A 72,089-nucleotide genomic window follows, 5' to 3' on the forward strand; every position below is an offset into this window, starting at 1 on the left:
TGATGTTGTTGTTGTTGTTGTTGTTGTCCTTGTCAGCATTCACATTTCTTACGAGCCACGCGGGCCCAACACGCCAGCACACGACATTTAACGCTCCTGCTCAGCGACCACGAGGCGCCCCGCATCCTAACTTTCTCCTACGAGCGTCCCCCTTTACAAGCCACGATGCTGCGCCTTACGGCAGCGGAGTCCTAAGGGGAAGCATCTTCAAGCAACACGTCTGGACTTGTCGCAAGAGGCCAGACAGCGAGGCGCCGTTTCCTTCTCTCCCGGACGCCAGCGCGCGCGGCAAGATTTGAGGCGGTTGGCCGCGCGGTCGCTGGTTGGTCCTTTCGGACTGCCGTCGAGTGCCGCCTTTGGATTGGCCAGTTCGGAGGGGCCACCGTGCCTCAGGCTATAAAAGCCCCGCCGCTGCAGCTTGGGAAGAGAGATGGATGGATGGATGGATGGAAAACTTTATTAAGCAAGTGAGTTTGGACCGTACAAGGTCTCAGGGCCACCGCACAGCCCTCACATTACGCGCATGTGTCCAGGCCACGTAGGGCCATGGCACTGGCACCCCGGTTCACACAGCGAAGTTGCGCGTCCGGGTCCTGCGACGCAAGGAGGGCCTCCCATTCCTCCCATGTACCGATGGCGGGCTGTCCCTGCGGGGGAGGATCGGCAGGGCAGCCGAAGAGGATGTGGTCCAGGGTGGCGTGCGGTTCTCCGCAGAGAGTGCACTCTGGGGAAACATGGCGGAAGTGGGATAGAAGCTGAGGGGTAGGAAGAGTTCGGGTCTGGAGTCGCCTCCAGAGGATTTGTTGGGAGTGGGATAGGCGGGGGTGGGGAGGGGGATAGAGTCGACGGGCAAGGCGTGCTTGTTGAGTTAGTTCTGAGAACGTGTGTGCCCGCTCCCTCGAGAAATCCCGGCTGGGGTCGCCATTTGCCCGGCAAATAAGTCCTCGGGCTATGTTATCGGCGGCCTCATTTCCGGGATTGCCAGAGTGAGCCGGCACCCACACGAGCTCAATACGCCTATCGGGATTTAGGGTGCACATTCTCAATATCTGCCACGCGGGGGGATGGACGCGTCCGCGGGCGAAGTTAAGAATGGCTGTTTTGGAATCGCTTAGTATATAAGCCGCATTGGTTTGGGCAATGGCTATTGCTATAGCTGCTTCCTCTGCTTCTTCCGGGGTACAAGGTGGGTCTATGAAATGAGTAAATGGGGGGGCTGCTGGATGATAAGCCACAGCTACTGAACGGTTTGTACCACACGCGGCGTCCACCCAGCGCACATCCTCTAAAGTGCCATATTCTTTATGGAGAGCTTTGGCTCGCGCGACTCGGCGGGATTGATGGTATTCAGGGTGGACATTCTTAGGAAGGGGTTTCAGGATAAGCGCGGAGTGTATGGCTCGAGGGAGAGAGATGAAGTCTGTCGTGTGTGCCGGTATGCGAATTCCCAGAGAATCCAGTATATATCGTCCAGTTTCCGTGCCAGCCAGACGAAGGTACTGTGTGTAGCGATGTGCATCTATAAGTTCTTGTATAGTGTTGTGCATTCCTAATTTTATGAGTCTGTCCGTGCTAGTGCTCTTTGGTAGGTTTAGCGCTGCTTTGGTAGCCATGCGGATAAGAGCATTGATCTTGTCTTTATCCGAACAGGAGAGGTTCAGGTAAGGAGTGGCGTAAAGAATGCGGCTGAGCACAAAGGCATGCAGCACCTTGAGATTATCTGCTTCGTCTAGACCGGCTCGTGAATGTGAAACCCTTCTAAGAAGATTGATGACGGAGTAAGTGGACTGTTTGAGTGCTTTCAGGGTAAGGTTGTTTTTCCCCGTGTCCTGTAAATGCAGGCCAAGAATGCGGAGGGTAGGTGTTTGCGGTATGGGAGTGTCATGCGGAAGAGAGATGACCGAGAGGCGCCGACGATACGAGACGCGTCGGCGAGGCCCTCCCAACTCTGCAGATCCGCCGAACCTCCTACGTTTCAATAATCCAGTTATTTCATTCTTGTATCCTTAAGTCCTAAAATAAACCTGTTTTTCTTAATTCGAAAAGAATCCGGCCACTTCTTGCTAACATCCTCAAGAAAATGGCGCGTACCCACTACGGGGGATTGGCCAATACACAGGAGGCGACTGACAGGTAGGTGCTCAAAAGCGTGAGAAATGAAATAAAATTATTTAAAAATTATCAAGGTAATAATGAAAACGACAAGAATAACAATAATAGTGGCAATAAGTAAATAAAGATTTCAATAAATCAATAAATTCAAATTTGTTGATTTAAATAAACAGATGAACCTCAGGGAGACGGCCGACTAAAAGAGGGAACGGGGCTAAACGTGCCGTGTTTGAGAACCTTTGGTTACAAATAAATTTTGAGCATGAGAAAGAGTTTAGGACTGCAGCCGTTTCGTGTCTGAAAGGAAAGTGGAACTGTCGAGAGAGGAATCTTCATTCTCTTCAACAGCTTGAACTGCTGTACAATGCACTACACAAAACTCTCCTCTTATGAAGCTGGTTGGTTATTGTTGAGCTGTCCTTGCATTGCCTTTTTAGAGGCGATGTAGGTTCATAAGCACATCGGCAACGACTCTGGAGAGTGACACATATTCTGGAAGTAAATTAAATAAGTAGGAAGCCGCTAATCGAGAGAAAATATAGCAAAACTTTTACGTTTAGGAGGCGATTTTAAGGTAAAAATGCAGAAAGCAAGACAGTAAAGATCCTCAAGTTGTAGCGACGCGGTTTCGTAACGAAAAGCTAGGTCACGCCAAGGACTTTCGGTTGCCTCCATATTTATCCTTATCGTCAGCAGCAGCAGCAGCAGCAGCAGCAGCCTTCTATATCAGCGGTGCCCATCAACAGCGATAGAAGGTGGCATGTCTCTGCCAGAGACTGTATGCGACGAGGTGCGCCAGCTGAGCGAGGAGTTGTGGGCCTGCCCCGAGCCCTCGGGCGAGGAGCAGTTCGCCCAGCAGCTGCTGTGCGACATGTTGCGCACCAGGGACTTCTTCGTCATGCCCGGCTACCTGCTGCCCACCGCCTTCTGCGCCGAGCTCGTCTTCACCGAAGGTGAGCGTCCGCGTGTGAGGGCGCAGTTGTACAGCATCGTGACGCGCAGACGGTGGTCCCACGGTGTGCATCGTCTGCGACTACGACGCCGTGGCGAGCCTGGGTCACGCCTGGGGCAACAACCTGGCCAGTGCAGCTTCCATGGCGGCAGCCCTGACCATTCAGATGGAGGCCGCCAAAACGGTATGTCCGCGCAAGATGAGCGAAAAAAAAGGGGGTGGGGAGTTTTTCTACAATAAACTCGGACACTTATGTGCAGCCTTCAGATCTTTTTAACAAAATATTTTACGCTTACGCGCGGTATTCTTTCAACGGCTTTCAAATGCTCATTGGACGCTTTCATTGCATTTTAAACAGCCGCAGCAGCTGTCTATCAATTAGGAGGCATACGCTGGAAAAAAGATAGCACAGAAACCAAGAGAAATCAAGAGAAAGGTATGATTCTTTATGAGGAGCTCGGTAATGAGGACATCCGCCCAAGTGAGAAACGAAGGCAAGGAAGGCTGTAAACGCCTCGGCAGCCGTGATGGCACCAAGGTTGAAGAGGGTACAGGCATGCATACTGTGGCCTGTTTATTGTTTTTATAGCCCTGTGAACTTTGTAAACGGTCGCGCAAGAATGGCGCAACAAGAATTTTTCGACCAGCACACGCTAGTATTCTACAAAGATTTAACAGTTCGCCTTGCAGTTCAGCGGGCAAACGTACGTCTACACGAAGGTGTGGTAGCAGTAACAATGTCATTATATTATTTCAGTGACACCCCTCGTGACTGCTGAGCTTAATTTCGATATATCAGGAACAGTCACGGTGTAGATTCCCACCTCGGTGGTGCAGTGACTATGGCGTTTCGCAACTGGATACGGATTGGCGGGTTGGTTACGAGATCGTACATCAACACATGTGAAACGCAAAACTATAGGTACTGTACTGACGCTGCACGTTCAAGAATCAAAGGTGGCACAATTTAATGCACTGCCCTCCACCATTGTTCGCCTCTTAAATAACGTATTGAGCAGACGAGAAAAAGGAGATGAGGGGCTCAAATAAAGCCTGTAGCTTTGTTTTTGATACGAAAAATCTATGAATTAGATAATCAATAGCAAGCGTTGCTTTAGGGCGTCACCTTGCTTTCGGCATTAGTAATCAATATCAATGCCAGAAACACGACAGATTCTCTAGCGTTAACTTAAGGCACCGTGCTGAAATGCCTCAGTCTAGTAGGAGCTCACTGTCAGATATCTATGCACAAAATGTCCTGAAAATTCACCGCGGTACATGCGTCTCTCTGAACGGCTGATCTGATTGCTTATACGAGCTCCATGGAAGATGCATGAGAAACACTCCATGAATATTAGAACTCATAAGTGAATTTCGTTTCATGATAGAAAACCGCTGGTGTGTACTTTCGTATGAACCATCCGAACACCGCCATGTCAAGCGGTGTTTCGTAAACTGGCGCCTTTGATTGTCCCTCTGTCGTGTGCGTGAATATTCTCATTAGAAAATTCGCGTTACATTTTCTTTAAAGCGTAGGAAATGCATGATTTTATGCGGTTTTCCTTCATGGCTCACGGGTACACTCTATGAAAGATAGAAATTCTAGCAGGTTGCAACTGGTGAAGAATGTGCGTTTGTTTTTTGCTTATATCACTAAAACAAAGCTAAAGACGATTTGATGAAGCGTGCTTTGATTATAGTACTCCAAGTTAGGCATTAAAAGGCCACTGTAGTCCATTTCGCGTGATTCCTGAAGCGTTATTCTCTTTAAAAGAAACATTGTCGAATAGGTAGTTTCCATTTCCCGTGCCTACGAGTCATTTGGGGACGTCGATCTTGACGCCATTTTAACGCTTCGCACTTGCAAGCAAAATCGAAGCTTTTTGAGAAAAGGTACTTTGCGAATTGCATATCACATAAAAAAAGAGAGATTGTTTGGTGCACAGTGGTGCACCAATAGTGGTGCACAGAAACTATGATGATTGTTCGATTTAGCGATTCAAGGGCAGCTTGACAGTGCTGATTTGTGTGCTTGAGTTGCGGTCAAAGGCCCTATTTTCCAAACATTTCACCCGAGAGAAGCCACGCACAAGACTCGGTGAAAGCTTTGGTTTGCAAAAGTAGTAAAATAAATTGAAAGAAAATATTGCGAAAAACTACCATGCAGGTGCCAAGCGCGTAGTACGTGACAGAATCTCAAGGATTTCGGGCAATGGAACGCAATAACTCTGGAGATGCCCGTCTTAGGTCAGCAGCATCGCAAGGCCTTTTTTCTCACTGTGTTCTATGAAAAAAGTAGCCGACGACTGCGCTTCTCGGTAATACAAGTTTTGAGCGTAGCAGCTGCGGTAATTGAACCGTAGGCGGCCGCGCACGGGACGGGCAGTGCCGAACACAGGCGGCTCCGGGTTTCCGCTTGAGCAGGGCGCACAGCGGTCCGCCTCCGCTGAGCCTCGTCTCGGGCGAACGGACGGTGGCGGACGCTACCTTGGGGCCATCTTGGGTCGTCGCTGCGGAGCCGGTATTCACGCTATCGCTGTCTTTCATCCTCCGCGGCGCTTTGCGTTCGCTCTATTCCCCCTCGTGCTCGCCTTTGCTGGTTACTCCAAGGGGCGACGGCACCGCCGTTCAACGCGGAAAGGGTGCATAAAATTTTGCTATGCGAGAAATTACTCCGCGCTATGAAAAGCCAAGCTGTGACAGGACTTACCCTAAAACATGTAGCATAGGTGGAATTCCCTCACGTCCATCAAAAAAAAAAAATTCAGGGCCTTCAAAAGCGGGTGAAGTGCAGGTCCCTGGCGTCGCCCCGTGCCGCGGCCGGCTGCGAGTGCTTGGCACGCCCTCCGAGATGTGCGGCGAGGGCAAGGCTCTGCTGCTGGACAAGAACGCATTCTCGAAGGTCGACGCCGTGCTAGCCACGCGGCCTGCCCTGGGTCCCGGCATGGTTTTCTACGGGACCCCCTGCGCCACTTACGTAAGCAGTGGCGTTGTCGGCCCATATACGTATAACCCAACGAGGGAAACAGAACTACGGTTGCTTTTCTGGACACCAAACTTCTTGTGCATGCCTCACCCACCTTTTCCCTTATTTCATTTGGCTGTAACTCCTGCATGCGGGACCTTCCCAAGAGTAAGCTGAACCACTGGCGCCGACAGCCATGTGTCATGACTAATAAGCAAAAAACTCACAGGACGGTCATCAGTATGTAATGCAATATTTCGCGACAGCTCTTCGCGCTGGTGAATATAATATTGTTTATTTATTATTATATGTGTTCTTCCCTGGTGTAGTCTGCATGATGTCACTATGCTGTCACTCGTGGCGTCACTGTATTTGCACCACAGAGCGTGGCACGCTGCCATTGAGCCCTGCAGTAACGCCATGCCTTACGTCACTAAACTGCATAATTACCAGTCAGCGTAGCCTATTATAGTAAAACACGTTGTTGGGCTAGTTGGTGCATTGCATTAAGGAAAATAACACCAGCCAAAAGAATACGCAGACGGGAAACTGGGAAAAAAACAGGACAGAGGCTTGACTACGAACTGTTCATTTAAAACAGATCTGAGCTCAAATATATAAAGGGCATTCAGTCACATGGCCATCGCAAAACAAGCATCCCCCTCAACCTTCCGTCCCGGATACAGAAATTATTATTAAGACTGCATTCACCTTTTATCTTCCATGGGTATCTCACAGCTACCACTGCCTAATTTTCTGCCCTGGGATATTCCAACTCCTGGCGTCTACACCGAAAAGTACGCCGTGATCGCAGTTCAGAAGTGAATAGCGGTGTAGCCTACCGTCTAAGACCTGCATCTAAAGAAACTGTCGACGCACGCAGTTTACTTTCGAAGTTGGCCGATGGTGGCAACGCATGTATGGTCTGTTTACACCTAAAATAGCCTTTTTGTTGTTATAACGCAGTAATCCATCGATACAGGCCAACATGAATTAGTCCTGAGCGTCTCTTTATAAGGAATGAACAGAGTACGAGCCGGACACTTCTTTTCACAGATCTGGTTTTCGCATTCACTGGCGTTGTTATTGTGGCGTGGGCGAAGAGCATGGCAGTCAGCTGTTAATGCGCAGTGTCGATGGCGCGCTCTTCGGCTGCAGACCCGCGTGACGTACCACGGCCGCGAGAGCTCGGCGGTTCTGTCCCCGTGGGAGGGCATCAACGCGATGGACGCCGCGGTGGCCGCCTACCGGAACGTGGCCCTCGTGCGCAGGGACCTGCCGCAGCAGTGGCACGTGGCCGGTGCGTCACCTCCCTTCTCTTCCGCACTGCTTGCGCTCTGCTCCTGGAGGGAATCCGTCCAGCCTCCGCATCCCAACAACTGTAGAAACTGCCTCTTTTGCCTTTTTTCTTTCACGCGCGCACAGTTTCTAGTATCAAGGAGGGCTCAGAAAAAAAATTGGCTGTGGTTTAGCCCTGGCTAAACCAGGATGGAAGCGATAGCTTCGTACCACTGGCTACGCCTAGTTTCGCTATGGTCAAGCTTTTAGTGGCTAGCTTTGTTTATTTTGGTGACCCTGGCATTTCTTAGTTTCTCTTGGCTGACCACGGCCTTTTCATTCTAGCGCGCAAGTGCCGTAGACGGCCCATCGTCCTCCATAACGGTTGCCGCCGCGGTGGCTAAGCGGTTATGGTGCTCGGCTGCTGACCCGAAAGACGCGGGTTTGATCCCGGCCGCGGCGGCTGGAATTTCTTTGGAGGAGAAATTCTAGAGGCCCGTGTACTGTGCGATGTCAGTGCACGTTAAAGAACCCCAGGTGGTCGAAATTTCCGGAGCCCTCCACTACGGCGTCTCCATAGCCTTAGTTGCTTTGGGACGTTAAACCCCATAAACCAAACCAAACCATAACGGTTAGTCTACTGTCGAACCAACTACCTCCATATATACGTACCCCCCCCCCCCCCCCCCCGGGCGGCTAGATGACGTCATACCAGATAGCGCGCTGAACGCTCTTGCTGATGGCGAGCGTAACGGTTAGGTGACGTCATACCAGATGGCGCGGCGGTGCGGCGAAGCGTAGCGAAGCGCAGGTGCGGTGGTTGCTAGGCAACGGCTGTTGCGGCGGCTACGGCGCAGAGCTGCAGCCATGGGCACACGGCTGAGGTGCGACCACGCTCGATGAGGCGAAGTGGCTGGCGTAGTGAAGCTATCGCTTCAAAATCATAGTCGTCGTTATCATCATCTTTTTTGAACTGAAGGGCTCCTGTTGGGGCATTACGAACTTTGCGACGATGCGTTTTGTAATTTTCTCGGCGCTATTCGCGTTGTGCCATTTGGCATGGCATGGCTACGCTTCAGGTCCTGCAGGTACATTAACTAATCACCCTTTGTACAAAGTGTAACGTCTGGGTTTCATCATCATCATCATCAGCCTGACTACACCCACTGCAGGGCAAAGGCCTCTCCCATGTCTCTCCAATTAACCCTGTCCTTTGTCAGTTGCCGCCACTGTATCCCCGCAAACTTCTTAATCTCATCCGCCCACCTAACTTTCTGCCGTCCCCAGCTACGTTTGCTTTCTCTTGGAATCCACTCCGTTACCCTTAATGACCAGCGGTTATCTTGCCTTCGAATTACATGCCCTGCCCAAGCCCATTTCTTCCTCTTGATTTCAACTAAGATGTCATTAACCCGCGTTTGTTCCTTCACCCACTCCGCCCTCTTCCGATCTCTTAACGTTACACCTATCATTTTCCTTTCCATAGCTCGCTGCGTTGTTCTTAACTTAAGCTGAACCCTCTTTGTTAGCCTCCACGTTTCTGCCCCATAGGTGAGTACCGGTAGGATACACCTATTGTATACTTTTCTCTTCAGGGATATTGGTAAGCTACCATTCATGATCTGAGAGAACCTGCCATATGAGCTCCACCCCATTCTTATTCTTCTAGTTATTTCCCTCTCATGATCCGGATCTGCGGTCACTACCTGCCTTAAGTAGACATATTCTCTTACTACTTCCAGCACCTCGCTACCAATTGCGAACTGCTTTTCCCTTACTAGGCTGTTGAACATTACTTTGGTTTTCTGCATGTTAATTCTTAGCCCCACCGTTCTGCTCTGCCTGTCTAACTGATTGATCATGCTTTGCAGTTCTTGTCCTGAGTGGCTTAGCAAGGCAATGTCATCAGCGAATCGCAAATTACTCAGGTATTCTCCATTAACTCTTATCCCCAACTGTTCCCATTCCAGTCCCCGGAATACCTCCTGTAAGCAGGCAGTGAAGAGCATTGGCGAGATCGTGTCTCCCTGCCTGACACCTTTCCGTATTGGAATTTTATTGCTGACTTTATGGAGAACTATAGTAGCTGTGCAATCGTTATAAATATCTTCCAATATTTTCACATGTAACACTCTTCTACACCCTGATTCCGCAATGCCTGCATAACAGCTGAGGTTTCCACTGAGTCAAATGCTTGCTCGTAATCAATGAAGGCTATATATAGGGGTTGGTTATATTCTGAGCATTTCTCTATCACCTGATTGATAGTGTGAATGTGGTCTATTGTCGAGTATCCTTTACGAAAGCCTGCCTGATCATTTGGTTGACTAAAGTCCAAGGTTGTCCTGACTCTATTAGCAATTACCTTAGTAAATACCTTGTAGGCAACGGACAATAAGCTGATTGGTCTGTAATTCTTCAAGTCCTTGACGTCTCCTTTCTTATGAATTAAGATAATATTAGCGTTCTTCCAAGCTTCTGGTACTCTCGAGGTCACAAGGCATTGCGTATACAGGGTGGCTAGTTTTTGTAGCACAATCTCTTCTCCGTCCTTCAACAAATCTGCTGTTACCTGATCCTCACCAGCTGCTTTCCCTCTTTGCATTGCTCCTAAGGCTTTCTTTACTTCCTCCTTCGTTACTGGCAAGATGTCCCATTGCTGTGCTCGACTGCCTCCCTCAGTAACTTGATGATTACATTCGCTACTGTATAGATTTGTGTAGAACTCTTCGGCTAATTCAACTATCTTATCCATATTGCTGATGACATTGCCCTGTTTGTCTTTTAGCGCATACATCTGGTTTTTACCTATGCCCAGTTTTTTCCTCACTGATTTTAGGCTACCTCCGTTACTTAGAGCATGCTCGATTTTCTCCATGTTAAACTTTCTTATGTCGGCCACCTTGCGCTTATTTATTAACTTCGATAGCTCTGCTAGTTCTATCCTGTCTGTGGAGTTAGACGTCCTCATGCTTTGGCGTTTCTTAATCAGATCTTTAGTCTCCTGAGATGGCTTGCTGGTATCCTGTCGAACCATCCTACCACCTACTTCTGCGGCGCACTCTGTAACGATAGCTGTAAGATTATCATTCATTGTTTCAACACTACGGTCGTCTTCTTCAGTTAAAGCGGAAAATCTGTTTTGCAGCGACATTCTGAATTCCTCTACCTTCCCTCTTAATGCTAACTCGTTAATAGCCTTTCGCTGGGTTTAACGTCTGGGTTTAACAGGGATTTAACGTCATGATGCTGCACATGGATTATAAGCAAAGCCGTAGGGATCCCGGATTAATTAATGCGGATTAATGCGCAGGCGTTCTGCGGCCGTCGGAGTGCTCCCCACTGCGCGTACCCGATCGCTGCCGGCTCGAGCTGTTCGGCTGCACACCGAGCGCTGCCGAGCTGCTGGAGCTGCAGAAGCGGCTGCGGTCGGCGTGCATGGGTCCCTGCCACTCCACGGGCTGCATGGTGTCCTTCGACTACCAGCGGCCCTACGTCGACATGATGGCCAACGAGACGCTCGGACAGCTCTTTCTCGACCAGACACAGCGCGCGGGTGTCACCGGTGAGGACATCGCTCGCTCGCGTGTCGCCGGTGGAGTGTATGTAGTTGATGCATACGCTCTCGAACAAGAATTTTGCTGCACGCCGACTGAGGTCGACTCCGTGTTTGGGTATTCGCTACCACACTTCAAGATTCAACTAATTTGAGAACGTGCTTCTTCGTTTCCCATCGCTTTGGAACGTCAGCAGTTCCATGGGAACTGCACACGTATCAAAACTGCAGTTCTGGTCGTTTTTTGCAGTCGGCTCTTCATTTTTTGAATAACTTACTTCAATAAGAGGAAGTGCCCAATGGAGACTTACTAAAGGGCGGGTGTGACTAAAAAAGTTTATTTTGCAGTGTATCTTTGTGTTAGGCGCTATTTGAACATATTGTTTCATTTAAAAATTGCTTAAACGCTTGGAAACAGAACCACAGTGGACGCAAAAGTCGCATTGGCAGAAAGCGTCTTTTTTTTCCGCTTAAGATAACTCCTTTTCAAGATTTCGTACCTCAACTAGATGTCGTCCTCTTACCCCGTTCACTGTTAACAAGAAAACTATTATTTTCACCCACTATTACTGCACTCTATTTCCGTTGCCACTACCGGGTGAAAACATGGCAACATCTTCGTTTGAACAATCCATTCAGAGCGGACGTGTTGGTCCTGGACGGTAAAGCAGCTTCCATCAGCAGACCTTTTTGTTACATAGCGCGTGACGTACTGGGTCATATTACAGTCACATCAACTCAAGAATGCAGCATCAAACGTCACTTAAAGGAGGCCCTCCATACAATGGCGATGACCTATTTTCATGACGTCGCGTTCAACCACCTTGCACTTGCCAGCGGCCGTGCCAGGTGCAAGGCTGTTGACTACGAAGTCACGACAGTAGGTCAGCGTTATTGCCTGGAGGACCTCTTTTGAATGACGCAAAGGCGCGGTGGTAGCCTCACAATGGGCAGGCCATTATACCGTGTCAAGTGGGATTAATTTTGTCCCTTGTTTCTTGTGTTCTGCTCACCTCAAATATGTACGCGTCAACCTGATCGCCTGTCTCGTCACCTGTGTTTTCCGACAACATCCGGGCTGTCCTGAAAGCGACTCATTCCGGTTGCTTCTTGGACTGCTTTTCAGCTCGACTGTTCGGCGCCGGCACTGCCCACCAGCAGTTGGAGCGGCAGCAGCAGTGGTTCCTTCCCTCGGGCCTCGGCATCGTGTCGCACTCCCTGCCCACGCTGTGCCCACTGTTCGCGCTGGACGCGGAGCCTCCGCTCTCGGCGGCGGCCGCCTGTTGCACGGACGATGCGTTCGAGCACTGCCTGCAGGCCGGCCGGTGCCTCGCCCTCACGGCACTCGCCCTGCTCAGGGATTCCTCGCTCGTACATAAGGCGAGCGAGCCGTTCTGTTCCGTGCTCTCTGTTTCAGTGCATCGCTCTATTTGTACCACTCGGCTTGAGTGCACCTCCACATGATTTTCTTGGACCCTGAGAGTCATGCTCATATAACATGTGAAGAGAAACGGAAGTGCTCGCTGGTGTCAGAGAATTGCACCGCCCAGTTCGAGTGAACCTCCACACACTTTACGTAGATCCTTGGAGTCGTGTTCACACCAGCTGGAGAGGAACGGAATTGTACGCAGACTCAAGCGAACTTTTCTGTACTAATCGGTGTGCCTATGCTGCGAGCATTCCAAGTTACGACATGAGTCTTTACTATGTGGATACCGGCGCAAGTTGAAGCAAACGCAGAAAATGATGTCGACGTGCAGGACCCTGTCCAGTCCGACGCTGTTTCCTTCGAGTTCTTTTGAAGTGCGCTTCGGTGTATACCAAAATGTCTGCTTTAAAGAGCCCGCAAAGATCCATGATATTCTATGAGCCTACCAGGTTGCGAAGCTTTGACAGGTACCCTTAACCTTAAACCGTATACCACGTTAGCTGGAAACCTTTAGATTCTTCATACAATACACTGTTCGCTAACAAACAGCGCTGGGCTCAGTGCACTAATGGGCACATTTCAAGCGCTAACTGTTAAACGCATGACTCTCAGTAGCGAGAGCCCTTAATACGACATACGTATAGAGATATAGTGATTTGTTAATAGGCAAGAAAAAAAATGGGGGGGGGGGGGGCGGAGCAGGTTATAATTGTTGCTTGGATCAGTTAATCAGAAGACAACCGGATAGTAGGATTACAACAAAACCAGTAGAAAAAAAATTAACATAGCACCGTTACATTCGTAACATGCCTTCCTTCCACCGGAATGAAACCCACAAGATGCGGTTGCTCTGAGGAAATTATGCGCCAAAAACTACCACAGCATTCTCCTCACTTTCGGCCAGTACATTCAAAGGACAGTGTTAATTGGATAGACGTGGGAGAGACCTTCGCCCTGCACTGGGCGTAGTCAGGCTTATGATGGTGGTATATTAGATTTATAATAATATTTATAGTTGCATGCGGGTAATAATAATCATGGTTCCCAGTAAACTCCAAATGGCCCAGCTTTATAAGTTAAAGCACGAGTGACAGTGACCAGCAAAGTTCTCTAGCTTGCTTATTTTCTGCGCAACAAACATAACAATCACTGGATCTTGCCTACGTCTCGGGCTAAATGCACAAAACTGCGCTTCCGGATTTGTTAGTGCCTCACTGTTTAGAAGCCTTCATCGTTGATGTCAATGAGTTGAAATTATCTCCAAAGCGCGCGTACAGCGTGTAACGTTCCGCTCTGACACCGGACGCTTTTAATCAGCAAGCAGCAATTTCTTCTTTGCTTCTCATTAGTTATACTTGACACCCTCGAGCAGTTAACGACTGTATGGCTCATAGGAAGTTATCGCTTCAATAGCGTCGAAACTTCGGCTTGCTGCTTCCCGCTCGTCTATCTGATGCGCTATACAGCCTCCAAAGGCTGCCACCATCGACAAAGAAGCTCGAGTCGACCGCGCAATTTAAAAACAAGTGCGGTTCTACCTAGGCTGACCACAGAACCCATCCCTCTTCAACGTTGTCATATTAGATGAACTAAGGCGCCCTTCCAGCTTTCTATAGGCCGTGGAAATTGCCATTGGTTTAGACATCGCCCGCTGAGATAACCCACCCACTCTAGTAAACATGTCTGCCGGTGAAAATGGCGTCAATATTGGATTTTAGTTTTTTTATGCTTCCAGTTCACATGTCATTCGACATGCTTGAAGCTGCAGTCTCCTGAGAAGCTATATTTTTATATCGTAATCCCGGTGATGTTCAATCTCACCCCACGACAACGACAGTGTCAAATATCACGCGCACGCGCTGACAAACTTGGAGAAACTTGAAAATGAGTCTTCGAAGCGAGAAACGGGAGACTTCGAGGTCACTCTTCCGAAACGACGGCCTCATTAAACCTCAAGTTCACTCATGAAACCAAAACTTGAAACAGTCACCCGATCCCTCCTCAATGTGACCTCTTGGCGAGACAGTCATATTCGTGAGAAGTTGAGGTAGATCTCGTTGTAATATAATAATGCATTCGGCAGAGACACTTAAGCATTACTCTCACTGGGAGCACTGGCATCCTCCCACACACGCGCACGCGTATGACGCCACCCGGAACGCTGTACTACGAACGGTTGCATCACAATTTTAATATGAAAGTCTGGGAAGGCATACAATTGAAGGTGCATATGTCATCGGTTCGAACCCCTGTCGCAAGTTAACCTCCATCTTGACTTGCAGATGTAAGCTATATGCAATAAGAAATCATATGACGCCTTTATTAAGACACATATTGACACCTAGATTAAGATGAGATTAAGAAGTTTGTAGGGATAAGGTGGCCGCAACTGACAAAGGACAGGGTTAATTGGAGAGACATGGGAGAGGCCTTTGCCCGGCAGTGGGCGTAGTCAGGCTGATGATGATGATGACATATTGTAACGCGGCGGCCAGCCGAACAATGAGGCGTGGTGAACGATGGCTATGAGATCTTTTAATGGCCGCTGGCCTAGCGCGGGCGCTCCGTCCCGCGCCACTGCCAGCTTCGTCTTCGTCACACTACCCGGGGCCTCCGAGCGATCGTCCCGATCGGTGACGAACAGACGGCGAAATGACGATGGTCTTGAGTGAAGGATCGAACAATATGTAGAAGATGGTGCAGTGCTGGCCGCCACGATGAGAAAGATGAGAGAATGAGTCCCGGTCCACGAAGCATCCGCGCCGTAGGGTGCCAGGAGCTGACGGCCGAGGTCTCTGGACGCACCGAACGGCGGGGGCAGGGGGGCGGTGTCTTCACGTTTGGGTCTTGGGTCGGTGGGGTCTTGGGTCGGTGGGGTCTTGGGTCGTCGTGTCGTGTGGTCCGGGCGGGGGACGGGGCTGGGGTGAGCGGCAAGGTCGGTTCAGGTCGGGCAGGCTGGGGCACGGCCGTGCGGCGCTGACCAGGTACTCACGGCCGACGTCCACGGCAGGCCCAGGACGCCGAAGCTCCGTGACCAGGATGGCGATGAAGGGACCCCAGCACCTTACACCAAATGTAACGCGGCGGCCAGCCGAACAATGAGGCGTGGTGAACGATGGCTATGAGATGATTTAATGGCCGCTGGCCTAGCGCGGGCGCTCCGTCCCGCGCCACTGCCAGCTTCGTCTTCGTCACACTACCCGGGGCCTCCGAGCGATCGTCCCGATCGGTGACGAACAGACGGCGAAATGGCGATGGTCTTGAGTGAAGGATCGAACAATATGTAGAAGATGGTGCAGTGTTGGCCGCCACGATGAGAAAGATGAGAGAATGAGTCCCGGTCCACGAAGCATCCGCGCCGTAGGGTGCCAGGAGCTGACGGCCGAGGTCTCTGGACGCACCGAACGGCGGGGGCAGGGGGGCGGTGTCATCACGTTTGGGTCTTGGGTCAGTGGGGTCTTGGGTCGGTGGGGTCTTGGGTCGGTGGGGTCTTGGGTCGGTGGGGTCTTGGGTCGTCGTGTCGTGTGGTCCGGGCGGGGGACGGGGCTGGGGTGAGCGGCAAGGTCGGTTCAGGTCGGGCGGGCTGGGGCACGGCCGTGCGGCGCTGACCAGGTACTCACGGCCGACGTCCACGGCAGGCCCAGGACGCCGAAGCTCCGTGACCAGGATGGCGATGAAGGGACCCCAGCACCTCACACCAAATGTAACGCGGCGGCCAGCCGAACAATGAGGCGTGGTGAACCATGGCTATGAGATGATTTAATGGCCGCTGGCCTAGCGCGGGCTCTCCGTCCCGCGTCACTGCCAGCTTCGTCTTCGTCACAATATCAACTCTCGTGGCTGGTCTATTTATCGCAAAGTACGTAACAAAGAGTGCAAATACACCTCCCAGGCCGATGTAGGCAATGTTATACAATTGGGTAAATTTAGTTGTTGGAATGAGTATTGTGGTAGGATTAAAACCTTTGAACTAAGCAATACCATTATTGAACCTGTATCTGCCTCCAATATATGCAGTTAGTATAAATTTATAAATAAATAAATATTTCAGCGTCACCATATTCTCTGACCAAACATGAAAGATAGACATGAACCTTAATAGCGCTCACCGCATGTTAGGACGCCTGCGTCGCAATTTCAGCAGTCCTGTTCATTGCAAATACTTTATTTATGAAACTGCTGTACAATCGCAATTAAAGTACGCTTCATTTTTTTTTTTTGTGTGTGTGTGTGTAGGGGAGGGGGGGGGGGGCGGGTGTCTTATTACAATAAGCTTTTCAGAGATATTGAACTTGTTCAGAATTACTCCACAGGCGTCATTTTTTATAACAGAAATTGTACCTCCATCCTAACATCTATGAACTCGGAGCTTGTCTGTACCACTCTGACGATCACGCAATATGGCTTTTCTTTCGTCGAGTTTCACGCGCCTTGCACGCTGCACACATTATGGTTCCCCAAACAACGTTCATCGCATTTTTCCATCTCTATTACGCGTCGCTTGCGTTAGGAGCCTGAACTGCATTCCTGTTGACATCGCTTTTGTTACCAATTATCAATTCTTCCGTCAGACACTGTTTCTTTTTTGCGTTCCTGTGGTTTTATTGTATATATATAAAACTGTTCTCTCCAGCGCATAATAGCAGTTTTCCTCTGTACTATAATTGCGTGACGCATCGCTATGGTGCGCTGATGGTTGATTGATTTGGACATAAACTTTTATAACAACTTCATTCACATGTTCATTTTTTTTCTTTTTATTGCCATCGTATGACTCGCCGTTACCTTATATTAAATTCTTCTAGCTGCTTCTCTCTTGATGGCTCTGCGATTGACGGTTTATGCAACAAATTAAATTACGCTCCTTCGTAAAAAAAATCGTTGAAAAGCGTCGCAAGCTATTTTTTTATATTTATAAGGCAGCAAGAAAAATAACGTACCTCTTGGTGCGCCATATGCCACGTGTCACGCAGGACACCTTCGACGCTGCGTACCCGATCTTTGCTTTATTATACCGCGCTCGAGAAAAAATCGTTGCAGAGCAGGGAAGCGGCGCGGTGGCGCCATCTTCCGCACGGTACTGAAAACTGCATGTGCGCCACCTTCGATTTGATGCTAGGCTGTACATTCTTCACTTCCTCCAGAGTAACTTATCTCTCTCTTTCTTTCACACGCATTTCCTCTCTCGCTCTTTCAAGTGGCACATTTAAAAAGTCCGGACAAAAAAAAAGAGGGAGAGAGAGAAACGCGTTGCAGGCGCCTCGCATTCTACATGCACTTGCTATTGCGTGCGTGAGATGACGCTTTTAGCACGGGCGACACAGCCTGCACCCAATGTGTTCGTTTTTTTTTTCTTATGTTCCTGGAAAAAGTGCACACGTGCAAGTGTCGCGACCGAAATGGGATCAAACACGAAAACCAGCTGAGTGGGAAGTTTTGATCCTCGTGGATGGTCGGGGAAGTACTGCATTGCAGAACAGCGTGAAAGGCGATTTCGCGCTCAGAGTGGAAAACGTACGGTCTGCCAGATTACGAGAGTCTCGAACGTAGTCTTGCCTGACCACCGGAACGAAGAAGTTGAATCCTGTTTTGGTGCAGCCAAAGAGCGAAATCTTGTTTCAGCTGGACTCAAGGGAGAAACATTTCCTGTGGTTGGTGACAAAGGGTGCCTCATACGCAGCTTTTTTCTTTTCTTTTTTTTTAATGGTAAGGACCCCTATGCCATCTCCGGGCACACAAAGTCTCGCAAGGATAACATTTCCCGTTACAAACATCGACGTCCTCTTGTTATTTCAGGCAACAGTTTCACATTGTGCCCGACTCACAGGTCTCCGTAATTCCTGCATCCCAAAACGACACCTCGACGTCATTATTCTAGCAAGATTTACTGAAGGCAGCTTCTCCAGAAGTTTTACTCTGTTCACTACGAGACACTTATGCCACAAAAACGAACTTTTCATTTTCTCCGGATCATCTGCAAACTTCAGAGACCTCACTTACAAATTAGGCGTCCATTATTTAGGTAATACGTCCTGCAACCTTTGTCTATAATCGCTTGTAACCAATATCAACTTGAGTTTAGTGCGTTTAGTGCGCAGAGACGATCCGGTGATTAGGTACATTTCTGCTATAGTAAGTCTGCGCTTTGCTAAAAGCTATTTACTTGGTTTCGTGCTTTTATGCTTTTTAACGTCCCAAAGCGACACAGGCTATGAGGGACGCCGTAGTGGAGGGCTCCAGACGTTTCGACCACCTGGGGTTCTTTAACGTGCTCTCAAATTGCACAGTATATATGGGCCTCTAGCGATTCGCATCCATCAAAATGCTACCGCCGCGGCCAGGATCGAACCCGCATCTTTCGGGTCCGCAACCGAGCCCCATAACCACTGAGCCACCGCGGCGGGAAAAGCGATTCGCACTTCTTACGCTGAATGCAACGGTAGACAATCTCATTGCCATCCCGTGTTGCAGACAAATGCAGCAAGCCCCATGAGGAAGCGCAGATTCGTAAGACAAATGAGATCATCATGATCCACATCATCATCATCAGCCTAACTACGCCCACTGCAGGACAAAGGCCTGTCCATTGTCTCTCCAATTAACCCTGTCCTTAGACAGTTGCGGCCACCGTATGCCCGCAAACTTCCTAATCTCATCCGCCCACCTAACTTTCTGCCCCTGCTACGCTTGCCTTCTCTTGGAATCCACTCCCTTACCCTTAAGAACCAGCGGTTATCTTGCCTTCGCATTACATGCCCTTCCCAAGCCCATTTCTTCCTCTTGATTTCAACTAGGATGTCCTTAACCCGCGTTTGATCCCTCACCCACTCCGCCTGCTTCTTATCTCTTAAAGTTACACCTATCATTTTTCTTTCCATAGCTCGCAGCGTTGTCCTTAACTTAAGCTGAAGCCTCTTTGTTAGCCTCTACGTTTCTATCCCATAGGCGAGTACCGGTAAGATACAACTATTGTACACTTTTCTCTTGAGGGATATCGATAAACTGTCATTCATGATCTGAGAGAACCTGCCATATGCGCTCCACCCCATTCTTATTCTTCTAGTTATTTCCCTCTCATGATCGGGATCTGCGGTCACTACCTGCCCTAAGTAGACATATTCTCTTACTACTTCCAGCACCTCGCTACGAAATGCGAACTGCTGTTCGCTTGCTAGACTGTTGAACATTATTTTGGTTTTCTGCATGCTAATTTTTAGCCCCATCGTTCTGCTCTGCCTAACTTATTTATCATGCTTTGCAGTTCATGTCCTGAGTGACATAGGTAGTAAGGCAATGTCATCAGCGAATCGCAGATTACTTAGGTATTCTCCATTAACTCTTATCCCCACTTGTTCCTATTTCAGGCCCCGGAATACCTCATTTAACAGGCAGTGAATTGCATTGGCAAGATCGTGTCTCCCTGCCTGATACCTTTCCTTATTGGAATTTTGTTGCTGACTTTATGGTGGAATATGGTAGCTGTGCAGTTATATATATATTCCAATAATTTCACATAACACTCTTCTACGCCCTCATTCCGCAATGCCTGCATGACAGCTGAGATTGCATGTGCTTGCTGCAGATTACGTCACGCATATTGTTACATTGTGTTGTGGGCAAGCGCTTATAAAATAATAAATTCCTTAAATCTAGTTGCGTAAACTAAGCTTATAAACGTCCAGTGTACCCTTTAATACACTGTAACTATGTTCGCGAGGTCGTGTGCTGCAACCACGTCTAACTTTGCCAGAGGTAACCAGGCAATGAGGTTTACTGCTCAGCCTCACACGCAGCGCCAAAGATAAAGTCGAGCACAAGGGTTCTTCTTACCTTAAACAGATTTTGAGCTCAACGGGAGCCATAATAGCCCAGCTACAAGGCTAAGAAACGCACCCCGTTGCCTTTCGGCAAAGTTTGTACATTTTATATCACAGAAACTCATCGAACTAGTAAACAACGATTTAATGAGTCTTTACGCCATCGCTGATACACTTTTAAGTTTAATATTAATTAAAGTTTTGGCACAGAGAGTTCGAAACATTGTTCAGCATGAAATGAAACATTTGATTTAATTTCTATATCTTCTATAAACTCACAATTTTTATAAACTTACTAAGCTGGCCCTCAACGTTTTTCTTTTTCGCCTAAACAAAGTGTGCTAGCATAATGAAACAGAAGACTATGGTCGCTCGCGCACGCTGGTAGCGAGTGTAGCCACGCGACACTGGGTACCCCAAACGAAAGACTAGTACCCGGATATTATAAATAACTTCTAGTTCGCTTCTGTTGTAAATCCCTTCTGCCTACATTATTTTCTTAAGGTGCTTGGGCCACCGCGCTGGCTCAGTGGTTATGGTGCTCGGCTGCTGACCCGAAAGACGCGGGTTCGATCCCGGCCTCGGCGGTTGAATTTCTTTGGAGGAGAAATTCTAGAGGCCCTTGTACTGTGCGATGTCAGTGCACGTTAAAGAACCCTAGGTTGTCGAAATTTCCGGTGCCCTTCACTACGGCGTCTCTCGTAGCCTTAGTTGCTTTGGGACGTTAAACCCCATAAACCAAACCAAACCAAGATACTTGGGGACTGTTACGTTTCGCCTCCTTCGTGAGAAAAAATCGACGTGGTAGCAGCGGAATGCCGATGAGTCGCGAAAGGCATGCGGGGTAAACGCCTGAATTAGCCACGGAAGCGGCGTCGGTCATCCACCCCTCATCTGGCCAGCCAGCTCTGCAGTACAGAAAGAAGTTAGCTGCCATGTTCGGCAGTACTAGACATTCCAAGGGGCCCGGGTGCCAGCCGGGTCCAGTCATCAAGTTGACAGCAGCAACCATCTTCCAGGAATAAGTGGTCAGCGACCCGCGCACGTGCGACCACATGAAAAGCGCAGGAATGCTCTTCGAGAACCTTCCAGAATCTGCGCGACGCAGATGGCATCCGTCTCTCTCTCAACACGTGACGGGGGCGTGTTCCCTATTGAGAGTGTGTGTGTGTGGGTGCCACAGTGAAATTTCAGGACCCTCCTTTCCCGACAAGCCCGGCCCCCATCTAGGGAGCCCAGGGAAATGAAAGGGTATAAAACTCGGCGCCTTGGACGGCCGAGTAGCTCCTGACCATCTGAGCTCATCGTCATGTAGCTTTGCTCCTTGTTTTCGAGACTCTCTTTCGGAGACGTTCTCTCAGTTGCTGTTTGTATATATGTAAATTCCCTTGTATAAAGTTCTTCTTCTTGTCTTTCCCTCAAACCTCGTCTCCGACCTTCCTCATCCCCTCTCCGGCACGACCATGCTACCTGATCTTTAATAACTGGTTGCCAGCGGTGGAATTGAGTCAACGGACGCCAGCGGAGAGACGTGGTCAACGGTTTGCTGAGCAGCAGTTCGGCGAGTCGGGAGCAGTGCAACAGCCCTGTGTGATGACTGGTTGCCTGCAGCGGAACGACTGCGCTGGATTCTTGGCTGCGAGGTTTGGTGAGTGCGGGACTTTCCTCTACTAAGTTTTGCCAGGCTTTTGTTAAGGGTCAGAAACAGAGCTGGTAATTTGGGTTGTCGTTGCTGCTGGGTTAGTTGCAGCAAGACAATAGCGGGCAGTAGAGAAAGCAGCACTCGGAGCAGCCATGGATTTGAAGACGCTGCGCAAACCGAAGTTACTGGAGCTTGCAAAGGAGTTGTGTCTGGATGTCTCAGACAAACTCAGAAAACCAGAGCTGCTAAAGGCTATTCTTGCGTTGGAGGCTGAAGATGACGAGCTCGCGGAATGCCTTGAGGCCATTGAGGAGAGGGAATTGGCAAAGAAAAAGGAGGAGGAACAAGAGAAAGAGGAACGGGAGCGTCAACACGCTTTGGAAATAAAGCGTCTCGAAATAGAGATGGAACGCGCTCGTAGTGCAGGTCAGGCGCACGGTGCAGGAGAGCGGGTATTGTACAAAATGACTGACTTGATGCGGTCGTTTAAGACTGGAGAGGACATTGGTTTGTTCCTTGTTCACTTCGAGCGAACGTGCGAGCAGCAAGGGTTTTCACGGGAAACGTGGCCACGGCGCTTGCTCACTTTGTTGCCCGCTGAGGCGGCCGACGTGATCGCTCGCCTGAAGAAAGAGGAGGCGGAGGATTTCGATCATATAAAATCGAGTCTGCTGAAAAAGTACAGGCTGTCAGCGGAAGCGTTCCGTCGGAAGTTTCGCGAAACTGAGAAAGACAAAAATGAGTCGTATCCGGATTTCGCCTACAAACTTATGTCATACATGCAGGAATGGCTGAAAGAGGAGAAGGCCTTTGGTAATCACGAGAAGGTTCTGCAGTGTTTCGGGCTGGAACAGTTTTATAGACGGTTACCGGAGAACGTTCGGTACTGGGTCTTGGACAGGCCAGACGTCAGTACGGTGGCGAGAGCCGCCGAGCTAGCAGAGGAGTTTGTGACTCGTCGGGCTCGCGGAGCTAAGGACGGTCAAAAGAGTGAATTCGGCTCTAAGTTTGAGAGGCTGAAGTTCACGCCCGTTAGAATAAAGGAGAGCAAGTTATGCTCAGACGAAAGTAAGGTGCCGTCACAACAGTTGGATGCTGCGATGCGCAGTGCCTCACCGAAAGCACGAGCCGATAGTTGGAATTCAAGAGAGAAATGCGGCTCGGTGCTGCGTCGAAGAGCAGAGGCGAAGGGTGAGGTCACCGCAGGAAAGGGAGGCGCGCAGGAGAAAACAGTCAGGGCAGTTTCTGGAAAGCGGCCGCGCTCAAGGAGAGCCAAGCAAAGGGGTAGACCGCAGAAAAAGGACGAAGGACGGGCCCAAAACATTGTAAGGGTTAAGGCCGGTCAAAAACGTAATCGTCGGAGACTGCCACCGCGACACTCTAGATGCGATAGGCACCGCACGAAGGCCCGGTTGCCTAGGCGAGTTAATACAAAACGAAAGCCACCTGCCCGATTGTGGAGACACTGCAGAAGTTGTTGCAGGACGAGTGAAACACGCAGCGGGCCAGAGAGAAGCACGCATTGCTACCTCACGAGGGAACGCAGCAGAACGCGCTCTAGTGAAAAAAATAAACGAGGGAGTTTCTGGAATCGAGACAGAACACGCAGGCATTTCTTTTATGCACGACCGTCGCCCCCTCGTATTCAACTGTTCAAGCGCTGCTCGGACGTTGGAGACGCGCGGGCGGGGTACGGAACTAATCGTTGTTGCAGGGCGTGTGGAGCTCTCAGGTGTCAACGCGCAGTTAGGCCCCTCGATTTTTGTCGGTTGTCGGCAGCTAAAGCCACTGTCCGTCTGCGACCGCGCAGGGCGCGGCTGAAGAATGGGCAACCCCTTCGAGTCGCGAAGTGGGTAGTTAGCAGCATAGTCTAAGAATGAGTCGATGCTGTTTGCTTTTTCTTTTTTTCCTGCAGAAGGAAAAAGTTTCGAGCACATATAGTTTTGAAATGCTCTTTGTTAGTTTTCGCAGCAGCGGTATAGTGTTTCTTTGATGCAATGGGTTTTGCACCATGCACTTGTGGTAGCGTCCGCTGACACGCGGAAGTACTAGTAAGATGGGCCATTGTGGGTCAATAGCATAAGCGCCTGGAGTCGCTTTGTTTTTATGGCATTAGGGGAATTGGCTGCGGGGTTGAGTGAATCTTTGCAGGGTTATGCAAGGTTAGGGTACTATGCTGCCATGTAGAATGAAAGGGAAACAAGCGTGTTCGTACTTGTCGTGATCATTACGAACTGACCTACGTTACAAAAAGGGGAGTCTCCAAGGTAATGCCGATGGCTTAATTCGAGGTCCCTAACGCAAGAATAAGCATCAAAGTTGTTGCTTACTGGTGTTTTTTTTTTCCTGATATAGGCTTTTGAACATATTGTTTTTGCTTTTTTGTTTCAAAGTGAGACGGGTTTTGCAGTGTAATGTTCGGATTTGTGGACACTGAGTGCTGCTGGACTACTCCCAGGGATTAAAGGATTAAATGACTGAATAAGAGGGAAAGAGGCTGGCATTGCTTAGTGTGGATTGTGTCGTGCTTGCTGACTGACCGGTTGGGTTTTCGGCGTAGTTCTAACGCTAGCAGGGAACCGGTCATTTTGAAGTCACGTTGCAGTGCCCTTTGTGAACCTGAACGTGCGAAGGAAGCCTTCGAGGTGCGCTGGGCTCCAGAAGCAACGAGAGATGACCGACTCCAGTTAAAAGCAGCCTCGAGCGACATCCCTCCAGACAGCGGATGCAGTCCCCTGTCCATCGGGATCTCCTTCTCCCGGCGGGGCAGTCTGTTACGTTTCGCCTCCTTCGTGAGAAAAAATCGGCGTGGTAGCAGCGGAATGCCGATGAGTCGCGAAAGGCATGCGGGGTAAACGCCTGAATTAGCCACGGAAGCGGCGTCGGTCATCCACCCCTCATCTGGCCAGCCAGCTCTGCAGTACAGAAAGAAGTTAGCTGCCATGTTCGGCAGTACTAGACATTCCAAGGGGCCCGGGTGCCAGCCGGGTCCAGTCATCAAGTTGACAGCAGCAACCATCTTCCAGGAATAAGTGGTCAGCGACCCGCGCACGTGCGACCACATGAAAAGCGCAGGAATGCTCTTCGAGAACCTTCCAGAATCTGCGCGACGCAGATGGCATCCGTCTCTCTCCCAACACGTGACGGGGGCGTGTTCCCTATTGAGAGTGTGTGTGTGGGTGCCACAGTGAAATTTCAGGACCCTCCTTTCCCGACAAGCCCGGCCCCCATCTAGGGAGCCCAGGGAAATGAAAGGATATAAAACTCGGCGCCTTGGACGGCCGAGTAGCTCCTGACCATCTGAGCTCATCGTCATGTAGCTTTGCTCCTTGTTTTCGAGACTCTCTTTCGGAGACGTTCTCTCAGTTGCTGTTTGTATATATGTAAATTCCCTTGTATAAAGTTCTTCTTCTTGTCTTTCCCTCAAACCTCGTCTCCGACCTTCCTCATCCCCTCTCCGGCACGACCATGCTACCTGATCTTTAATAGGACGAAGTGCAATGGAGATATCCCAAAGTTTTGTTCTTTATCCGAGGTAGCGCAGTAATAATGGTTCAGGTACGTACCTTCCAGGGCAGATTGTAGTGAACGCTGGATCTTGCACTCAAGTTATGAAGGAAGCAGGTCGCAGACAGGGTTAGAATTTTTGAAGTTTAACGTCCCAAAGTGACTCCGGTTATAAAGGACGCTTTAGCGGAAGTTTCAGGATGATTTCGACCACCTGGGTTTTTTTAACGCGCACTGACATTGCACACTACACGGGCCCCTAGCATTTCACCTCCTTCAAAATGCGAGTGCCGTGGACGGGATCGAACCCGCGTCTTTCGAGTCCGCAACCGAGCACGATAACCGCAGAGCCACCGTGGCGGCTGGTTGCAGACTTTAGATGTGCAAGTCTCCGCATGGAAATAACCACATTCCTCAGCGACGCATCGAACACGAATGCTTTGCACCTCCTCCAAGTGCAGTACTGAAAGCGACAATCATATGCGCTCCGTCTCGGTACCGCCGGTTGAAACGTTTTGAGGAAGTTCCGGGTAAATTGTCGAGACATTAGCTTCCATTGTTTTCAGAAGTTAGATCAAAATTTGTGAGGGACCGTGTGTTGCAGGGATACTGTACAGAGAAGGCTTGTACAAAGCATTGAGTGCAGTTCCAACAAAAGATATAACAGTACAGTCGCGAGCAAAAAATATTAGCACAGATCATTGGCGATCAGAATTCGTATATCTCACCACGCGGCGCTGCGGTACGCAGACTTGCCTATCGGGCCGTTTCCATGTTTGCAGCGAAGGGGGGACGGCATGAAGTAAGGTTTATCAAGCGTGCACCGCCCGAGCGTTGAAGTGCCGACCCTACATGACTGTGCTTGCGGCATTTATTTTGGCTCGGTTATCATGAGCAGATGGCTTCTTTTTATTACTGTTTTTTTATGTCCGCGATGGTTTGTCAAAAGGAACTCGCGGGAACAATAGATGATAGCGCTGCTTTTAGCCAGTAATTTTGCTGTCCGTGGCAGTCCGCTGAACCCCTCTAATACCGTAGAATGGGAACGGCCCGGCACTCTCGTTATCAGCCTCTTCGCCACCCGCAGCGCCACGCGTTGTCATTCCGGCGCTCTGTTGTTCCGTCATGTGTGCTAATCTTTTTTACCCGCGACTGTACATCCACTTCTGCCTTTCAAAAATGTGCTCAAGATGGAAGCAAATGAGCTGTTTTTTTTTTTTTTCTTAAAATCGTGGAGATCTGCCGACCAGGTCATGCACTTGTTATAAACCAGATCGAAACATTTTGCACTGTCGAGCGCAGGTTGCGGCGGAGTCAGAACCTTGTATATTTAGCGCAAAGATTCATACTTTTTTTTTTACTTTTTTTCTGCGATTTTTTTTTAAGCAATCGCAGCGGAATATTTACGCGGCATCTCAGGGCCTTGTGAGTGCACGCACGACATAGCACACGAAAATCGCTAGTTGCCATCCTGCATACACTTCCGTTCAGTATAAAACTGAAGCGGAGGGTTTGAGTTGATCCGACAGTGTTCGGCAAAGCCCGTAATATGACATGGGATATTCCTGCGGCAACAAACAGAAAACCGCTGAAAGCCAGCGCATGAATATCTGCGTATGAACGAATTTTCAGCTGTAGTCATTGACGCTAATCATGTGGCCTGACATGGAGTCTGAAATCTTAGACTTCCTCAACGAGCTTAAGCGGTTCGAATATAATCCCGTCTGATCGAGGTGTGTGGCAGAGCCAGGCACTCCTTTCTCCACAAATGGAGCCATCTTCCACTAAAACTGAACAAAATAAGGAGCAACTTTAGAGTAGTACACGTGTGCTTCATGTGGCCTCCTCATCCTTCAGTTTCCTCCAACGCACATTAATGACGCTGCTGTGGAAGCCACGCCCATCAAGTTTGAAGCCCTGGCCCTCTGTGAGGCCTTGATTAACGCTCCGGTATATTAACAGGACTACGAATGTGTGACCTCGTTCAAGAGGAAGTACATTATATGGAGCCGAAGGTATTAATACGCATATCAAGAAGGTCGTCAACTTCGATGGGCTGGTGTTCGTCTAGACTGCATTTGGGGAAGCATGCTTACTGACCTATTTCAGTAGAAACGAGAATATCACCAGCATTTGAGTTTGTGTTGACAGAGTCATCGAAGAGCGCAATTGAGAACTTTGTATCCTCAGTAGGGGTCGGATTAGAAAGGCTCCATTAGTTTTCTGCGGGCAGTTTAATGTGGATACAGTCATCGAGAGGGCGAAGGCTGGTCAAGGGGGATATTGGCTCGCCGATTACGGGTCACAGATGTTCCAAATTTTTATAAGTTAGTAAGCTTCAGTAGCGGACCACGAGATCATGAACACGTCTCAGCTGTTCCTCGCTACGACCAAGGTGTCTTCCGATGTGATTCTCTTCGTTTGTTGTTTAACCACCGCACGCCTCCGTTCTTCAAGCCGAAACTCTAAGTTCAGCAAAAAATTAAAAATAATGAAGATGTGCAGTGCGATGTGAGATGACCGCAATAAACTTTTCTTAGCAAAACAGTCAGTCACCATCGCCGTTTATCGTTGATGCTGCTGAGCAAGTTCCGTCAGCCAATAGCGTCGTTTTCCATACGCAGATTCTCAAGGCATAATGCGCGGTGAGCACAAGCAGCGTCGTTCCGGGCAATATCTGTGGGGACAAAAAGTTTTTTTTCAAAAGAACGCGCACCCGCGCTCAAGATGTTGCCACAATGCCCTTCTGCATCAGTAGGCTCCAGCGGAGCAAAACACGTATCAATTTTTTTTCCCAGATGTCTTTCAGCTCTGCGATGTGTTTCGCGCACCCTATCAAACTCTGTACCAACTGCTGAATAATACTCACGCAGCCTCGAATTCCTGGCAACAGCTGTCGCAAATGAGGAGCCGTATCATATCCGTTCTTCGTGATTTATAAGTTGATGTGCCTATTGTAATGAAGTGGTACCCCTAGCGATCTTTTCTTTCTTTCCTTTCTTTCTTTTCTCCCCTCCTTTTCACCTCCTTCCTTCCTCTTCAACTGGAGTAGCACGCCAGGTTAACAATCAGGCACACCTCTCCTGTATTCATTAAAACCTCCTGCTCTCTAGCGATCTTACGGCTGTAATCTGGTATTCTTTTGTGCTATTGGATGCAGTCGTTTTATTTTGGATCCTGGCTGGTCCGATTTGTGACTCTATTAGGCACTTCGAATTTAAAACTAACGATTAGCTATTCGGTCAGACCGTGTTTATTTTAGTTGTAGCAATGTTTTCGCATTGCTAGTCCCATTACGAGGGCCCACTTATTGGAGCGAACACTTAAGTTCGCCTTAAGGGTATGAGGCGATACCGTAATGGGTTAATTGCCATATATGCAGGGCATTATCTATTTTACATTTATACATCCCTGGGAGAACTCATATCCCTCCTGGCACAGTGGTGCAGCGGTTAAGCGATGCTCCACTGCCCTGCAATGGCAGGTGCTCCCAGCGGTGTGACTTGTAGCCCAGGTGGCTCTTCCCGATCGACCAATGATTCTTTTAACTTCCACCTTCCATAGTGGGCAGTTTTATCACTATCCGGTGGCCAGGTTGTGATGACGTTGCCAGGTCACGTGACCTATGTGGCCCACCTGCCTCCTAGGTTGCTCTCTGGGGAACACCTGCCAGAGCCATGCCCGTGACTTTTCGCTCACAACGCCGACACCAAATTTTCTGGTGAACAGGGCCTTTAAAGCTACCGAATTAAAAGATTTTTATACTTCGGACTCGAAGCGTCTTCGCATCATTGAATGCCGACTCGTCTTTAGCCGTTTGTTATCTTCCACTGCGTAATTTGTGTTTGCAAGCAGAGTGAGAATTCCACGATCTTTGGCAGTTTAAAATGCATTCATAGCAGAGGGCAGTGAATTGCTGTCGCGAAAATCCCACACGAAAAACTGCGCCTGAAAACGCTTGGTGAGCGACTTCCAGAGTTATTGTTGATTGTCGACCGAAAGCGAACGAAAGGGACACTTCAGCGCAATGTTTGTTATGCTTAATCGCAATCAGCAGGTCTTTCCGCATTGATTTGTGACAATGCGTAAAACGTGAATTCTTCGCCACCCCACGGAGTAGGAATAGCGATCAAGACTGCGAACTAAGTCCAGAAAGCGCTAAAAAAACAAAAGAAAAATAAGTTGATCGCCTGGAAATTTAAGAGTCACAGATTTTAGACCGCCGAGAAGCCGTCGTCGTCAACCACTTTCTTTAAGATCAAGATGACCGCAGTTTGAGATATTGGGGTCAGTTAGAGTCACGGAGTGGTAAACGCGATTTGCAGCAGAAAGTCAGGCAGGCAGGTAAGGTTAGGTTAGTAATTTGCGGGCATAACTTGGCGGTTGCTGGCGCACGACAGGGCTAATTGGTGATCGGACGGCCTTTGTCCTACATTGGACGTAGCCAACCAGATAATAATGAGAAACGTGTTCTTTAGGTAGTTCAGTAATTTCCTCTGCGACATCTTATAAATATCTAGGACTTCTTTCAGCACAGAATCTTTAGTGGTCCTCTTGCATAGCGAAAATATCTAACGAGGCTGACCGCATTTTTGACTTTCTCCGGCAAAGTTTGAAATTTGCCTGCCCTTCCGTAAAACCCCTTGCTTACAAATCTCTCGTAAGCTGGATTATGCATGCTCAGTTTGGGACCCTCACCAGACTAATCTTTCTCATTCCATTGAATCTATCCAGAACTGCGATTCTCAGCGCGATTTATCTTCCATGTCTATTATTGCCATACTAGTGCCACAGCACTAAAAACTAATGCAGATATTGCCAATCTAGAATTATGACGTAAAATAGCCAGGCTCATTCTCTATCATAAGTTCTATCATTTTCCAATTGATTAAACCGCTACATTTCCCGCTAACCACCCTTCATCCCGGACCAGTCATTCCATGTCTGTATACCCTCCGTGGGCGCGCACGTCATCGCATCTTCACTCGTGTTTTCTGCAAACAGCAAGAGACTGGAATTATCTGCCTGAAGAAGTGGTACACCACTTTAGCGCGACGAATTTGAGGACTCCCACTGAAAACCTTCTTCTGTAAAGCCGCCCAACCCTGAAGACGTTCTTCTGTGAAGACGCCCACCCCTAATGTAAAACCCTTGCCCAAAGGCATTTGAGGACTAAATAAATGAATAAAATCCGTCTGCTATAATATTGCGCTGTTTGAAAGAAACAATAAAGAAATATCCCCGCTCGAGCGCAAGACAAGAAAAGGCGTCGTCTCGCATATCGACCGTCGAAACGGCAACTATTCACGAATTAGGCTTCACATTGGTTCCCTCTGCCTCAACCTCTTTCTTCTTCTCTTAAGAAATATTTTTTCTTCGCAAAATCTACTGCCCCTACAATGACTGCTTTTCTGCCGGCAGAAACAAATTGAAAACTCAATGGCCAAAAGGCATAGCCCTCAAAAGAGACCATGGTCAGAAATAACGACGATTCTAGTTTCTAAAAAGAAGGAAAAAAGAATACAGTTAACCTGAATTGAAAACGACTTTTAAAATTACACTCGTCAGGAAAGTTAACAGATCGAGACCCAAACTAAGCACTCCTGTTTATTTCCTTTTTCTGTTACCTTTCCAAAGAATATTCGTGGTCTGTTTTCACAGAGCAAGCTCTGAAAAGAAACTAGAAGTGCGGAAACAAAGGCGGAAGCGCCTTAAGGCATGTCCATAGAAAGATGAATCCCCTGATTTCGGAAAACTTCTAGTTGTTTTCTTTTTATGCATAAGAACCCATATGAATACATTGAAACAGTGAAGGCAGCTAAAGATATAAGGATGAGAAGCGAGTATTTAGTTTCCTCTACGATTTCAATAGCAGGAATCAATAAGCTTGGGCCTTCATACTGTTAAACCAAGTAAGCCTGCCTTTTTCATCAAAGCTAAGTTGTAGTTCTATTAAAAGTGCGTTGATTTGTTGTAACCAATGTCGATATGCAACCAGCACTGTATGGCTGTTTCTGGTTGAGGTCATAACAATGTTCTGAAGCTTAGCACCACAAAACGCCCACATTGCATTGGATTCTCGACCATGCATTGGATTCTCGACCGCTTTACCTTGTGCAAACTATTTGTCGCTGTATTTAATGTTACTTGCGTAGTTGGACTGCTTGGCGCCTTATTGTATGTGTTTTACGCTGCTTTTAACGTTACGTGCGTAACAGGATTTCTGGCCGCACATCGAATCACTGTGGATGCCTTGACGTTTGGTGCAAATTTTCTTGCTGGAAGTCACGCACCGCCGAATGTTGTCAATAAAAGCAGTATGCAACACAATCTGCGTACCGACAGAATGGTACCATTCCCATCAAGAGGCCAAAGCGTTAAATGCAGCATATGTGCACACTATCAAACAAATACAAGCATTAAAAGATTGCTTTAAGTATCGTGACTACCCTGTCAAAGCTCTGGCGGCCACTTCGGATCAGCTACCATTTGCAATCACTAAGGTAGCGGCACTGATTTCTATGGAACGGTCACTGCTTCATTTCAAGCTGGTTAAAGGCCATTTTAGGAATATTTCGGGTGACGCACTGCCTCGAGCGACTCCAATGTCTTGCGGCGCATTGTTGAAGAGACTCCGGCATTGTACATCTTTTTTACGATGGCAACACAATCCTTCCTAGCGTTTCGTTCGCGCGTTCCCTTCGGAGACGTGTCGCTAAGTGTGCTCTTCCAATACCCGGCAGCACATGACGTTACCACGAGCAGCCCACTTACGTTTAGGAGCCCCGCTTGTAAAATGCGGGCGATTTGCTCACTCAAAAGAGAACGGAAAAACAAGAGGCGACCGTTTTCCAGCCGCCTTGACCGGCGACAGCCTTCCAGATGGGCGGCCTCTATTACGGGCGTCATTGCTGCCGTCTCCTCTCGCGATGTGGCACGTCCCTCGTCGCCTCCTTCCCCTCTTTCTCCTTCTTTTTCTTCTTTCTTCGTGTTCGTTTCTTTCTTCCTTGTCGTCCGCGTTTTCATCTATCCTTCCTTTTCTCTCTCTTTCTCATCGCCTTGATTTTGCGCCACTACGGACATGTAGTCGGAAAAGACGGCCGGACCACATTCGCCGTTTCCGCCATGGCGTCCACAGATCTAAGCAGCGGCGCCGACTGAAAGTGTCGTTTTCGGCAATTTGCACAAACATTGCCGCGCCGTACAGCGCGCTGTAATTTCATTCGCGCGTTATCTCGGCCCCGCAGAGAAACTGCGTGTTTTCCAACAGGAAGCACGACACATTGCGCTGGCCGTTTTTCATGGCAATGTGTCGCTTCCTAACAGCGTTTTGACACGATCTTCTTTTTAACAACTTTCAGTGCTAACTCACGGCTTGGCAGTAGCTAATAATTTCGTTGCTTCTCGAGTGTAATTAAGCACAGCGTTGTTAAGCCTTTCAAACGGCACACGTGGTTTCTGGTAAAATATATTAGTTTTTTTCTTTCAAACAGAGTCGTTAAAATAAAAGAAAAATGCCAGTTAACTTCTTTGGAACACAAACCAATCTCGCGGTATGCGCATCCTTGCTCGAAAGTCTTCGAATCATGTAATAGGGAGCTCAAGGTAGTGGAGTTGTTATCTGCAGAAGGAGGAGAACCTGAATTTTTCACCTTTTCAGGCGCTTTGCCACTTAACGGTAGCGTAAGAACTCCACAATAGGGCCAACAAGGGATCCTTTTGGCCCTAAAGGCATCTACGGCTGTACGTAACTGTACGAGAACTGGCCATGTGTTGAAAGTCCGGCACTCGTTACCTTTTATCGCGCGCTGCTTGGGGAGTTTCCGGGTCATGCAGCATTTTCATCCTAGCAAGACTGCTGGAATACCACTTTTGTTGATATAGGTAGCAACTACTGCGCATTTTGCTTCAAACTTGTTCAGTATCTTGAAATAACACGGGCTCTACGTACTGCTCCCTACGGATATCTAAAAGCTTCGATATTTCGGACAAAAAAATATGAGTTTCAAATATGGTAAGATATTGTTATGGAAATATTTAAGACAATAATCTATTTTTCTGATCTGTAACAAAATATTCCTTCTAACGTGTTGCCATCGATTGCATCGAGCAGTTAAGACTGCCGTAGAAAATTAATGGGCAACGCTTTTGAAGATAGCAAGAGCGCTAATAGCAAAAAAAAAAAAAAAATCAAGACTGCCGTCGGGTGGTAATAATTGGTTGTTATAGTGAAATCTTGCAAATATAAAAAAATTGCGTTCATAAGCTGGTTCTCGATCAAAAATGCTTTTGTCCAGAATTGTTGGGTGTGAACAAAGTGAGCGGTGAATAAGTGCCAGATCGAGGCTAGCAGAGGCTCCTTCCAGATAAAAATTGCTTACTACACCTCCAAGCGAAATTCTTTCCTGAACACGCGGCTTTCTTCACTTCCATTTCTGTGGCATCCTGAAAGTTGAAGTGCTACTGTCACGTATCGCAACTCGTCGTCGTCTGCTCAAGAGTCAGCACGCCTGAGGTTCGCTGAGCCAAGTTCAGATAGCGTGTAGCCCTCCTCTTTCATTTCAGCATGCACTTTGGCCTCAGAGAACAGCAAACAGGGCTTATTAGAAAAATTCCTAGGTAGGAATACCGGCTATTAAGTATCATGTACAGATGCGCATAGGTCCCCGCAACCTGCAATTAAGTTGCATGAGGTCACCGTGTGCCTGTAACCAAAAACGTTTTGCGAGGCTAGAAAATCGCCTCTTGCTTTCAGAGACCGGGATATATCGGATAGGCAGTTTAGAATCTTTAAATCGCTTGCCATTTTCTTTGAAACTTCGCGTAACGGGAGAAGCGATGAAGGTTGGCCCACACGGCTAAGCCAATAGGGATGATGCAAAGCTGGCAATCTCGAGAAATTTAATTTCCTGCGTTCGCTAGATGACGTGAGAAAAAAAATCATCTGCGTAGGAATAATACAAAAAATCGATCGAAAGAAAAAAAGCTAGTGCAAGGCATGGAACACTTTTTGGAAGCGTCGTAGGTGAGCCCTTCACGCAATGCACACAATTATGTGCATATGTACCCAGCAGTACACAACTGCACATGTGTACACAATGTCATAGATCGCGTATGGATAGGTTGAAGGGACGCTCGGGAGGAATGGTAGCTGGCGTTTATCGACTTATCACTGCATTGTAATGGCGAAGAAGCTATTTTCGCTGAAAAGTGAAACTTTATAAGTTCGAAAAGGATAATAAAAAAAAATGTACATCGCTTCCACCGTTCGTGTTCACAAGCAAACAGCGATGGCTTCTTTTTTTTTTTTCATCGAGATATTAGAGGCTAGACTACGCGGCCATCCACCTCCAACCAGCGATGACGGAGTTCATAATTCTCCCCACATTATCATCAACGTCTCTAGTTTGAATCGAGTGGCAGAAAAAATATTCCATTCCAAATCCAAGCCTCTCAATACGTCTTTTGCCGCCGAACGAATGTCAATAAATCTATTAAAAGCTAAGCTGCCGGATTTTACTAAATATAAGATTGGACGGAGTAGTACTGAGTGTACGCTTCAGCAGCGTATAGACACCTTATTTTAGGGCATGTTTCTTTTTTGCAGTGACGCGTAAGACTTTACTATATATGGTTCACCAATTTGTAATCCAATTTTTCTCTCATACTGTTTCGGTTTTGGTATCAACCTCTCTACGACGTTAAAGTTGCGTACAGGTCACGTGAGGCATAGAAAAATTGCAATATAGTCGCAGTTCCTTCATTTGTTGTCACTGAGGCTGCTGAGGCAGCCTAGCTGTAGCGTCGAAGTGAATCAAAACGACGAAGCAGCGATTACATCGCAGTTTTTCCATGCACCACGTGACCTATAAGCAACTTTGGCGTCACACATCGTTCGGCTGTTGAAACCAAAACAGCATGCAAGAGAAATTCTATTATAAATTATTTGGTGAGATGTTTAGGGGAGTACCCTAAGGTATAATAAATTTATGTAAGGGAGTAATTACTCATTGGCATCCACCTAAGCGCAGCCTTACGGCTACAAAGGAAAGCTACAATCTCCCACAGAAACTTCGTAGGCAAAGAAAAATAAAAAAAATAGTCCTGATCCGGCATTCGAACCCGTGACATCCACTTTTAGTTAGCCACGAAGTTTCTGTGGAACCTGCATAGCTTTCCTTTGAAGCCTTATGGCTGGGCTTGGGTGGATGCGAATCAGTAATTACTGTCTTAGATAAGCTAGCCATCGTAGGCGAATGCCACGGGGTAATCTGGGCATACCGACGGCTTAAGCTTCGTTATAGAGAAGAAAATGCGGATTCACATATTAATTAGGTGTCTATACTCGTTTAAAAGCTAAAAGACGCAATTATTAACTGCCTGCATATCAGAGCGTAACCAGTCATCTACGGTGTTGTTGCAGGTGCGGCGCTCCTTCCGCGAACAGAAGGCCAACCGTGGCAGCTGCGCGGGCAGCACACTGGCCAGCGAGTACTCGGACAGCGAGTCCCTCGCCTCTTCCCGCAAGCCGGGCTCCATGGCCTGACAGAGTGCAGCGCGGCGCGCACCTCCTCTCCAGGAATGGGCCCAACTGGACCACTGCTTTCTACTGGCACAGCCGCAAACCGCACGCAATGGGTGCGAGAGTGCTAGTTCGCCTCTGTGCAGGAATACGATCCTCGGTGGCTGGCAGTGGCGTCCGCGATCGGCGGATGCACCCAATAACCTTCACGAAAGCGTCGCTTGCATATAAACCTGATGAAGTTTTCTTTTTTGCCATCCACGGTGGGGCAATTGTTGAAGACCTGACGCCACTCCTCTCGATTGAGAGACTCTGTGAACGAGGCAGATAGCGTCCGTTACCTCCAGCTGTACAAAAAAATGGCTGCTTAGCATCGCTAAGCAATAAATAATGTGTGAAAGCAGGTTTTTGCAGGTGGACACCAGCGCCATCTGTTGTTGCTGCGAACAACAGATGCGAGCAACAGATCGCCCCGGGCTTGTGCCGCTTGGTTTAAAATCTCAACCACGTTGCTCGTCTCCTCTTAATCAACTAAGTAACTTTTTCAACGACATTAGACAACTCTAGCATACCGTGCGCCGTATTACCGTTACCGGAGTACCGGGAGCCCGCCTACCGCCGGTAAGCACGCGCTGATTGGTCCCGATGCTGCAGGCGCGCGCGATAGCTGCCTGAGGGGCTTTATAGCAGTTGGGTACGTGGCGCCATCTGGAGACTTCAAGGAGATTTGCGCATGCTCATTGGCTGCGCGCGGATTTCCGGTACTCCGGTACCGGTAACGGGAACACGGTACGCGGTATGCTAAGGGTGTCTATTAACAATTTACCCAAGAACACTGGCGGGCTATTGCTCAAGTGCCGCGTTTCTCCAACAATGTTAAATCCAACGCGCTTTGCTACAGCACCGCGTTTCTATCAATGCATGCAGCTCACACCGCTGTCTCTACCGCCGCGTAGCTCAAAGCCAGCGAGCCAGCTATGCGCGTTTCCTTTCCTTTCGTGACTGGCTCCGAGCCTCCACGTCCATCACCTGAGGATTTTGCGAAGCAGGATGTATAGTGCTTTTTGAGCGCGGATGGAAGTTGATGAAGACGATGAGGAGCAATGAGGAGCAATGCACAGCGCGAAAGCATGGTAGTTTAACATGAGGCCTGACCCGGTTGCGGCGGTAGCATAATACTTTCGTGCAGTGGCTGGGAAAGCTGATCTGTTCGTGCCGCCGCGGCTTCAAAGCTCAGTCGCGGCAATAGTTACTTTCTTTCTGCACATATCTGAGAGGCATCATACATACAAATATCACCTTTTTCAGGGTTGCTAGTGAAGTAGTGCTTTCAACTAAATATAGAAGGGGGATGTTCTTCACTGACTCAAAGCGGAGTGCCATGCAAAATATACGCGGCGACGTCTCCAGGACAGCCTTCCCACGAGTGAAATAGTCGAATGCAACGCAAAGTCGAGCTTAAGGAATTTTAAACCACCACAGGAGGATGCTCTCTAGATTTGTTTCCTGCACTACTCATGCAACTTTAGCGCCGTCTAACGTTAGCTGTTTAACAAGTTATGTCTGAATGAACGTCATCTAGTTCGTTTCGAAAAGACACAATGAATGATGCGCAGTTGTAATCGTCGTTTGTTCCCAACTGTACAAACATAATCCCGGAAGAAGCACCGGCAAGGAACACTCCGTCGCGTTTCCCACTGCGCCATGCGATAAGTATAGTAGGTTGGTACGCGTTTGCGTCCTAAACAAGGACGGCAAAATAAATAATAAAGCTGCACGTGGCTACGATGACAAAGCAAACACGAGCACAGAACCACGGAGACGAAATGCTAGAGGCAGCAAAGGAAGAGCTAACTGGTACCCGTCGAATGAGCACCTTATTGGGAGAACGCGAACGTAAACAGAGTTTGTTTACGCATAGCGCACTCAGGACGCCTCAATCTCGCTTGGTCGCAAAAAAAGATGTCTCCCTTCTGCCGTCCTGGATCCGCCTGAGCTCTCCGTAACCGCTTGTCGAGAATAACTTGCCACGGTCGTAAACGCCGATCTGCTCCCTGCTCCGCCTACTATATTCCGGTTTTTTCTTGCTTTCTTTTCTTCTCTTTTTTCATTCTCCCTTCTTTCCATTCCTTTCTTTTTTATATCTATTCCTTCCTATCCTTCCTTGCCGTCTTTTTTTCTTCTTTCTTTCCTCTATTTTCTTCCTTTTATCTCTTCAGTCTACCTTCCTTTCGTTCCGCTTTTCAACTTCCTTACTTTTTTTTTTTTTTTTGCTAACCGAAGCACAATATTCTAGACAGTAAAGGCCTGCGGCCTAACTGCGAATGTGGCTACGGGGTCTGCGAATAACGTGACACGCTGCGTCGAAGCCTGTGAGATGCCCGGATTTTGCTGTCCGGTGTATAGGAAGCTCAATTGTTACGGTTTACCATGGAAAGACAAAAGGGGAGGCTTCTGTGTATGTAACCGTCCGTTCAGAAACCTTAGCCTTTAATAGCCAACGCAAGCAGTCACGAAGAAACACAGTAGATGGGGAAGTATTTAGCTAAAATATCTAGGGCTGTGGGCGGAAAGTGACTACGCAGCCTACAAATAACGTGATACGCTGCGCCGAAGCTTGTAACAAGTCCGAATTGGGTTGTCCCTAATCTGTGTACTGGAATTGAAGTCTTAAGGTTTGCTAACGAAACACTGAAGGGAGGTTTCCGTGACGCTGAGGGTCTTTTCATCTCTTCATTACCAGTCCGTTCAGACACCCTAGCGTTTATTAGGCACCGCATTCAGTTACGAATAAAAAAAAAAGCTACTGAAAACTCCTTTAACTGAAACTTCTAGCGCTAAAGAATAGTGGTGAACGGGACAGAACCACTCTTCCTCCTGAATAGAGCTACACCTTTGAACACATGCTCTCGCGTGTTTTACAACCCTGCCAGATAATCCGCGAGCGCGTATTCTTGAGGTGAATCCGCCCTGTGTGGCGAAAGCTGCTTGTTAAGCGAAAACCCTGTTAATAGCACGTCAAACCTATAGGTTAACGGAAAGACCCAGAGTTGGCGGGCCACATGACATCAACGCTGAACAACTTGCTCTTAGTTATTCAAGAAAGCGAAACTGTAGTTCATCTTTATGTGGGAGAAGAAAACCTTCGTGCGGGTTGTTTGCGCTTGCGCGGGATCAAAGCAGCTTCCTCAACAAAGGAAGAACTCACTGAAGGGAGTCATGCGAAAGCGGGGGACGGGACCAGGTGCGGTTGAGGGTTATCACGAAGAAACCCTAGCAGTAAGCGCACGCGGGCTGACGGGTGCTCCGACAAAGCTCAAGAACATCGGTCTGCGCCGGATAAGGAAGCTGCAAAGACCGTGAAATACGACAAGAACCACGCGGCGGATGTACAGCGAGGGATTGCGAAAGCGAGCACGCCAGCTTAAGCAGTTTATGGCATGGACACGGGATGCGGCGAAAGCGCAGAAAACTCCGGGATTTCCTCCTCTCTCACCTTGTCTAGACTGACTTACAAACACTCCTGAGATGTTTGCATTCTTCCCGCGTTCTTTCCTTGAAGTAGAACCTTACTTCACCGCCAGAGGTTAAGGGCGAATGAAGGTGAGTGGGAACGGAGCCTTCTCAGCGTAAGAGGGCGAGAGCGCTCGGCGAGGTAAGCGCTTATATCTGGCCGGTACAAGGACTTAATATACGCCGAGCGTGAATGGTCGCGACACCGTCGTCTCTATTATCGACCGCCCCGGGCCCGCCCACGCTAGGTTAGGCGTGGCTGCCGCACAAGCCATCGGACTTCTCCTCTCCCTCATCCTGTTGCTTCGCGGTGGAGGGGGCTGGACCCGACGGAGACTGAGCAACGCGTCCCTTCCCTTTCCCTTGCCACCACCCCCTCTTTCCCCTCCTTAATTTCTCGCCCTCACCCATCTGTGACTCGCCTCTTACAAAAGCACGCACCTACACGCTGCCGCGAATTCGGCTCCGGGGGCAGCCGTTATGTGACGGCGCGGCGACCGGGCAGCGACGAGGTTGGAGACGGCGCCAGCCGCGGCAAAGTGAATAAATTAAATCAAATTGGGCAGTGGCGCTCGCACAGGTAACTTCGTTCTCCCGGAGTTCGTGGAGAACAAAAAAAAAAAACTCGGCGAAGAAAAAAGTGCGTGCGCCGGATGTAAGTGACAGAGACATTTTCGTTGGATGTGAGCAACGTTCGACGTGGAAGAATGTGTCTTAAAGCACTAAAGTTCAACTGAAACCGGAACAAGGTCGAATCTTTCAAGCACTTGCCGAAAGCTGGACGCGCCATTACATGTTATCTGTTTTCGTCCTTCAGCGCGGCAGCCTAGGCAACGTTTTTAAGAGTTAGGTATTAAACAAACATCCCAGTTGTGATGTCTAAGTTCTTCTGCTCGAGAATCGCAACCAATATGATTTTGAAGCTTCCGGTACGCGGATAAAAACTTCCGCTGTCATTCTGTCCCACTATAGAAGGCTAAAGTAAATTGCTGCTGAGTGGGACGAGTGCTTTTCGCATACTTTGTTAGAGGAACGATTTTTCATGATTCAGCTTTCAACAAAACTGGTGATTTAATCAAGTAATAATATATATGTGACGAAGGCATAGGGTTAAGCGCGTGTATTCTATATGGATGGGCATGGATGTCATGTATTTTAACCCCTCGCATGTCAAGGATGCTGGGGAAAAAAGGAAACTAAACATTTTTTTTTTCTTTTATGAAGCGAATCAGCACCATCTACACTAGCATCGCCAACGCGTGCCGTCGATCACGTCCGGGCTCTCGGACTCCATGCGGCGTTGTTCGACGCCGCTGTGCGATAGTCGTTGACTTGTCAGGGAATCTCCCTATAACCTGGGCCTTTATTTATTTGCTCGTTTGTTTATCTACGCATAAGCGCTGCATGTGTTGGTCCTTTAACAGGTGAAGTGCTTTAAAGAAAATTTTGAGTTCGCACAGTGGAAAGAGATTCCGAAAGAAGAATATTTCTGACGCTTAATGAAGAGTTCGCAGGGTGTACCGCGCTCTTGAGCACATGCGAGTCAGCAATAAAGCGTTACCATATTGTTCTGTCGAATGGTACGGCAAAAGAGTGCTGACGGACGGTGGTGGTGGTGGTGGTAAAAACATTAAGAAGGGAGAGGAGGTATGTTTGGATCCGACCCTTAGAAGAACTAGGTGGAAGTCCCTAGTATGGGATCCCAGTGGCGGTGGCCGCCGACCGGGCGCGCCCGACTAAGGCTTGTTGGGCCTGTAAATCGTGGCAGCCGAGCAGGGTCGCCTCCCAGTCCTCCGGGTTGGGTTGGGGATGGGGGGAATAGCGGGGTTGGAGGGGCAGGCCCACACCTTGCGATAGGTGTCAGAAGACACCGCACTACAGTGTGGGCAGCTGCCGCTAAAGGAGTGGTCAAAATGTTTTAGTGCTGCTGGGCACAGCAACGTATTGGTCAGAAGACGGAGAAGGAGCTGCTCATCCGCCTTCTTCAGGCCTTTACAGGGGCTGCGGTAAAGGTGATGACTATTTTGATAGTAGGTTGTAATATTGTTACGAGGCGGCAAGCCTAGGAAAAGGACGACATGATGACAGATGATAATATGATTTAATAGCTGCGGACCTAGCGCGAGCGCTTCGTCCCGCGCCACTGTCCTCTTCGTCTTCGTACCATGATCCGGATCCTCCGTACGATCGTCCCGATCGATTGCCTCAGTTCTGAATGGTGAGGTGGCGATGACCATGATCAGAAAAGATAGAAGAAGATGGAAGGCTTGCCACCAAAATGAACGAGATGACCTGAATAACGGTTGTCCCTGGAGCTTCAGGACCAGCGGTCGGTCCCCCAGCCGAAGGTCAAGGAAGGTTGAAGGACTCGCCGGACAGCTTGGGCGGGGGTGCCGTCTTGGTTCGGGTCGTCGTCGGGTCATACTGCGTCTGGTCCTGGTGTCCTCGTGTGTTGTGGCAGGGGCAGGGGCTGGGGACGGGGCGGGGGAAAGCGGCTGGTCGGTTCGGGTCAGGTCGAGCTGGGGTTGAGCCGGCGGCGGAGTCCAGGTCCCCTCGGCCAACCGCGAAGGCGAGCAGAAGGCGGCGATGCTTCAGGGACCAGGACGACGATGAGGAACCCGCACCTCCACCAAATGTTACGAGGCGGCAAGCCAAGGAAAAGGACGATATGATGACAGATGATAATATAATTTAATGGCTGCGGGCCTAGCGCGAGCGCTCCGTCCCGCGCCACTGTCCTCTTCTTCGTCTTCGTAACAATATCTTTGGATGTATACACCGGATTAAAATCGGGTTCCTGATCGGGTAGGGTGGAGAAAACAGCCCGGTGAGAGAGCGCGCGAGCGGCTGCGTCTGCTGCCTCGTTTCCTGCCAGCCCCTGATGAGCAGGGGCCCATATAAGGTAACGATGTGCGGGGTCCGTATCACGAATGCAATTTTGGTAGATTCGATAGGCCAAGAAAGGACGGGACGGCAGAACACGAGACAGACACATGCGCTGAACTAACAACCAAATGGTTTATTACGAAAGAGGAAAGCAATAGCCACCCCCCCCCCCCCTCTTCCGCAATAAACCATTTCGTTGTTAGTTCAGCGCACGTGTCTGTCTCGTCTTCTTCCGTCCCGTCCGTCAACGCTGTTTTGCCGTACCATTAACATGAACCAACCAGCCCGACTCAGCACTCTCCTTGTTCTGTCGAACCCAACATGTTGTGGCCCCTGCCCTGTAGCAGAAGAGCTTTACTCCTATGGGTGATGCTAGCGCTCGACATTTCGTAGTGACAAGCAGTAGTAACTGGAGAGCTCGATGAACGATACTGAAGAGGGCTACAGCGTAATAGTGACGAATTCAAGCGGTACATTGAAAGGCAACTTATGACGGTTTTTTGGAAGGTCATTTAAGGATGCCTGTCCGGATGATTGGCCCTCTTTCGTTTTACTTTCTTGAATGGGAATGAGAAAAGAAAAGACGTAATAAACACTGCAAGAAAAAATTAACAGGGACATCTAATTTTATTAGGTGTTGGCAGTGCGATAGCATTAGGATCTGTTGATGCCTTTACCGAAAATGGCAACACTTCCGGTCTGGGGATGTCACTTTCGTTCATCCAATGGTGACGTCTTTTCCATCCAGAAAATAGGAATGCTCCGGTCTGATGACATCACTTTCTTACCGCCAATGGGTGCATTTTATGACCGACAACACACTAAAACACTGCCATGTAAAACTGCCTTCTCGCGTTACTGGATCTGACTGCGGTCGGCTCTCGAAGCAAGGAGCCCACTAATTCACTCGGCTGCTGACCCGAAAGACGCGACTACGATCCCGAACGCGGCGGTCGCATTTCCATGGAGGCGAAATCCTAGAGGCCCGTGTGCTGTGCGATGTCAGTGCACGTTAAAGAACCCCAGGTGGTCGAAATTTCCACAGCCCTCCACTACGGCGTCTCTCATAGACTCAGTCGCTTTGGGACGTTAAACCCCCATAAATGATAAACCATAATTAACTGTAATTTCTGGAGTATAGGCCACCTCCGGTGTATAGTCCAGAAGACGCAACTCCGGCTGAATTTTTTAGAGCGTATTTCTTAAGGGATCTCCATAGGCTTTCGCCGCGGCGTCGGAGTGGTGTTATAGCCAGACAATGTTTGCCATGGGAACCACCCGTGGTGAAAGGTGCCAGACAGTGGCCGGCCACGAGTTCCTTTGGCCTAGCGGGTATCATAATCCTGCCTCCCACTGATGTTACTGGCGAATAGGCCGTTAACTAATTCTCGGAATTCAGCTACGACTGAACTCGGAGTTTGTTACATCGCCACGGTCGCCCTGAGGCGCGCCAAGTGCAGAAGCCACGCTGGTCAGCAAGGAGAGCAGAACCTCGTTTATTGCCAAAGCTGGGTGCTTTTTATAGGCATGCTTAACTTGGGGAGAAGGGGGGAGAATAGAGGGAGAGAGAGCGGCGTTAGCGGCTGCCGCAAAGCAAGGAAAGGGTGCCCGCCGCTGCCGCGCGCGCAACTCAATTTACTGAAGCATATGCCACAGAGTTTAAGTTAAACCGAATATGCAGAGCAGAACAGTAAATCTGACGCTCAAAGGCATGACACAAGCCTGAGTTCATTACAGCTGGGTACGCTCTGATTGGTAAGACTACATTAAATATGTGGAGGATCAGGATCTGGACATATACAGGAGGAGGGTACAGTCACGGGTTTTTGAATACAGTTATCATGAACGCCTTCATGCCTATGCACAGCGAGTGATCTGTCCGTACGCTTCAATCTATTCAACGTTTATTTCTTTCAGTTTATTTCTATCGGTGAAACAAAAAGTTTAACTGATAGAGCTCGTAGATGAACGCCTCCATTAACCAAATTGGCTAAAAGAGCCAAAAAAAGCGTACGGTAGCTTACTACAAAGGCAAAAAAAAATAAAGCTATAACATGCGACATGCCCTGTAGTGCGCTGGTTTTCGAAACTGGGGATATATATTCCTATTACCGTACTTGACGCCCCGTGCACTGTGTCACTGTTCGTAGTCAATCGGGGCGCGCCTTTTCATGCGATAACTTCAGATATTTTCAGCGCTACCAGGCCGTCACAGGTATAAACGCAATCGTACCGCTTTTTCAAACTCCCTTTGCTAAATAGAGCGGCCGTAGCTCTCTGTCAGGCGTTACGGATGGCTGCATGCGAAACGACTGCACGCACACTGCATCAACCTGCTGGGCTGATAGCACTTAAACACTTACGTTTGAAGACATTAAAGAATTCCCACTGTTCTTTTTAGGTAATTGTTTGATGAGGCTTTCCAAATGATTGCAGGTAATTTGTTCAGTTTCATTAACAAAATCGACGCACGTGGCTGAGTTCAGGCTTTGAACACTTCGCTGTAAACACGCTTGCATCGTAAACTGTGCCGTAGCCTTCTACACTTACGAGCGCTGGGCTCGCAAAACAAACTTTTTTCAGTTAAATACGTTGCAGGCTACGCAGGTGTCACCCGAAAGCAATCTTTCGCGCTTATCTCTGTGAACTGGACCAGCACGGGGCGCACGGAAATGGTGCCGACAAGGATATTTACGTCGGCTCCGTTTGCCGTTCCAAATCAATTTATCGTCCGAGCAGATGAAAATCGCTCCAAATTCGTCTACGTAGCCTTCAACAATTCACTTTTAATTCGATTACTTTCACCTCATCTTATTCACTGGAACGTCGCCTAAGTCAGCGAATCATCGTGAAAGATGGTTAAACTAAAACAAATTAAGGAAAACTTTTCGATGGATGCTGCAGTACCAAGAGAAAAAAATTCACAAGAACAAATAAAAAACAATGCAATAGCATTGGAACCTGTTCATGCTTTAACCGAACGTGGCGTCACTTCTGTTCTGATGACGTCATTTCCTTCCAGCCAATGGGAATTATCCTCTCCGGCGGGGTCACTTCCGTCCAGCCAATGGGTGAATTTTATGACCGATGAGATTTTTTTCGTGATGAGGCTTTTAATGGTACAGAATTTAAAAGACGGAAAGGATCTGGGTGAGACGGAGGAATGGGAAGAAATCCTTTTTCTGAGCTAATTGTGTATCGCGTATGGAAATTGCGTACAGAAAAAAAAATAAGAAACAGGACTCTCAAAACTACAACTGAGCCCTCCTAATATCATGGCGTCAATATGCACTCGTTTCCGTCGCCGTTGGAGTCACTCGCCGCTGTCCCCATTGCAGGGGCACCACGAAACGAACAGCGGATACAAGACTAGGAAGTACGAAACAAAGCGTCTATTAATATAGGCCTATAACACAGGAATATACCGTCATGGAAGATAGCGGGTGTCACTCTGCCATACCCACAAATCCTAACCAACCCAGCCTATAGCCCAATAATTCCCGGCGTATCATAAAACGGGTCAGATTCTCAGATTGTGAATACTTTTCATTCAGGCCTGCACTGAAATATTAATTACACACAATGACACACAAATAGCCTTTTACAGTCTGCTCACCAAAACAAGGCGGTAAGCTCAGGCGCCACAGATTCAGTAGCGTTGCTGGAAAACAACTCTCGGCATAACGTAACCGTAACAGCAGAAGAGGCCAAAATTTTTTCAGACGTATGCTGCCTCATCGACAGGCGATGGAACGGTTTCGCATTTTGCTATTGGTTTATCATATGCGCCTGAGCGTTCCTGTGCAGTATTGTGGCTCTTACAGATCTTCAAATTCTTATAACGGGTTAATTTTAATTATGCAGTCATTACATTTTTTATCCATCGACCTAGTAGTTTTTTTTACCTTCCTACGCTGTAAGGATGACTTGCTGATGTTCATGATTTTTATCCTACGGTTTCTTCGCACGGGCACCACAGGGTTATTCCTAAGGAAACACGGTCCTCCTACAGCCTAGTCTAAGAGAAATGTTGGGGTGGCCGATCAGTCTTGTTTCAAATAACAACCGCGGCAGCTAAAATAAAAAAGAAAAGTCGGCAAACAATGAACGAGCGTATCGTTCGTCGCGAGTCCGGATAAGGCGCATAGAAACTCGGCCTAAATGGTCGTTACCACCACCTTTAGGGTCATCCGAAACCGGCTGCATCCTTTGGCTCCACTGAAATCGAAAACCTTCGCTCTCCTTCAGTTCTACCACAGCATGTGTGCGTTCTTGTGAAAGCAAGTACCACTGACCGCACGGCGCATCCGTCACTCCTGTCAGCTAATTGTTTTGTGGTTACAGCCCTTCTACAGAACATCGAATTGCAGTAGGACCCGTACTTGTTTTTGGGGGTTCAACGTCCCAAAGCGATTCAGGGTATGAGAGACGCCGTTGTGAAGGGCTCCGGAAATTTCGACCGCCTGGTGTTCTTTAACGTGGGCTGACATTGCACGGTACACGAGCCTCTAGAATTCCGCCTCCATCGAAATTCTTTCGAGGCAGCAGCCGAGCGTCATAACCACTGAGCCACCGCGGCATCTAGGGACCTCTACTGGACGCGTGTTTGCTGGATGAGCACATAGCCTTGAGTAATACTGCAGCTACTTATCGGCCTCATGAGGATCCATAGCGCACAAAATTCAAGGGACACAACACAAGCGCTCGAGTTGTGTTCCTCGAATTTTGTGTGCTATGGATCCTCATGTTGGCTACCCACTAGCCTGAACCCTGACCCTTCTAATCGGCCTCAGGGCCGGGGTTCCTCAACTTGCCAAGGCGCATGTCAAGTCGCTCTATCCGTAAATCCTGGTAACTTGTGCCCTCGGTCACAACATTGGACAACGCCGAGGCCGTTCACCCAACTGGGCTCCTCAGTTTAATCCCAGTCTCTCGCAATCGTCGTTGTATGGCCATCCCTGGAGAGGAGTTGCCCTTGCTAGGTGCTCACAAGAAACCGTTCAGACGGGGCGCATGCTAGCAGTATATCATCGATGCAGGTGGATGCATAACTTGCGCACTGCCATCAATGCGGGCCGTCTGGGACTGCATTGAAGCTCGCCTAACTGCCCTCAGAAAACGAACAGCCTTCATAATGAAATTTTCGCCATTACATGAACAGTCTCCCGAGAAAAAACGCAGCTGACCTTGGTGCGTTTGCAACGCCACAAAACCTTGCGGCTCGTAGCATCGCAGTGCAGTTGACGGTTCCGGCGTGAGTGCGGCGCTCACTCAGTCGCATAGCTCAAATCCAATAGTAGAACGCCTTCAAAGAACGCCTCTAGCTTGCTCTCGAGGAAACGTAAAATATATTCGTCGGAATCAGAACAACATTGCTACTGACTGGTAGCTGAACCCGGGCATGCCTCGCTGTCTTCATGCATATTTCACCGAAGCCAGAAACGATCGACTAAAATCGGTCGTAGCAGAACACCGCGATGAAGGAAGAATTGGAGGACGATTAAGCTTCGCCTTTAAGAATGAAACGCGACAGCTTGTTGCAGGAGGTGGGGGTGTAGATGAACGCATTTTCCTTTTTTTTTTCAATTCTCTCAATCATTACTTGATCAATTACACACACTGAATTTTCTTAATTACCATCATCAAGCAATGGCTTTTCATTCTGAGCATTTTGAAACCTTCGAACCCCCTTTTTTCATTTTTTTCGATTTTTCATTCCTCTAATTCATCAATTAATTACAATGATTTAATTAACTCGTCATCGCCTATCTCACACCAGTCAGCAATCACTAGAACCACAAATTACCATAATACGATTTTTTTCACGCAACTCAACCCCCCCCCCCCCCTTTCCTCCCCCCGCCCTTGACTTTTTCGACACTCGGTGCCAGCTACGACTTTTCGACCGAACGAGTTGCATAGGCTGCCGCGTAAAAGACGTGTTTAGGAAAAAATTTATTATATGTACACACGCCAAGGTTACCAGCTACATTGACATTTACAAGAGCACATGGCACTAAGCATGTAAGGCGAGCCAGTTAAAGAAATACCAGAAACATATTTAAGTAACTAACAGGAATTGCTCGCGGGTGATGTAAAACAGTATAGCATACCTATTGACCAAACAGTTGTCGTAAACAGAACAGGGTGCCTTTCTTTCGACCCGCAAAGACAGTCGCCGTCGCGATAACTGTAGCACGGCGCTCGTACTTGGCGCTCCGTCGATCTGCAGGATTCCGTTGCATCGCCACCAAGACAACAGTGCGACTAGTGCGGGAAAACGGAGGGAGTCTGCGAACGGCGGTATGTGCACGCATACTCGTTATTTCACGGTTGTGAGGCGCCAAGTCCACCGTAAACCCCCTATCTGCCGCACCGCAAACTTGATCATCGGCGATCTTTCCATTGTTTTATCGCGCACGTTGGATCCTTTTTATTTATCGCGACACTTCAATAAAAGTAGGCAGACTCGCTCGAACGTACGGTTTGCCGTAGATATTTTCGTTTCCTACCTTTCGCACCAAGCCACACGGGAAAGGGATGAGGCGGAGAGCGGTCAAGTTTCTCTCCCCAATTTTCCACCAGCGCCGGAGAGCTGGCATTGAAGAGCAAGCGTTGAGGTGCTTCAATGAACCCTTTTATTTTTCGCGTTCGGTTGACCACGTTCTCGTCGGTCGTCGTCCGTTTTTCTTTCTAGCCTTTCCAGCCAGGAACGTAACAGAAAAAGGGAAGGGGGAGAGGGGGGGGGGGGGGGGGCTGCCAAATCTCATTCGGCCAGGCGCCGTACCGCGCAGCGCCCGCCTTTCGAGCGAATCTGCCGCTCTTTCGGGGCGCGAAGAGCGCTAGAAAAAAATGTGAAGTAGCGCCTCCGTCCCGCAGCTCTTATAAGCGGCCTTCGGGTGGTGGCAGCGACGACAGGCTTTTCCGCGAGTGCAAACAGGCGGAAAGAAGCGCTCGCCGCCGGTTCGAGAGGCGCTCAGAGTGGATCGAACGCATCGGGCCGCAGCGGCACAGGTAACACGGTGCCTGCCGGCATCCCACCTTGCCGCGATGTCAGCTGGCGCTGATCGATACGCCGCGCCGCGTGCGCTAAGAGGCGGCAGCGCGGCTAAGCGTGACAGGATGTCCTTGGAGGAGAGCGCGAGTATTTCGGCGGCGCTATTTCGAGAGGAGCTCCATGGGCACCCCTCGTTTCCTGAGGAGCCAGCGCGCCTCGTGGCCGCCGTCGTTGGCGAACCGACTGGACGCATGGTTCTTCCGCGTTCCGCACCGCTCACGTGACACTGGCCGCTATGACCGGGGTTCCGCGCGCGTTCGCCAAGCCGAAACTTGTAAAACGCCGCCCACCTGTGCCGTGGAATCATTAGACGTGAGGTAATCCCGAAAGTCCGTCCACTCCTCATGTGGCTACGCGAGCCAGGGGAATGACAATATGCTCCCATAACTGTACTTCGCAAATTTTTGCATGACGGCTAGATGGTGGAATGAAATAGTTGCAAGAATATGTTTACTCCTAGGGTTAAGTGAGATTAAATTTATTTTTATCTTCCACTTGATAAACCTGCTGTCGCAAGCATAACGACACAGTCCAACGCGGGTTAAAAATTGGAGAAGTAAACACAAACTACGTAGAATCAGTCTCGATTAGAATGCTATCGTTCTTTTTCAGCGTTACTACTGACATCTGTCGCGTCATATTTAAGGATATTTAAGCCTCCACCCTTTTCGAAAAGGACCAAACACTAAATGTTTCACTTAAATTTCACCTCATAAAGGAAAAGCATGCTTCTTTTTAAAGAAATCTTGTTTCATCTCCTGCTGATAAAAAATAATTGAGCGATGCTGTTCGGTGTCTTTAAAATGGGTGATTAGATAATTTGTGACGTTTGCGCTACGCCTGGGGTCTCTTTATAACCGGTTGTCATGTTGTAATTTAGCGTGCGATGTCTTGCCTAGGCGAAATTGCACTGATAATGGGTAGCAAAAAGTGTTCATACATACGTCACTTCTGGTCTGGTGACTTCCAATCCTTTCCGCCAAAGAAAATGCTTCCGTCGCGTGACGTCATTTCTTCCAGCCAATTGGGACGCTTCCGTCTGCTGACGTCACTTCCCTCCGGCCAATAGGCGAATTTTACGACCGACGACGCATTTTGGCCCAATGCGGCTTATATTGCTATCGCAATCAAACACTACTACAGACAGCGTACTTGGCCGGATGCGAGCATATGATTTGTTATTAAAACTTCGCTGGGAACGCAAAACCACGAATAATGACGCTCTAAGAAAGAGACAAAGCTCGGTTCCCCACTAATAGCGTCACAGCAAATCGCGCAAACACAAGGTGACAACTTGTCAGGCAACAAAGAAGGGCTGCACCAAACATGGTCATATCTGAAGGCATACGTGAGAACAGCATCGCAGAATTCTAAACTACTAGGCTAAAAAAAATGGTATTTGGGCGTTCCGCCAGATTTTTATGAGGCGACAGTAACCTGCGAATGCTTGGCGCCAAGTAAAGGCAGCAGTATTCTTTTCGTTCTTTTCGGCGCGTTGCACGGTCCGAAGTAACGCTGTATTGTTCGGCGCGGGGGTTCGGAAACAACCTGCGGATCCCATCCGGCCCCCGGGGACCTGTTCGCAGCCGGACCACTTGCGCCTGGTGTCAGACACAAACGGCAGCCCTTTTTACTGGGCAGCCCTGTTTGCTCTTTTGTACTCTAATTTGATCGCATTACGTTCCTTTTCGTGTCTTATTGCAACAAATCTGTTGAGAAGAGCTGTATAGAGCAGTTTCAATGCAGCGAACCAAAATCGGACTGCGCAGCAAAGGACAGTGGTTCACATGCCGCAGCGATTACGTCACACATATTGTCAACACATTAGCTTGAGCGTGAAACGCGTAAACTAGAGACGGCAAACGTTGAGTCCTTTCAAGAGATTAAGGCAATAACCGCAAACAAGCCTGACATTCTGTTTTTCATCGAGCCTGGAGACAGTGCACACCGGAACCGGTAGTTTCTGTGACGTAGCAAACCGAGTTGTGATTGTATAAAGCACCCTAACTGAGGTAAAAAAAAAGGTTGCCGACTTTAAAATCATTTTGCTCAGAATCGGTTCCGAAAAATTAACGTTTGTAACTCGGACTTAGATACAAACCTGCGGTGAAATGCTTCTAAATGTATTTAAACCTCATGAACGCACTGGAGTTGTATTTTAATCGGTTCGGTCCGTTACCAGCTCAACGCAAAAGGTTTTCTGACAGCGACAAAGGCTCTATTTCACTTCCAAAGTGCTTCACAAGTCATTGCCGATATAAAATTTCGTTATGGGGGTCAACATAGCAAAAACGCAACTGCGGTTAAGACGTATCTTTGAAGCCTAAAACCTGCCACGTCTTTAGTCAAAGCAGTATCGAATTGTGTTTGTCATTGAACAACAGGAGAACAATGGAATAGTTTACATGAGCAGAAAATGAATGAATATACTGCATGTCGAGGATTTCAGGAGGGGGATTGGCCGGCTGTGTTTCGAAATAAAACTTAGTGCTGATAGTGATAACTTAAGGAATGACAACTTTCATAAACCCGTTCGGACGTTAAACCCCATAAAGCAGATAAGACACTTCAATAAGTCTATGACCACCACGCATTCTCCACTTCCACATTTATTCGCATTGAACCAACGAGTTTTCGTGGCTTTAAGTCATGGTGATGTGGATGCTCGCTCAGTGATGAAGTGTGGCTTATCGAAAAGAACTTTACAATGCTCAGAGTGAGCAACCTGAATGGATGCCAGTGTTGAGTGACCTGGCAAACTTAAAACAATCTTTAATCACAACTCAGCCTCAATTGCGGCTGCCGCTTTGAATATTAATTTATTGTTGTTATTTTTGCTCTGTGGTAATTTTTTTTTACCCCAAAAGCGCACTAATTAAAAGTTCTTCGTGGCCTGTAGACAGCGTGCCCTTCTCGCACCATCAGGTCGAAGGTTCGACTTCCGCTCTAACCCAATTTATTTTCAGCTCACATATTTATTATTTGCTTGCCTTGAGATTTTTCGCTCCCGCCCAACACTCACGGCCCACTTTGACAAGAAAGACGCGGGTTCGATCCCGGCTGCAGCGGCTGAATTTCGATGAAGGCGAAATTCTAGAGGCTCGTGTACTGTGCGATGTCAGTGCACGTTAAAGAACACCAGGTGGTCGAAATTTCCGGAGCCCTTCACTACGGCGTCCCTCATAGCCTGAGTCGCTTTGGAACGTTAAACCCTAATAAACCAAACTAAACCACTTTGACAACGCCGCTTTTTCTGGCACACCGGACCCTTAAGCTACAGCTTAAAAATTGACCTCTAAATTGAATTCGAGGACCAAATGGGCAAGCCATCTACCCTACAGAAGGATCACCACCAGCCGCGTCCTTGCCCTCTTCTCTATAGGTAGAGGGCTGCCCATTCGCCCAACCCCTCCTCCCTACCTTACCTTCATCCTCCAGAAAAGTTCTGCCACCTGTATGAAACCTTGATTTAGTGTAAAAGCATTCATTCAAGTAAAAACGTCAAAGTAATCATGGAGGGCAAGTCCAACTTTTTCTACCAGAATTCTCGCATGAGATGTCCGATCGCCCCGTAATTTTTTTTTTCCTTTAACAACCATGATCCGCTTGTAAGCCTTTATCCTTCATTAATGTTCTATGGCCGAGAAAAGAGAAAATTTTATCTACGTGGTTCATGAGTTGAGTTTTCTTTTGTACCTACGCTGAGGTCCGATCAATCCGAATAGTCTGCTTCTTAATATGCATCGGCCATACGCATTGTTGGTATAATATTTCGACCGTGACAATGGCAAAATTACCTTTCGGAATATAAAACATCGTACCTTTTATTTCAGATTTCAATTCAGGCCACGAAATTTAACTGCATGTCGTTCCATTAAGTTGTAGTCGATTACAATTTTTAGCTTTTATTTCGGCTCCACCCTTCAGTGAAGTGAGCGCTTCAGCGAAAAATCTCGACGTATAAGCTCCCGTTGTTTGCACTTGCTTTGTTCAGATGACAACTGTTTACAAGAGTTCCTCTGGACACATTTTTTTTTTAATCGCTCTTTGCAATTGAAAATCCTCTAACATGCGTAATTTATTTACTTCAAATCTGGCTGTTTTCTTGTTTCCAGGTAAGATTCTTTTACTTCACATGTCTTTGTGGCTTATTTCCTCGCCGCAACATAATTGCCATAATTAGTGCTTATACATGGTCTGTTCTGAAAGTAGTAGGACTGATTTTTTTTTCTAAATTTTATTCATGATAATAGTACAAATGATTAGTATTTTTCAAAAGAGCACCCTTCCGCATCTGCACGCTGCTGCCAATGAGTTTTACAGTTTTTGTACGCCTCCAGGAACGCCTGGACCGGAATGCTGTTTAGCTGCCTCGTCACGGCCTGTTGAACCGCCTCTACCGATCCGTGATGCTTCTCCTTGAGCGTCGACTTTATTCTCGGGAATAGAAAAAAGTCTGGCGGGGTCAAGTCGGGGCTGTACGTTGCCGCCTTGTGCTGGGCAAAAAATCGGCGTCCTCATTCCCATGATGAAGAAGATCCTACCGGTTGGCCTTTTCCTCCTCTGACAACACTCGCGGCACCAACTTCGCGCACACTTTCTTGATGGCTAAGTTTTTTGTCACGATCTCAAAAACTTGGATTTTAGGAATGCTAAAGTCCTTAGCAATCATTATGATACTCATCCTGCGATCACTGTTAAGTAAATTTTTGATCACGACACATTTTCGTTAGTCTTGCTGGTCGATGAGCGTCCGGAGTGGTAGTCGTCTTCCACTCTTTCCTTACCTTCTTAGAACACCTTGAGCCACTCAAAAACAGCTTATCTACCCGTGGCAGCATCCCCGTAGGCCTCCTTAATCATGTAATGAGTCTCTTTGCCCGTTTTACCAAGCTTTACACAAAATTTGATCGCGTATCGCTGATCCAGTAAACACTCCATGATTCTGCGTGACGAGGCGTTTGGACAGGGGTCCACAATACAAGCGACCTGCTCTTTTCAACGGCCGAGAGCAGACTGCCGATTTTCCCCAGCGTTCCCAATATCCCCTTTCACCGATCCTGCGCGCGTAGACAACCTTTCGTCCGCCCGTTCGCCCAGGAAAAAATCAGTCCTACAACTTTCAGAACAGACCCTGTAAACCAACTCTACGTGTACAAACATAGGGTGCACTCACAGACAGCAGATACGGTCGGGGATATCGACATCGCCATCATCTGATATGGTGAACGTTTCGTGTAGCACTTCCGGCGCACCCTAGTTTGAACGACTGTATTTGCGAGAATATGTAGCGCACGCGACACAATGTCGGAGTACACGAGAAGCTCGTCCTATTCAGAGAAGCGCATAGCTCATTGAAGGCCTGGACGTTATGGTGCGTGCGTCCGGCATCACAACAGATCTTTATCGTGGCGTTTTTGAGAAACATCAGCTTCAAAATGACGTTGCATACGTTTTGATGATCTTTCTTAAAGTTCTTGCCAACAGTTAACCAACGACCATCTACATAGGTGCTCTGAGAAATGCGAAAACAATTTGTTTACAGATGTGTCGCACTACTACCCGGCCTAGCCCTCTCCTCCCCTTTTCCCCCTCCTTGCCGGATATTGGGGCACACATTTGGTGGTGAATTAAAAATACATCGTCTTTTCGATGACTTGCAGTAAGAAATCAAGAAACTTAATTGAAAACTTCTGTTTCCATGAGTTTCTACGGTGCCGTACCTTCACGTGTAACTCCTTCCCTTCACCTTCAGCTCCCACCTTTGCACTTTGTATTGTGCCCGAAGTGCACTTCAAGCCTGGATTAAGGTTTTACTGCAATGGGGGAGAAATAATTTCTGTTTTGTGTGTGTTTCTTCACTCTGCACATTACAGTCAGCTAAGTGGCGATAAGACTCAGCTAAGTGGCCAGTTATTCAGCTAAGTATTGATATGACGACTGGAAACGGCGAACTGATCTGCTCTTGATACGGAAACTGTTCATCTTTATTGGTGAGGCACATTACACCTTCCCCAAATCATAAATGAGAACTTGCAGCATTAAAGATGCACTAAAGAGGAATCTGAACTTGTCTTTTTAGAGCGGGAACTCAATCTACATGTTTCGAGCATTCTTAAAACTTGGGATTACTGTCCTGTGCGGCCGAGTTCTCTAATTTAAATCTGGTTAAACGTCCCAGCTTCCGCCTTTTTTTTTTAACTCACCGCTGAGGGTAGGAAGAGTCAACCAACCTTTCAGCCAGTCCCGTGGCGGCCTGTCGCTCTGCCATCGGCGGAGAGATACGCAGCGATCGCGAAAGCAAAGAGTCCACGCGTATTTTTTATTTCCGTGGGCCTAATTTCCAGCTATATGGTCTCTGACTGAATCTATTTATTAGCGGAAACCTAAAAACAAAATAAAGGGAAAGTGAAGTTGCAGCGCGACTGCCTAAAAGGTACTCCACGCGCTAGTTGACTTCTCCTACCTTCAGCGCTGAGTTCAAGAAAAGAAGGGAGCTGGGACATTTAATCCGATCTAAAATTAGGGAAATCCGCCGCACAGGGCAATAATTCAAAGTTCCTAAGGATGCTCGGAAAGTGTAGATCGAGTTCCCGCGGTGAAAAGGCTAGTTCAGATTCCTCTTAAGTGCACCTTTAACGGCACAAAGCTTTCTCTGTTTTGATGTACCGGATGTGCTCTACATGAACGCAATGTGCCTGGGTTCTTTTGTTTTTTTTCTTGAGGCTGTGTAATGTTCACTCATTGGTTCTCAACATACCACTTAGCACTCCACCAAGTTTGGCTAAAAATAGCGCCGCAGCACAATTGACAAAAAAAAATAATGCTACACATGGCAAAAGCATGGCAGCCGGGAAATAGGTAACCCCGTCGGTTCAGTCCGCCTTACGGAAAGTTACCATATGAAGCCATAACACGTCACTCCTCTTCACGAAATGAGTAAATTGTGTCCATTCCATTTACTCAATGACGGCAAAATTGCGCTCGATGTTATGCAGTCCTTGGACTGCAAATTTATTTATTTATTTGTTTGTTTGTTTGTTTGTTTGTTTGTTTGTTTGTTTGTTTGTTTGTTTGTTTGTTTGTTTGTTTGTAGATATTGAGATTTAGAACAGATTATCGCAGGGTAGGAAAAAAACAAAATACAAGCATATAAACACACTTAAATTCATAACATTTGCAGGTACTTTTCAAACAACGATAAAGAATTATAATTAACAGTCCCGCTTTAAGTTTGTTCCAATCAGTAATTGTCCTCGGAAAAAAAGAATATTTAAAGCAGTTATTTTGCGCGTTCAAAGGGGTTATTGTTAGTGCATGCCTTTGTGTCGTGTTATAACCTGAGGAGTAAGAAAAATAATTATAAGTATTAACTTTATAATGACCTTTTATAAGCTGGAAGAAAAACTTTAATCGACAAACACGATTGCGCTCAACAAACACGACGTTTCGGGACCGGCTCGGCCCCTTCTTCACGGTGTGACTACGGGCGAGCGCAGCTTGGCTTTTTAAGCCCCTGTGTGGAGGACCTGCGGGTCAATGGCCGCAGCCCATGGACGTAGGATGAGGGGAGAGTCCCCAGGGAACGATTAACATTCTCTCGTGTTTGCTGTATGTGCCACGACTCGAGTAGAAGCCTCCTGCGTGGGTTAGCCTCCGTTTCCAATACAATGGTGCTGTCGAAGTCAATTGGGTGGTCACACCCTTCACAGTGTTCGGCCACGGCGCTGCGTTGACGATTCATGTGACGGACGTCCGCTTTGTGTTGGTTCATCCTTTCCGCGAAGTTCTTCGTTTCCCCTATGTACGACGCCGGGCAGACGGAACACGGAATTTTGTACACGACGCCCTGGGCCTTTTCTCTGGGCTGCCGGTTTTTTGGGCGGGGGAGAAGGCGACCGATAGTGCTGGTCGGTTTGTGCGTTGTCAGCACCCCTTCTTTTCCGAGAATGCGACCGAGCGTCTCGCTCACGCCTCTCACGTAGGGGATGCAAACACGTTTCCGCTTCTGGCATGCGTCTGAGGAAATAATAGACCGGATTTTGTTTTGCCTTTCTTGTTTCCTGATAATGCGCCGGATGAATGAGCTTGGGTAGCCGTTCTTTTGGAGGTCAGAAATGACTCGGTTCTTCTCCTTCCTTTTTTCTTCACTTGAGGAACATATGGAGTCGGCTCTCTTCAGTAATGACGTCACGACAGATGCTTTGTGCGGGATGGGATGGTTCGAATCGAAATGTAGGTACCGTCCTGTGTGGGTTGGCTTCCTGTGCACCGAGGACTGCAGGCCTTTGTCGTGCCTTGTAAGTAGGACATCCAGAAAAGGCAGAGAGATGCACGGCCATATGAGTTAAAAACAAATCTAACTACTTTATGCTGTATTCGCTGTGATTTCTCCTGGAGGTAACGTAACACTAGGACCTGTCATTGACAGAGGCAACAGACATAAGACCACGTGTTGCTACTAAGCTGCACTGTCTAAAGGACCATCTGAGCAATGCTTAAAAGTAACTAATGGTATGACTTGTTTGCTATTTTAAGCCGGAACTCAAAGAACAGCGTTACCAGGCATGCAACCACGGCGTTTCGTACACACGGATTGGTGCGAATTGCATGTGCCAAGAGATTTTACATGAACTCTTCAAAAGAAGAGAAGAACCGCTATCCTCCACAACCAGTAAGAGGCTGTGCGAGGGGATGGGTAGATGATTATTGCCCAAATTAGGCCAACATAGAACTGGCGACAAAGAGGCACGCTTGACTGACAAACTGACAAATAATTTTCTCGTTATAAGCAGTGATGCTTAGTTTGAAGGTTTCATAGAGTGCTGAGCCAGATTCGCTGTTTACCGGCGGAATCTGGATACACATCTTTCTCTCTCCTCATCTTCTCCTACCTTCTGCGTCTGTTACCCATTCTTGTTGAATAAAATGATGATGTTACTGGGCTCCTCCTCGATTACCTGTTCGTTATGCAACTTTGTTCGCCTCCAAGTCACAGCCTGTTCTAGAGGGGCCTGACTGACTTTGTTCTGTTCTCGGTATTTTTAACGCTATAGCGTTAAGGCTCGCTGTTCTGCGGGAAATCCGGCGTAGTCTTAAGCGAAAACTACCCGAAGAAGCAACCTAGCTGGGACATCAAGGTCACGTGACCCTGTGGCGTCATTACAACCTACTGAACGGACCGTGAGCGAACTGACTACCTTGACAGGTGGCTGTTAAATTAATGATTGGTCACGAGAGGTTGCTCAGGAAGACCAAGCTGGGTCTACAGGGGTATGCAGGTGACAGCACTCGCCATCGCAGGGCAGTGGCGCATCGCTTAACCGCTGCTTCACTGCGCCATGATGGGTATGAGGACTCCCAGGGATCAATGAATGCCAGGTAGAGAATAACCTTCAGCATGTTTGGGCATTAACCCATTAACTTTATCACGTCATACTCATACGGCAGAGCTTAAGTGCCCCCTACGATTTCGTCTAACGGTAATCCTTTCTCGTAGCCTCTCCTGGTGCTACCATTGTCCTCATCAGACTTTGATCCACTTCCTACAGTTTCAAAAAAAAACTCGTAAGAATTCAGAATTTTTTTATCCATCGAAATACAGGCCCTGCAATAAGTCTCCGGCTTATTGCAGTAGTAGCAACTCAAACTCTCTGTAAGTTCCTTTAGTCCCAGAAGCTTTCTTCATAATTTCCCGCAATCATCCTGCCATGTTTCCCCTTGAAATATGAGAGGTTGCACAGCTGCCGTAAGGCACCTACGCGCGAATACTTGTTCCTGCTCATTAACTGCGTTCGGCGCTACATAATTAACAGCCGCCAGCGCGCCTACGGGTGTGTTACCAGCCATGCTTAGTGCCCAGCCTCCCGATCACGTCTACACAGGAGCAGTATTTTTGCACAAGTTTTTATCACAGAAAACAAGCGAGCTAATTTTACTTACGTGCGGACAATGTATAATCCCGGACTTTTCCCCCTTCAGCACACTTCAGCGATGTTCGACTTTTCTTCTTGAAAACAAAGCTTCCCAGAGAGTGTGCCGAAGACAGAAATAGCTTCAGCACCAACGCATGCAGCGCAGGACCGAGAAGCACGAAACAATTTTGGCTTGGATGGATGGATGGATGGATGGATGGATAGGAGCGCCCCCTTTGAAACGGGGTGGTGGCAATTGCCACCATGCTCAGCTTTTCTTTATTTATTATTTTTTTTGTTTACTGTGTTGGCAATTCTCATTAAGATTCTCCATCAACTTTTCCTACGGTTTCCTACTATTCTAACCTTATGCCACATCTCTGCTTTTCAGCCACCAATCCTCCAATCGCTTTTTGCTGACTTCCACTGCAGATTTATTTACATGACCATTGTTATCTTTAAACCCTAGGGCTTTTTCTGCCTTAGCAGCGCGCTCTACTGGGCGAATCTTGTTTTGTTTTTTTTTACTTCAAGAAAGTATAGGTAATCAAGACCGGGAAACCTACTGAAAGTCTTTTCTCGCAAGCACTTGCACTTTCTCATAACGTATCAATGCATACCTGAATGTGCCCACTTGATATTAAGAAGACGAAAAAAAAATGCAGAGGAATTATCTGAGTGCGGCCGGTGTACCTGAAAGGTTGTGTAATATTTTGCGCCGAGGTGCCTTTAACCGGAAGACGCAGTAAAAAACAACACCCTGTAAAGCACAACAGTACTTTATTTCTCATAACCAAACGGAGTGTGGGCTATTTTGCTTAAGAAAAGCGGTGCCAAGGATGTGTGGATTTCTTGAGCAGCATACACGGAGTACTCCTAAACACGCAGATCAATACAGTGTTTTTTTTTTTTTTACTTTTACAGTAGCGGCGCTAACGTTATGCTCTCAACATAAACCAAGTAAACTGTTTATGGTGTCTCAGAGCGTAAGCGGATCAGGAGCCTGAGTATGTTTTCATCGCTTAAGCTCCTGCATTCGAATAACAAGCGCGCCAACATGCTGTGAAATGCAAACAGACGTCATAAGTCGGTTTTCTTTTCAGCCTGAAGTCGCCCCGTTGTGGGCGGGCGGCGAAGCGTAGACAGAGATTTTAAAGAGAGTGGGGATTTAAAGAGGGCGCTTTTCGCAGCGGTCGTGTTTTGAAGCGATAACTGTATATGTGGACTACATTTGCAACAAACCTAGTCTGTATCGCCTGCGTTGTAATCTGTCGGAACCGAAGGCTCCCGTGTTCACATGCTGTTACGTATACCGTACAGGTGGAATGTCATCCTTTAGAATTTGTTCTGTGCGGCCTCGTGCGATCTCGGTTGTCGTGGCCTTTAAACACCTTGCAGTACGTTCAAGGAGGCTAATTGGTAGCTAGTTGTTTTGTTCTTGTTGCTGATGTTAGTACTTAGTTGGTGCTCGCCGAATACAGAGGTTTTGTAACCTAGAAAAGACCAAAGGAAGAAATACAGGCAGCGCCATCTGCAGCCGGTTTTGGAAGTAAGTTGCGTGCGTCCACATCGATTTTTTGTGCAGGTCCCAGATACTACGTTGCACCGCCATTCACTTCATAGAAACCGGTCTTTTTCGATGAGGACGTCACGAGTTTCAATCGAATGGCGCGAAGATTTCCTATAATTTTTAAATGCAATTTATTTGGCAATAAAAACTTCTTTTGCTGCCGGACGAACGTAAGTGCTGCAGGAAAAAGCGAGAGTCAATTTCTACTGGCAACAACACTTGAGTGGAATTGCCCTCAGTGTTCAAGTAAAACGTAAATGCTTCCGAAAAAAATAATTGCTTTTCAGTGGACGCTGTTGTCAAGAGTGGGAAATACGTGAGACTGGTGTGGTTGCCCTTTCTTCTTCTTCCCCGAGGGTTGTGAAAAATTTAAATATTTATAAACTTCGGTTTTCTCTATTTTTCAACATCCTTCATTATGATGTGACATGGGCCTGTCCTAGATATAGGTTCATGGTTGAACCATGAACCTATATGTAAACCTATACCTAGATATAGGTTTACCGGAGCTGCCTTTTATATACCAGTTTGGCGGTGATCCCGAGGACAGCGCGAGCCCGAATTCACGGGTCAGTCTGAACAAAGATGTACTACAACCAGAAGCGCAACAGCGTGATCTGCGGTTTTGATTATATGCGGAAAATTCTTACGAAGGCATGACAGTTGCGCTACTTAAGCCATGCTTAGTGCGTCTTAAATATCAAAGGGTCAACAACAGAAGGATAACTTCACCACCGCTTTAAATGAAATGAAATCTTTATTTCCCTCGCTCATCACTTACACATGTGGGAGAGGGGAAAAATGTCGCTTTCAGGTTGTCACTATCCTGCTCAAAAAACACCGCAAAACGCTTTGATCGCTATCTGAATTTGGCATAATTTTTCAACTGTAATTGCCACCAGCGTATCGAAAATCTTCGGAATTTTTGAGTTACCGATTGCCGCATCTTAAATTGCAGTAATACTACCGCGGATGTTGAGAAACATCAAAGTTCCTTCAAGTGATTAGTATTTATAAGGGAGCAAACTTTTGCCCATTATGTTAACAGAATCTCAAAGACATCCAAAAAAATGTCATGCACCATAGAGGATAGAGTGTATAAGGACTAGATATAGTTAGCTATTAACTACCAGCGAGTTGCAAATGGGATTTACTGCAGAGTACGGGAGACAACAATGTCGCACTTGAGCTGAGCTGGAAAATTCACGCAACTTTTCATGAGCTTTTAGCCCAAAATATTACCGTTGCGAGAAAGTGGATAGGCTGAACGCGATACGGCAGGTCATCTTGAAAAGACGACGCTCGACCACTAGTTTCCCTGCAAACGGCGGCCCTTAATCACAAAGGATTAAGCTAAGCCTCATGTATTATTGCAATCGATGCATACCAAAGCCGGATTCCGAGGCGGTTCCGCATGTGCGCCTCTCACCGTGCGGAATAGACCAGTTTCTTAATTGGTAAGCCGGCTTCGCCGCGGTACTTCGTGTCCAGCTAACGATGGTAGAGAACGTTCTTAAAAACAGTATATACAGCTAAAGTGCATACCTTTCATGACGGGAAATGTGTTTGTATGGTCCCTAGGACAACACGGCGTCAAGCACTAGAATATGTGTTCAGCACTTTGTCATCGTTTCACTAATGGCCATTGAGTACACTGTTAAGGCAGAGCGTAATGTCGGTAAACCAACTGAACACACATGGAGATGGCCTGTTGCCTTTCGGTGGAAGTTGAAGCAGTAGGCTGGCAGAAACATGCATGTCAACACGGTGGTAGTGCCAACATGTGCATGGTGTCATGGATCCCAACTCGGCGCGCATTGATTTGTCCTGCCGGCTGCCAGGTACAGCTCGTTTGTGTTGTTTTTATTTCATTTCAATTTAGACTACTTTTGTCTCGAAACGTCAGTGCACTGACAAGGCGTGCATGGGGCACGAGATAAAGAAGATACCTTCTCACCGAAACGCTCGGCGGTGGCAAAATGACATTTCAAAATTTGGGCCTTAGTCTATGCTTGTTGCTCTGGACTGAATCGTTGGTGTCCTATCGCGTCCTCTACCCCCATTTCCCCGAAAGTGGGAGTTTCTGCCGGTCTGGCCAGAACTCCCCCCCCCCCCCCCCCCTCTTCCTCAAAAAAAAATTATTTCTTTAGGTGCCCTGGTGCTACATAGACTTGAATTCTCCATCGCTAATATTCGTTCAATGTTTCATGTGTGGCGGGATGCCCCGCTGGTTCAAATACCTGGATCAACAAATCGCGGCTTTCTTCGTCAGACATGGCAAAGGATCAAAGGAAAGATTTCAATATGGTGCTGACGGCGAAGTACTTATTTCAAACACAATTTCCTTGCAGATGTTACCAAACATTCGCTCCCTGTCATTATAAAACATTACTGCATTTCCAGATGAAACGCTGAGAATTGTATTGCCTAATTGGTGGGGTCAATCCTTCTCAAATAACTTTAATTACAGCACAGATCAACAGCAGCCCCCCCCCCCCCCCCTTGTTAGCTAACAATGAAACCTTCACTTTTTGCAGGATATCTGGATGAAAATACCCCCATGAATACGAAATATTTTCCGTAGTCAACGATATGAGCTCCGTAATAGCCGTCTGTGGGCAACGAACGAAAAACCTGAAGTCGCGCGTTTAAACTAGACGAAACAACAAAATTATCTTTTGTTTCCATCATATGAATTTTTCTCTTACACAAAAAGCCGGTGTTACTGTCAATGCGCAATGCTCCGCTGACCGTTAAGTTCGTGTCTTACATAAAATTGTTATCGGTTGAAAGCAGAGTGGTAGCCTAAAAGATAGTCAGACACACCAGAACTGAAAACTTCAGCATCTTGTCTTTGTAAAATTTTAATTTAAGATACCTCGGCATGCGCATATAGCCTAACGCATTCCCTGCATGGTACAATAAAACATGATGAAAAAAAAGACTGAAAACTTTCATCTTCAGTGAAGAGGACAGCAATGCAATAAACATCGTCGGCTTGGAGCGGCTCCTGGCAGAGATAGAAACCATGGAACACAAAGAACCAATACAGTACGGTAAGACGGAATGACGGTACAGCAGGAAATATGGCTGGCAAAGGAAATATTTATACTGTCACGTGGCAGTGACAACCGGTAGGGGAGGAAGCGTAGAGAACAGACAGGCAGGCAGGCGTAGAACCTGGACGAGATGTTTATTAGGCGGACCCCTGCCCGCAGCAGAAGAAACGCAGCGTCGGTGACAGCACTGATGCACTGGCTTGGCAGTCTTCGGGGTCAGAACCGGTCAGGGCTCTCGGTCCTGCTCTATTTATACACGATGCAGAACTGCGTGGGTAGTAAAGTGTATCGTCGAGAAGACGACAGATGGCGCAGCAGAATCAGGCGCGCGTGTTTGCGATCACACGCGAAATAGGTAACAGAGAAATAGGTAACTTTCTGTGCGAAGCGAAGCTCCGAATGATAACACCGTGGGCTTGTGGTAGTAAGGAAGGAAAATTGGCTGAAAGTAAAAAAAAATATAACGCCCTACGAAAATATTGAAACAGATGACAATGCACGCAACGGCAACGACTATGAAAAATAAAACATGCTCCGTACATAAAGAAAAGATATAAGATACATTACAGAGTAGTAGTAGTAGTAAAAGACCTTTATTCGGCCACATTACAGAGTATATATACTTAGGAAAATCAACGCTGAAACAGAACGAACTGAAGAGATAGGCTATAAACAGAACCATGCCAGCGTAAGAATTAGTTTGAGTGTCTATTTACTATGAAACTGTTTTATACATATCACAGTAGTTTGTTTTCATCGCCTAACTTCAATGGAACACTGTCACGAGACCAAAGGGTTTCACAACTACGGGAGTTCCAGAAAAGGTTCCACTATAGACCAGAATCCAGAGCCGCTCCTGGGCGCGGCCATTTTCCGCCGACTGGTGCGCCGCGGTGCGGGCGTTTCTTTGGGGACTGCGGGGCTGCGGCAGCTCCGCGGCCGCGCCTGCATATAGCCGCGCTTCGGGAGCTAAAAAAACATTGCCGAGCATACTTCCGCAGCGTGGCTGTGTTGCAGGAAGTATTCACGTTATCAAAGGGAGCACATTGATGCGTTTTAATGACATTTAGTTTGACATTCACGTGAATTGTGCTGACGCTTAGAACGCGCTCCTGCTTATATCACTACCGTCTTGGTGCTCCACTGCAAAAAAAAAAAAAAAAAGTTCAATATCAAGTATTAGGTGCGCGGCTAGCATGCAGTTCCAATTCCCATGCACTCTTAATCCTTCGGCCATAAAGTGCCACCCACAAACAGGGCTTTCTTGTCGCATGCGTGGTGCGCCAGTTTATCAACAAATTACCGCTGTGAGCTTAACTGAGTCGCAGCGCCAACAAAAAACAAAATTTGTCATGGTTTATGCAACCTGATGCATAAAAACGTACTTTTGCTCAAATTATCAAAGCTCGAATAGATATTAGCAACGAATCCAGCTTTCACGAATTCTGAGGTCCGAAGTCGCGTCATTTTATTCGGTAGCTCTCGCCGCGTGTGACAGCGTTGCGTAGGCGTTTGGCTAAGTGTGAATGAATGTATTAAAATCGCGCATTTTCCTATGATTAAGGTAGATAGCAAAAGCAGAAAGACACTACGGTAAACCCTTTACCCCCCCTTGATCCCTATGACATGCGTGCGGAAAGAGCAACTGAAAGCGGTAGCGGTCGTGCTTACAATCCTGTGCATGAAATGTGTTTAATGGGAACTAGAGCAAGCTCAGCGCAAGGAGGTGATCGAAAACACGCGCTTTGTCGGGACAACCTTCAGTCTGCAGCTCGCCTATCCAGTTACTACACCACTGATTCAAATCAATAAATCCACATTCCTGCGCCTAAAATTATCATAGATGATAGCACACGTAAAAGACGGCAACAAACGACACGCCAGCGCAGAAATCTGCTTAGGGGTGCCGGTTTCCAGTCCGTGCGCTACCTGGCCGACTACTCAGCGGGAAAAATCCTTGCTGTTTGCAATACTATTCCAGAATTTCCCTGAGCAGCGCCGCCGCACCAGCGGCTCGGTGGAGCAGCGTCGCCGCTGCGGTGCCAGCGTTTAGAATCCTGAGCCAGCCAGCAGAATATCATCAATGAAGAAATTAGCGCGAAAAACGAGGCACAGAAAAGGTGAAGACAGGACACGAGCGCTAATTATCAATATCATCACGGTGGGCACAAACAACGAGACAGACGCGCACTGCCTCGCCGCACTTACTCACATCCAAATGAACGGAAAAAAACTCGGAGATGTCACGTTAACGACTAACTGCGCGCAAGATAACCGCAGTACTGTCCGGAAGAGGGAAAATGTGAGTAGTGACGCACAGCACACACCCTCATACGTTATGATGTAGCACTACAACGGTGGAAGCGAACACATAAACATGCATTCTACGCGCTGCGCCGGCGCGACCCGCAGTCCATCGGTCCGCGTGCGCCGATAGATGGCGCCTGGTGTCGAGAGTAGGGGCGCGCCAGCAGCCTGCGTGCGAAGGTAAAAGAATCTGGTCTATAGACAACTCACAGGACATGGACGTGTAAATCCTGGGGTTAAAGTTGGCTTGGGCTGGGGGACGCCGAAGTGGCCGACTGTGGGTTAATTTGAGCATTTTTAATTCAGATTGTTGAATGTGCGCTGACATCGCAGAGCGCACGGGCGACGTCATTTGCGGTGTCTTATAATAAAATTCTGTTGGGAGGGGAAGAAAATGAGCAATTCGCTAATAAACTGCATAAGTAGACGTGTGGGAAAAACTCTTTTTCAAGGCTGAATCGAGTACAAATAGTACAACTTTACAACGGTATCGAATACGAAGAATGAAGCTAAAAACCGAATCGAATAAGAACCTCACAGCAATACAGCGAATCGAATACGAATCGAAAATCTTCACGGATGTTCGCTACTTGCGCGAGTATTCGCAGAACGAATAATCGTGGAATGCAGCTAAGCACTAGCGGCCGCGCTATGGCACGGCGCTATAATTTATCTAGTTATCAGAAAAACTATAAAAAAATGGAGACCTAATTTCCACTAGGAGGCACGCAGCACGGTGTCAGTATATTAGTTATATGACCTCCACGAAACTGAAAGAAAGCATTTTGTTACTGTTGACGAGAGCGAATAAACTAGCGCCACATCTCACAAGATGAGAGCAGCGAGAGCTATGTATACGAGTTGTAGATTCCGAGATCGGGCATCAAGGCAGGGTTTACCAAATCTGTCTGAGGCCCTCGCAAGCCATGTATGATCATTAAGAACGCCGCAACGTAGAACTCTTAATGCCGCGCAGACCGATGTCGGCAGTATATGCTGTGCTAAGTCGAAATGGGCCTTATTTTTGTAACAGTCATCTAAGCAAACCATGGAATGCTTTATTCGAACTTCGTGTCAGTTATTCGGAAAACATTTGAAAACTTTAGAACATATTCGACTCGTTTCGTTTAATTTTGAGCGCGCAGTATTTGATTCGTTTAGCGATTGGAATAGGAGGATATCCAATTTATTTCCAGTTTTAATATTTGCACACCGATTGATTGATTGATTGATTGATTGATTGATTGATTGATTGATTGATTGATTGATTGATTGATTATTTTGGCCAGCTGGTGCTCTTTAACGAGGATTTTAATCTTTAGGCAGTCATTTTCTGCACACAGCGCACAGCGCAAATAAATAAAACTGATGTAATAGAACTGTGTGCATTAAGAACTGTGTTCCTATCTTTTCTCCCTGTCCCGTCACCTCTTTCATTTCATATCTCCAGTCTGGCTGCTATCCATTTATTTCCGCTGCCCTAGCTCAGGTTTTTTTTATCCTCCCGTAGTGATGGCTGATCCTGGGGCTCGCAAAATCTTTTCCTTCCTTTTATTATTAGTCTAAATAAACAACGACTACATTTCCTTCCTAACGTGACGTAGCCAATTAAAACTTCTTAGAGAACGCATATTTCTTCTTTCCTTTTATTTATTTATTTCTTGCAAAGTTGTCTACACATCGCCAGAAATCGAAGCACTGAAAAACAATTAAAACCTTGTTTTGGAAGTTTCTAAATTTTACCAGCGAATTTCAATCTTTCATCTTGAAATCTGTGAGTTAGGTGCATGTGAGAACTTCCTCCAGCTTATCCCACTAGTCTGTTTGGGGTCGTGAATTCTAATGAGCGTCCTTCCTTCCTTCCTTCCTTCCTTCCTTCCTTCCTTCCTTCCTTCCTTCCTTCCTTCCTTCCTTCCTTCCTTCCTTCCTTCCTTCCTTCCTTCCTTCCTTCCTTCCTTCCTGCCTTCCTTCCTTCATTCATTCATTCATTCATTCATTCATTCATTACTTTTTTCCTTCCTCCCTCCTGGGCTGTCTGCACTGACCCTTCCTCTCACGTATATCTATCCCCGTTAGTTATCTAAATATACCCATTGGTCGTATCCGCGTCCCTTCGATGTCAATCTGACACACTTCTTGCGACACATTATCCTCCCACATCAATGACCAAATCAACGCAGCCTCCACTCCCATAGCTTCATTCTAAGTTTGCCACCTAAACCAGTCCCCTTGTAGGTTCCTAAACGTGCTTAACTGCGCAATAAAGACACGGGTGAACAAGAAACACACAAGACATGTACAGTGCGCGGCGCATCGGCTCCTCGTTCGTACGCGTCTGCCCCGCACAAATAGGTACTGTTAAGAAAAATTTGAGATCACTGCGGCGACCCGCACTGAAGCAATTCGAAAGCAAAACATCCACATACTATATCGACGTCCGTGGCTGTTCTGACGTGCATGCGCTATATTGACGTCCTTGGCCATCTTGATGTCTAAGTGTATTTTTTCGCGTTTAAATAATTAACTGCAGCTCATCAACCAAATTTTTCCCACAGCAAAATTTTATCACGCACTATCAGTCACAATCACACCATCATATATTTATCTTAAGAGAACTGCGTAATCGTGCGGGCAAAATTGCGGCCACTTTTTTTGTTGATGCAACAGAGCCATATAATACTCTAGCAACAAAAACCAACTCGCCCCAAAACACAGTGTTAATTGAACATATTGCCCCTTATAAGACAATTCCGCACTCAATCCCTCCTGGCCACTCCGCAAATCCCGATGAACATTCCCAGCTCAGCCACTTCCATCCTCTTGATATTCCCTTTTCCAGAGCTACTGCCTCTATTCCAAGCATCATGGCTGGTCTCACCGCTGTCCTGTAATCTTGTACCTTTAGCCGGATTGGTACGCTGCTTTCAGATAACACTCCTGGCATGTCTTTAATGCTTTTGCATTGCGCCAGTAGTGCAAAATAAAAATGGCCACGAGCACCGCCGTTATGGACTGATGAGACAAAGCCAAACTTTGTCGAATTTGGAAAGATTTTGGTCGCAACAAAAAATTGGTGCCTAAATTTTCTTACCAATGAATAGTGCCTGGTGAAAATTTCTGTGCGGCAGATAAAGTATACGTGTAAGTGCAGAAACAGGAGAGGACGTGAGCAGAAAGAGAAATTACGGACAGAAAGAATACCGTGAAGACACTTGCCAGAAAAGAAGAGTCACATAGTAATATATAGACGCACCTGGAGATCCCGCCCCGAATGCGCCAGATGATGGATGCGGTCGACGTAGTGCCGCTGTTTGCCCGCTTCACAAACAAAGCGAGGAGGTGCTTCCCTTTCAGCGCGCTAGAAATGCGTAAAACAGTTGTCAAACGTCGCCTAAATAGAAAATAGCAACATTTCTTTTTAGGCAGCGAATTTTTCATTTATGTGACATATTGCCGTGTTGTTTACCTTTACTAGAACCGCCGCGGTGGCTTAATAGTTAGGCGTGCCGCTCATCGTCATGATCATCATCATCATGATCACCCTGATTACGTCCATCATCATCATCATCATGATCCTCATCAGCCTGACTATGCCAACTGCGGGGCAAAGGCCTCGGCCATGTCTCTCCAACTAACCCTGTCCTTTGCTGCTGTGGCCATCGTATCCCTTCAAACTTAATGTCATCCGCCCACCTAACTTTCTGCCGTCCCTGCTACGCTTGCCTCTCTTGGAATCCACTTCGTTACCCTTGAGGACCAGCGGTTATCTTGCCTTCGCATTACATGCCCTGTCGAAGCCTATTTCTTCCTCTTGATTTAGACTAGGATGTCAGTAACACGCGTTTGTTCCCTCACCCACTCCGCCTGCTTCCGATCTCTTAACGTGACACCTATCATTTTCCTTTCCACAGCTCGCTGCGTTGTACTTAACCTAAGCTGAGTCTTTTCGTTAGCCTCCACGTTTCTCCCCCGTAGGTGAGTACCAGCTGGTGAGCACAAATTCGCGTGATCGAATTCTGGCTGCAGAGGCCACATTCCGATGAAGGCGAAATGGAGAATGACACCAGTATGCTGTGCGATGTCAGTGCGCATTAAAAAACCCGGGGTAGTGGGAATTACTCCGGAGCCCTCCACTACGGATTTATCTCTCCCTTATTTCACGCTCTTCTTCAACCCTTCTCTCACGACACAGTCCTGCAGTACACCGGGAGCGAGACAGTCGCTCTGTCTTGCCGTTCCTCACGATCAGTTATTAGTTATTATGATTGTTACTAAATTTGCAAAATTTTCTGTTTTCCGATCAGATGTGCCTTTTTTGAGCACCTTGTAAAATGCATCTCCGCAATTTTATGCCAATGTGTTTACAAGCTAGAAAGGATCGCTTCAGTGCCCCGTTTATTTGTATGTGCATTCTTGCCTATGCATTATGTTACCAGAGTCGAGCAGAGCGCGACAGCGGTAAGCAGGCCGAGACGAAAGCAGCGCTACCTGTGACAACCGCCCGTGCATCTCGGGGAGGGGTATTGTGCCCACCATTGTACATTGATGCATCGCGCATTCTGGCGAACAATGGCTACGCCTGGTTCTCGGAGAAAAGCTCGCCTCGCGGCTGTCGTTTGCGGGGGCTTCGGCCAGCTGCTCGTCGTGTGTGTCTGGTAAATCTGTGCGACCGTGGTTTGGCCGGCCACGTCGCAGAGGCACGTAGCCGAAGGCTTGAGATTACGGGGGCCGCCTACGAAGGCGCTCTGTATGGCATGGACGCCTGCTGTGAGGAAGCCACGGTCGTTGCCCTCAAATTACAGATTCTGGAATCCACGCAAATGCTTTCTTCAAGCGCCTTTTTTCCCTAAGTACCTTCGCAATGTGTGCATCTAGGAAAAGCATACTGAACATAAATTTTGTGGATGTGGATGGATCCGATGTGCATTCCTTTTCTTCAAGACCTCTCAGAAAGCTGCCTGGCACGAAGCCTCTAGAGTGACCACACAATTTATTTTTTTTTGTTTCTCTCGTCGTCTCTACTGGATAAATTATGATGCGCTTAAGTACGGAAAAACAGAAAAAAAAGCTTGGCTTGAACAGAAAGGTACCTAAGGGTGAACTTAAGGAACGTTCGCAGAAAGAAGATATGAGAGTTAACTAAGGTTACTCACGGCTACCGCGATTCATTGCACGGTCGACGAAAATGGGCTTTTGTTCTGCTGAAAACCAACTGACGGCAAAGTTCCGATTTCTCACATGACGCTTGCTGGCAGTGGACCCGCTGCAGCAGCGCATTGAAAAATGCAAATGGTAATGAGCATTGCCGTCTGACTGCTTTATTTATCTCCTCACACATGCGCCAGCTGTAGCTCCAGCTCTTGACGCTGGGTAAACTGCAGGGAGTAAGTAGTTGAGTTTTCAATAGACGACCCTCAGTAGCTGGTTTAAAAATTATAGGAGCCGCCTCGAACACCGAGAAGAGTTCACAGAATAAGCATATTAGGAATAAGAAGGTGCATAGAATTAGCACCGACCTACAGCTTATAGCGTGCGAATACTGCACAAGGGCAACCCATATAAGGTACAGACGGACAAGTGTTACGAATGTTGGCAAGAAGTTTTGAAAAATTATTTCAAAATGGAGGTTTTCTGTATTACAGTTCATTCACCTACAGCGGTAGCCCTGCGCCCGCAGATCCTCTGACTCCAAGTTCATTAGGATATTTAGTTTCCGTGGTGGCCGTGCACGCTCCAGGCGTGCCAACAGTGTTCCCTAGAGACACATGCAGAGCTGGAAGGCAGACATTATGGATTCCCGCAAGGACTGTGCAAAAGACAGCATGCTTCTCAAGAAAACGACATAAAGACTAGTGAATCCAATCGCAACCTCGCAATCCCAAGAAGAGGCCAAAGATCCAATGTAGTCGTAAAGTATCCAGAGGCTCACCAAAGACAAAGCTCAGTTTTGGCCAGGACCACTCCTGAAATGATTGCATGCACGCGACTTTTTGTCACGACCGC

At 47.7% G+C, this 72,089-nt stretch overlaps 1 protein-coding gene across 1 annotated transcript; it reads left to right on the forward strand.

The window, feature by feature from the left end:
• Positions 1-2,872: 2,872 nt before the first annotated feature.
• LOC149339805 (peptidase M20 domain-containing protein 2-like) lies at positions 2,873-35,804 on the forward strand. Its single transcript, XM_089551001.1, has 7 exons — positions 2,873-3,065; positions 3,115-3,248; positions 5,859-6,041; positions 7,188-7,329; positions 10,621-10,872; positions 11,990-12,243; positions 35,682-35,804. The coding sequence occupies exons 1-7, from the start codon at positions 2,873-2,875 to the stop codon at positions 35,802-35,804; spliced, it is 1,281 nt and encodes a 426-aa protein (XP_089407127.1).
• Positions 35,805-72,089: the final 36,285 nt, after the last annotated feature.

This window comes from Amblyomma mixtum, chromosome 6 (genome assembly GCF_055824585.1).
Source record: "Amblyomma mixtum isolate Tamu chromosome 6, ASM5582458v1, whole genome shotgun sequence".
Taxonomy (NCBI): domain Eukaryota; kingdom Metazoa; phylum Arthropoda; class Arachnida; order Ixodida; family Ixodidae; genus Amblyomma; species Amblyomma mixtum.

Coding starts and splice junctions, on each gene's coding strand:
- LOC149339805 (XM_089551001.1), top strand. CDS start 2,873: ATGTCTCTGCCAGAGACTGTATGCGACGAGGTGCGCCAGCTGAGCGAG. Junction 6,042..7,187: donor GGACCCCCTGCGCCACTTAC/GTAAGCAGTGGC, acceptor CTTCGGCTGCAG/ACCCGCGTGACGTACCACGG. Junction 7,330..10,620: donor GCAGCAGTGGCACGTGGCCG/GTGCGTCACCTC, acceptor ATTAATGCGCAG/GCGTTCTGCGGCCGTCGGAG.